At 36.6% G+C, this 67,431-nt stretch overlaps 1 protein-coding gene across 1 annotated transcript; it reads right to left on the minus strand.

Annotated features, from left to right (window-relative positions):
- Positions 1-29,123: 29,123 nt before the first annotated feature.
- On the minus strand, positions 29,124-60,718 carry LOC140229403 (mitochondrial import receptor subunit TOM70-like). The gene is made up of 11 exons (XM_072309656.1): positions 60,491-60,718; positions 58,080-58,253; positions 55,594-55,720; positions 55,118-55,227; positions 53,791-53,909; positions 52,141-52,348; positions 50,373-50,507; positions 45,929-46,153; positions 44,591-44,688; positions 43,191-43,313; positions 29,124-34,297 (listed from the first exon to the last, which is right to left on the minus strand). The coding sequence occupies exons 1-11, from the start codon at positions 60,716-60,718 to the stop codon at positions 34,135-34,137; spliced, it is 1,710 nt and encodes a 569-aa protein (XP_072165757.1). The 3' UTR covers positions 29,124-34,134.
- Positions 60,719-67,431: the final 6,713 nt, after the last annotated feature.

The following is a 67,431-nucleotide window of genomic DNA, read 5'->3' on the forward strand; positions in this document are numbered from 1 at the left end:
ATGCCAAGGCGAGGAGACAGAAATATACTACAGTCGAGTAGCGTTTTCTAATTTTAATTTCAGATTAACTTTTAAAAAATGCACATAGGGAATCGTTTACATTCCTTTTGCTGCCCGTCAATATGCAATGCACATAATTATGCCCTGACTGATCCGGGCTATTCGTGGTTTTTGTATGTAGCCTCGCTGGGCAGCAAATGAGTCGGGCCACCCTTGCATCTTTACCTGGTCTTTAAAAAGTTTGCCTTGAGTGAATCCCCGCTTTATATCAACACGCTTTTTATATTGACCAGGGAGGTGCTCCCTGTATTGACCCAGCCCATGTTTGAATATTATGCACCTGTCACTACATACCAATTTGTTCATTCAAAACGGAATCTGTTGAAATCTTATTTGCTTTGGGATACCTTTTTTTTGCGTATTTCATTCTATTTTCAATACGTTTAATTCAACTAACTGATATTATGATTACCTCTTACCGATTTGCTTTCTTCATTTATTCGTAATGTAGATATTGAAGTGTGTGCTCTGAGAGTTTCTCATTAGCAGTTTCCTTTTTTTTGTTGTTGTTGTTGTTGTTGATCTGTTCAATATGTATCGTATGTAATCAATGTATTATACTTACGGAATATAAACGAGTAATCCCATGTCATTTCATTTAATATACGGTGTGGTTATAAAGTGCAGTATAGATGACCGAGCTCAGAGCCAGCGGATGATTGGTGAATTGTGTTTTGAAGAGTCAATTACTGTACATGTACTCATAGCTCCCTCCATTTTCTTATCATTATGTTTCTTAGTAACTAAACTCATTTTCCTGAGCAAGGGCTTTTAAATACTCTGTCATTTGAAATCCAGACTATAACTTTTTTTAAGGACTTGCAATTGCCAACAAGTTAGCAAGAGTTATCATATCGATAATAATTTGCACAATAGTTTCAGGAAATATCGAAAGTATCAATTAACTTGCATGAATTCTAAATAAAGTCAATACTTGCATTGTGTTTATTTCTCGTTCTACCTAACCCTAATTATGTCATAATAACATGGGGAAAATAAAATTCAATGAAAAAAAACATCTTTGTTACAGAATAGAACAATGAGACAGATACGCAGTGCCTCTTACAGATCACAATCTGTATTGAATAGTGTTTTTTTTAAGATTACAAATTTATGTCGTTTTCAGGTCGGTTGTATTTCTTTTAATATCAAATCCTAACCGACTGTAATTGAAAGAATGTTCGAACTGAAGAATGATAGACGTGATTCAATGTGACGGAATCCATTTCTAACTTCCTAAGAATATAAGAGAACCAACTTTGGCTACAAGAAATAAAATCTTTCCCCTTGACATTTGGAATAGGACGTACCTTTGATAATTCAGTAAACTGAGCACAAAATTCCAGCTGTCGTAGATATAAACTTAAACAAAATGATATATGTATGGAAAGGTAAGTAAATAACTGGTTTAATGATCGTAAAATGTCTGTGTATTATATTAAATGTTTTATGACAGTATAACCATTTTTCCCCCCCAAAAAAAAAAAAAACAACGACAACACACTGATAAAACAACACCTAATTTTATGAGTGTACACTTTGTAATCCCCTTTATCATTCATCAAAACGAGCAAAAAATTCCACTGCCATAGACATAACCCTTACACAACCTCTGGTTTCTCGAAAGGTATTAATGACTGGTGAAATGTGGTGTGCATCATATAACCAAAGCTTTCTATTCGTATTTTTCTGAAAACTTATACTAGGAAAATACACGTTTCTATCGCTGATTGTTAATAGTATCCAATGGAGTTCTCTATACTTTACTATGTAGCATTGTACTCGTATACATGACATGACATAGTCTTTATGTAACACGTACCACATTTAGGCTTAACCGCAAAAATACCCGCGACTACATATTCCGGCTATGATGTACACTTACTTATAGGTGTTTGTCTAGAATTGTGTGCAGAATATAGAGTATTGAGTAATATGAATCGTGCACACCACAAATCAAGGTCGATTCTAGCATTATGTGGTCCAAAGAATATAGATGAACCACTGTAGATATAAGTCTATGTCTAGCAGAGTAAAGTGTAAGTAATGTCTTGAATAGTGCACGCGACAAGTCAATTCAGAATCTCATGTTATGTTGTCCAACGATACAGATGAATCGACAGGCGATATTTTTTTCTCTCTCTCTCTTCCAGTCGGAGTTCATGTAGGGCCCGTCATACTTCTCTTTGTACAACCTCATTTCGACTTCGACCACTTATCCTTACAATTGTTGTATCATTATGTAGTATTAACACATATAATTATATGACCGTGCATCACAAAACAAACACAAAGTCGCATCCCTTCAATTTTACGTGAGGACTCAATAAAGGTGAAATGGGTCAACCGAGTCAATCTTGATTTTTTCATATTTTCTGAAAGAGTTATCCTTCTTCTACATTATGCTTTAATTTGTGATGATAACATAAATGGAAAAGTGTGTTTTCAGCAGTTTTTCTACAACCCTTTTTGGGGGAGAGCAGAATGATCAGGTATGTTTTAGTGGCCCCTTTTTATTTCTTGAAATCCCTAGCACACTCTTAAATTCCAAGTCTAATAACTTTTGAAAGGATAACGCTATTGCTTTGAAAGTTGGCATTAATAATGGACAGAATGTAATAATAAATTATGCTTAATTTCAGCTTAATCTGATAATCCCTTCATTGATGTTGCTCCGGTAATTTACATGCTGTTATAGTCATAAATGAAAAGTATGAAAATAAATGAATTGAAATTGAATTGAAAATGAAATTGATTAGGGAGGTAACCCTGGTTTGTGAGTACTAACGTTCGACTTGACGTAGAAGACGGTATTTAGCAAAGGTGACACAGGAAACTTTGCGCATCTCCTTTGAATGTACTCAACATTTTCTGAGTACTTTATGGCCCGAATTCACGAAGGTGGTACAAAATTAATGAAACCATGGTTTAAACCATGGACAAAAACCATGGAGCGCAAAGTGTGGCACGGAATATTTCGTTACGAAATTGGTCATTTCGTCGACAAAATGACCTTTTCGTAAATTAAATTTGTTTGTTAATAATGTTTATTTGGCTATAAAATGTTGTCATTTCAGTACAAAATAATAATTTCATCGACGAAATGACTGATATTGCAATGAAATATTCCATGCGACACTTGGCGCTCCATGGTCTCTGTCCATGGTTTAAACCATGGTTTCATTTGTACCCCTTCGTGATTTCTTGACACGGGAGGTTAACAGCATTAGTTAACGCATTGGTTATATCATTTTTCTTCGTCTTCCGACGTCTGTTAAAGAGTAGGGAGAATTGAAAATAGACTTAAATAGACGAAATGCAACTAACGATAACATGTTCGCGACAGGACTGGCTCTACCCAACGACAGCGACTGGACAAGAACAATGAAATTTTCTTTTCTAGATCATGTAAGCTGATACCCGTGGTGAAGTTAAAGTTGTCTTTTTCTTTGTATTCTGAAGATATTTGACATTTTGTTTACAGTGTATAATCGATTTGTCAATTTTTTGAATTTGATATTAATTATTTGAAATATATTCACTTGAATAGTATATAGTTTTGCATTATTGGTTATTTATTTTGTTGGGTATTTCTTTTTGTTTTGGTTTGCAGTGTGATTTGTCAAAACTGAGTTACAGTTTCCTGAATAAAGTAGATTTTTGGTGTGTATGCGATGGTGTACCTGTGTAATGTTATTGTTCTAATTAATTCTAACTTCCCTCCTCTCTCCATCTCTCTCTCTCTCTCTCTCTCTCTGCCGAACTGAATAAACGTTTCTGAAGTATAATGTAACAACACATATGCTCCAACCATAGTCATTTAGAAAAGAATCTACATGCATACATTCAACCCCCCTCCCCCTCCCCCCAAAAAAGCAGAGAACTCTCAAATAATACACGATTAACAGTTAAACGAAAGTGTCTTTTGAAAAAAAGGACTCCAAGTTTGTTTGTTTTTTTATTGTTCCATATTCCACATTTCAAGAAATACATAAAACATAAACATCACAATACAAAAGCCTGGATGAATTGTCAAGTACAGCTTATAAGACAATAAAACATGTGAAATATGAGGAATCTACATAGAAGCATTGCTTGTAGGGTGTAGATTCCCAGATGCGGATGTGAGATTATTTCTTACTTGCTATATGTAATTAAAGGAATGACAATTTGTGAATTGGAGTAATATAATCGCCAAAAAGTAAAAAGAAAAAGAAAAAAGCAAAGAAAACAATGTCCGCGGCACAAGACTTCTTGAGAGTTGCGTGATCACCCGAGCGAGGTACAAGTCAGATGCAGTGTACAATAGCAGAGATACCAAATGTGTACAAAGGAAGTTCAGGAGATAATACAGAAATCACGAGCGAGGCACATGTTACATAATCGATAATGTCAGTAATGTGAAGCATGATCAGAGAATGTCGAGGAGGATTGAAGAATAGCTATAGATATGAATTCAGAAAAACTAGTTTAAGTTTATGCTTAAATGAATAGAGAGACCGGGATTGGATTATTTCTCTATCCAACTCATTCCAAAATTTAGGTCCTGTAGTGGTTATTGTTTTTAAAGCAGATACGGTCCGTACAGGAGAAAGATGAAAAGAATCTTTTTGTCTAGAAGGGTAAGAATGAACTTCAGTATTTTTGACGAACATCGAAGAAAACACATGAGGGAGACCACCTGAGTTTAACTGATACATAAATGACCCGATATTGAAATGATATAAATCCTGGATTTTAAGTGGTGTTCTACTGGAAAAGAATAAGACATTAGTGTGTTCCAAAAATGTGGCGAAGTTAATTATCCGTATAGCTCTTTTCTGTATCAGTAATAAAGAATTGAGTCTAGTTGTACAGCAGTTTCCCCATGCCAGGATTCCATAACCTATATAAGGCAAAAATAGAGTAGAATACAATGAATGGAGAACATGTTTAGGAAAATACTGTTTTAACTTATACATAACACCTACATTTTTGGATAGTAATTTACGCAATGAATCATCATGAACTTTCCATGTCAACTTACAATCAATATAAAGACCAAGGAATTTTATATATTCCACCTGGTTCAATTCCACGTCGTTAACAACCAACTTACCCGGTAAAATATTGATTATATTGCTAAAAACCATAAATTTTGTCTTGGTCAAATTCAATGAATGTTGAATGTTGAATGTTGAATGTTGAATGTTGAATGTTGAATGTTGAATGAAAGTTGAATGTCAACAACTACTTAATTATTCTTTTTATTCAATATAGGTGATTTTTTAAAACCATTTCTTCACCTTTTTTCTTCTCTGTTTTAGAAACCCAAATCAGCGTCGATGTACATCATAATCAAATGTAAAATGTAAAGCTTGTTGATGTTTAATTGATATAACATTTGCAATAATTCATAAATAAACAAAAATATTGATAAGGAAGAAAAGTACTTTTATGAGTCGTGTTATCTTATGAAAGTGAAGAAGAAGAGAAAGGGAATATTAATTATTATCATGTCATTTTCAGTAAATCGTCTTCCCCGGACTCGGATCCTTTAGTTAAAGCGTTTCACATTTCCTTCTTAAACACATATTTGTGACTTGTAACCACGACGATGGGGTAATATCTCATGAAAGGCAAGGTACAAGTATCGTGGATGGGAACTGATTTCAGAGCACCATTCTCGATATATGGTGCTCTGAAATCAGTTTCCATCCACGAGCAGTATTTTATGAAAACCACCTTGCCTTTCATGAGATATTGCCCCAGTTAATAACAAGGGAGTTAGAGAGTTAAAGAGGGAAGGAATGCATACACAAATTAAACAATATAGGTTTAAGAAGGAAATGTGAAACGCTTTAACTAAAGGATCCGAAAGTCCGGGGAAGACGATTTTCTGAAAATGACATGATAATAATTAATATTCCCTTTCTCCTTCCAACGCTATCATGATCAAGGGGAGGCAAGACAGTTTTCACCTCTTGACAATAGCAACCTCCGCAATGTTCATTTAAGCTTAGCGACAGCGGTCTCCGCACGACCAATCAGTTACCAGGATGCCACGCACTAACTAATAAGATCAAGTGCCTGACCGCCGAGATTCTGGTGCTGGCCGGAAATGCTGCACGCGATAACAAGAACACAAGCGATCGGATCGGAACGCTCGCAGCTGGCCGCTTTCGCGCGCTGCGAGCGGTGATCTCTATGTGCGTGAGCTCAAATAACTATTATAGCGAGCTGCCTTTGCAAAAGGCTACCCACATGCGGACTAAGTTCCCATTTGTGAGGAATCTAGGAAAGCAGTTTCGCTTTTTGTGGACGGAGCCACTACTGACAAGATCGCTGATTAGCTGAATGCTCAATCGTGGCCAACATCGGGACCGGTTGTATTTTGGCTGAGAACCGTTCTCGCTTCCCCAGGGCAGGATTTTTTTTTTTCGGATTTGAGCATGCGCAGAAACAAATTTTGCACAAGGCACACTCAACCAGCGGCTGCGTAGTGCTCCCGAAAGTTCTCTAATACAATACTGTGTTGTGGGGAGGAAGTAAAGGGGATGGCTATCGGATGAAAAAATGATAGAGAGAATACAATAACAATTTGCCCTCCATTAAATCTACTACAGAACGACTTTTCGGGGCTACATGTTAGGGTACCTACGTACAGGCTGAGCTTTCCCACGCGGTGAACGAGCTCCGTATACAAAATGAGTTTTCCAGCGCTAAATCTTAGTGACCTGCGAACAGCATATCAAGCATTCCCACGCTACATGCAACGCGACCTACTTGAGGGCGCCCAAACAAAACATTTCATATTCAGCGGCATATTTCAAATTTCCAGAACAATATATGAAGAGTTTGTTTGCAAAAACCGATAAGTCCATTTTTGAAGATTTTGAAGTACGGTCTCTGTCATAAAGTACAAAATAATACCTTTTAAATGATATATTGGTCACTACATATAAAGGTACATTTCTGAAGTTATGATCAAAAGAAGCAAAATATTTCTTATTATTCTCTTTATTTTTTTTGACCTTTAATCGCAAATATCTCCATTTGGCAAATATGGACTTATCGGTTTTTGCGAACAAACTCTCCATATTATATAATGGTGGATCTGCACTCATGAACCACCACAGTGTACAGTCCAAGGGTCACGTTTTGGGCAGGCGGACTACCGCCCAAATGTCACGCGTAACCGGAGTCGGCGCGTGGCGAAGACGGAATCTAGGTTGACCAGTGCGCGACTGTAAACCCCCTTTAACGACTATTCGCCGTTAAAGGAGATATATATGTACATATCATTACGCGTATATGTATATGAAATAAATATAAACATAAGATATATATATATATATATATGTATAACACAATAAATAATATATAAATATGGGGGCGTATATGTGTGTGTGTGTGTGTGTGTGTGTGTGTGTGTGTGTGTGTATATGTTATTTGAACTTGGCTTTAGTGAAAATAATTATCATTTAGTGAAAGTGAAAGTGGAGTGAAGATTTTCATTCTTCCTTTTTTTTAGAGAGTAAATAAGGGTGAAAGGCTAAAACTCCTTATAATATCCATACCTCGGGAAACGCGTATATTGATAGACACGTAGGCCTCCATGGTCCTACAATATATCACTCCCATTATATTATGTCGCATAAACTTTCATCAAGGCAAATGTAGCGTTTCATAAGTAAACATCTTATAGACTCCTTTACAAGCAAAGCAATATGGGTCAAAAGTACAAATTCATATTCTATGGTATTCTATGTGCTGCATTTCATACTGCGCTCATAATTTGCACTTATGTAAATAGTGTCAAATTAATCATTTTATAAAATAAACCCTGATTGATATGAAACAACTTTGCACATGGGGTAAAACTATTCTTCTTTTTATTTGATTTCATTTCAGCATTCCTTTTTTATAGAACAATATAATGTGTTCGAAACTTTTTCAGTAATATTTGAACAGTGACTTGCATAGAAACAGGTTAATGGATGACACAAATGAACAACACCGTTTTTCATAATACAAGTAACAGGCCTACAAAATAATCAGGAAAATTTCCCTTTTGGGTACATAAATAAAAAGAAAATGACATACCTGTCATTCAAAAGACAAATTTGATACATCTATGTGTAATAAAAAATGCGGGAGATCGTTGTTATTATTAGCAAAAAAAAAAGCACACATGAATTGGGTGATGACCTTACATTTCCATAATTTATTATGATTATTATTTATTATTTCATTTCATTTTATTCATTTTATTTCACCACGGATAAAAAGCCCAATCAGCAATTATGCTGTTTTTTCAATGGGGCCTTGAATCAGTGTACAAAAATCATATTAACATGATAAGAAATGATTTAAGTAAAAACAAACAAAAACATCGACATTTGTTACACTGCATCCACAAAAGTAAGGTTTAACATGATGATTTTCATAACACAAATCTACGCAATAATCACAGAATGAACATAGATATAACAAAGATATCACCGTCCCACCCTAATCAAAGTTAATCCAGTCACCACTCATCGAGCAGATTCCGACTGTGGAAACACGAGTGTGGAATGGTGCAGGATGGAAAACCCACAGGTGCAAAATTGTAGTGAGTTTGTGTAGATAGCAAAGTGTTGCGGGCGTATCTGTGTGTGTGTGTGTGTGTGTGTGTGTGTGTGTTTGTGGGTACTTGTATATATATATATGTGTGTGTGACTCTGCACCTCAAAACAAACAAAAAGTCGCCAGATATGAATTTTTAGTTAAGACCATATTCTGAAAGAGCAGACTTTAAGCTTTAAAATGATGTATAACTCAAATCAAATGGACTCTCCTAACCTATCTAAATATTGGAAAGAAAGCACAAACTCAGGAAAAGTGTGAACTGAGAAAAGAGGCTCTGAAGTACAGTGTCTATCCAAGCGTTTAATCGTGCTGGCTGTGCAATGATTGGGACAAAAAACAAGAAGTAAACCACCAGAGTAACAACAATGAAGGGATTATCAGATTAAACTGACATTTAGCATGCCTCATAAACACATTCTGTCCATAATCAATGCCAACTTTCAACGCAGTAGCACTATCCTTTCAAAAGTTATTAGAGTTGAAAGTGAAGAGTGTGGACAAGGTTTTTCAGAAATGAAAAAGGGATTCTAAAGACACACCTAATCACACTATTCTACCAAAAATGTTCGAGTTAAACTGCTAAAAAGCACACTTTCCTGCCAGTTTTATGATACCAAATCTTAGCATAATGTAAAAGATGACCCGTTCTTTCAGAAAATATGAAAAAGTCAAGTTCGGCTAGATTGACCCATTTCACTTATTTTCAGTCCTCACGCAAAATCAGTGTGTGCGACTTTATGTTCGTTTTGAGGTGCACGGTCACATATACATACATACATATGCAATAATAATAATAGTAATGATAATAAAATTATGTATAATTTTATTTTCATTATTATTATACATTATATAAGACAGTATAATTGGTATTCCACGGGAGACGTAGCGTCTTCTTCCTATTTCCTTTATTCTGTGTTCGAGCTTTCGGCCGTTATATATACAGTATATATGAAGAGTTTGTTCGCAAAAACCGATAAGTCCATTTTTGAAGATTTTGAAGTACGGTCTCTGTCATGAAGTACAAAAGAACACCTTTTAAATGATATATCGGTCACTACATATAAAGGTATATTTTTGAAGTTATGGTCAAAAGAAGCATTTTTTTTTATTATTCTCTCTATTTTTCTTGACCTTAAATCGCAAATATCTCCATTTGGCAAATATGGATTTATCGGTTTTTGCAAACAAACTCTTCATATATATATATATATATATATATATATATATATATATATATATATATATATAGTATATGTACGAATAGAATGTAATTTTAATTACCGTCTGTTCGATATGGAAGCTGGATTATGAATAATCATTGCCATGCATAATACTCGAGCAGGACTCGAACCTGCGACCTCCTGATCACGGGAGAGGCGTCTTCTCGACTGGACCACCATTCATTAAATTATTTTATCAATTTATATACACAAGCAGAACCTGCTGCGTGCTATGATCAGGAGGTCGCAGGTTCGAATCCTGCTTGAGTATGTATGACTATTTGTAATCATGGCTACTGTACTTTACATTGATTGATTCACTGCTTATCATCTACCTAAATGTAAGGCAATTTGTCAATCCGTTGCAAAATTCATGTACTTTAGATTGTCCATGCACTTTTGCTGTAGGCTATTCTTAAGAAAGGTTCCGAAGTAAGACTTGTTTTTCGCTTATTTTCTTTATTTTTTTCTCATTTACATTGTTTCTGCAAAGATTTTGCTGCTGGTCCGATACATACAAGAGACATGGAAATTAAACCGTTCGTTTATCTTCTTTCCGGTTTGATTGCTTTTCCAACCAACAAGGTCCGAAAGCAAATGCTATACTCCTCGCAATAACTAATCTTTGAAGTAACGAATCTTCGGAACCACGAACCTTCTGGAAAACGAACTGTAACCAATTGGTTTATTATCTGATGGCGTCCTGACGGGGTTCCTGGACGCGATAGGTGGTACTTTTTTTTTTTTAAAGCGCGAAAAAGTACGTGGTCAGCATATCCAGTATATTATGAGACTAACACACAAACAACATACTTGGGTAACCCAGATACATGAGCTAAGCCACACCTCAATATATACGAAATCAAAGCACAGCTCTCGACCAATAAGATCGCCTAAGTTTTTCTCACCCTCTTCGTAATACATTTTGTTTTGCGTAAAATATTGTGTGAGAAAAAAAAATACCTTGCGCCTGCTAATTATAATGCCTAAAATTTTGGCACGATCTGTTGATATGCCGTAAGATGGATAAAAACAAAACATAGGTCATAAGCGAGCACAACGCCTTGGCACCTCAAGAGGACTGACGTGCATTGTAGTGCTGGAGAATTTCGTGCAAACGCAGAGTGAAAAACATTTAACTGGAAAGTTGCTCATCTGTGCAACAATCGGGTGCTGTTCGTTATTCCGAAGGTTCGCTATTCCGAAGGTTCGTTATTCCGAAGGGTCGTTAATCCGAAACACGCAAATTCCCTATACCTAGAGGTTCGTTAATCCGAAAATGAAAAAGGGTTCGTTAATCCGAAAATTTGTGGCGTTCTTCCGAAGGTTCGTTACTCCGAAGATTGGTTAATCCGAAAATGAAATTCGGAACAATGAACCTTCGGAATAACGAATCTTAGGAATAAAGAGCCTTCGGAATAAGGAACCTTCGGAATAACGACCTGTAACCCAACAATCAATGGCAAACCAAGGTAACTTGTAAAAACAGAGGACACACTTTCTTCAAGTATCTGCATAGTTCTACGCACCTGATTTCTAGTATTACAGAATTGCTCTCCTTCCTCCCGAACAGAATTTCTTCCCAAGTACATTTTTTTAAAGCAACTTCTCTACCATGCTCTCACATAATTCCCAGATTAATTTCACATGCTCACAAGTGTAAAATAAATGTTTGTATATTTCTTCTTCTTTTTCACAAAAAGAGCATTAGTTACTTGCAACAAAACCGAAACGGAAAAGATGATGGTTTGTATAAACAATACCATGCACCAGTTTGAATTGAAACTCTCGTAATCGGCTATTTAATGTACATTGTCTTGGCCTTAAAAATATATTTTCTATCTCCTTGACAGAAAACCCATAATTTCGTTTAATTCTATCAAAAATCGGTACTGCGCTTTCTTTTTCCTTAAGAAATTGCAAATACATTTGTTTTGATCTTAAACTGCTAATATCAATTATTTTCCCTCCTATAATAAAATCAGTTTCCAAAATATCTTTTTCTTTTTCTCTCGTATTTCTCCTCCAAACCAACAAACCACCGGTATATTTTCATGAATACATCTTAAGAAAATATATATTTTACCCCTAAGGCCAAATCTCTAAAATATCTATCACGTTTCAATTCACCGATATTTCCTAATATATGTTTTAATCTATAAACTCCCTTTTTATGCATATTTTCATCATAATACAATTTCTATTTAATCGTATACATTTAAATATCATAACATTACCAATATACAAACTATTACTTACATTACTTCTTATTTTTCTCGTATTCACCCAACTTCTAATAAATCCCTATAAAATTGTGGGGCTTACACTTTCAGCAACACTAGTAAATAATCACACAAAAATATAAATTCTCCGTCTATGTCTCTCGTAACAAAATTAAAATATTGCTTCCATTTCATATTTTCATCTTTATTAAAAAGTTTCTTAACCCACATAACTCGCTATGATTTAACTAAATCAACAAGATCCGTCATTTTTAACTCGCCTTGCTTTTAATGTAGAAACATTATATTTTTTTTTCCAATTTTATATCTTTTTCCTTCCCATATAAAATCAAAAACTAGTTTATCTAATGAATCCAAAACCCATCTGGGGACTGGAGTGAGAGAAGCTCGATATATACGTTTTGAATGAATATGTACTTTAAGTAATTGAATCTTTCCCATTAAAGTTAAATCTCTTTGCTTCCAGAAATTTAAAAGAGATTTTATTTTACTCAAAATTTCTTTGTAATTCATATTTTCCTTCGTTCCCTCATCTAAAGAAAAGAAAACCCAAAGTATTTTCACAAAATCAACTGTTTCTCCAAAATTGATATCCAATCGCAAATGCTGATTTAATCCCAATCGTAATACTTTGGTCTTATCCATGTTTACCTTTAATCCCGATTTTTTTTTCAAACTCTTCAAACAACACCTTTAACCTACAAATTGATTTGCCATTACGTATAAAAATAGTCATATCATCTGCATATTAAACTAATTTAATTTCCTCATCTCCAGAATTTATTCCTTCTGCAAAATTATCTATTCGTAATCTATGTGCCATTATTTAGATCCATATATAAAATGAATAAATAAGGAGACAGCGGATCACCCTGTCGAACACCTCTCTCCACTTGAAAGTAACCGGTAGAAACCCCCACATTCAAGACACAACTCAAAGCATTTGTATACAAAACTTTTACCCACTTTTGAAATGACGGGCCAAATCCAAAATAAAGCAAATCCTTTTGAAGAAAATGATAGGAAATAGAATCAAAAGCCTTTTCAAAATCTATAGCCAATAAACACCCTGGTAAATCATAATAAGATGTGTGAAATATCCGATATCATCTATAATTCGAATAGCTTCCCCAATATTTCTTCCCTCAGTATAAACTACTTGATCTCCCAAGATAACTTCATTCAAAACTTCCTTTATCCGTTTAGATAAAATCTTTGTTAAAATCTTATAATCTACATTAAGAAGAGATATCGGTCTATAATTCTTCAATAAAAAAGGATCTTTCCCATCCTTAGCAATTAACTTAATTACTGCTTGCTTCTGTGAAGATGACATTTCCCCTAATTTGTATGCCTCATTTAAAGCTTCTCTTACTACTCCTCCAATCTCCGGCCATCGATATAAATTATATCAAAATACTATATATCGATGGTTTAATCGCGACAATTTTGGGTCTTAGACGCAAGACCCTCAGTAGGCCGGTTCAGTGTTCCTCAATATGATTTTCCTCTGTTTGACATCCTTCTGTCCATTATTTTGCTTCCATCCCCAGCGGAGCTCTATAGTGACTGACTTCCTGTCACATTAGCGAACTTTCAGATCTGCGACGCGAACACCAGTGATGACGCTATTAGGCTAAAATGGCGTTCTGCACATGCGCGGGGCAGCTGTTTCAATTCTTCAACCAAGGTTACGTTGTCTAAGCGTTTTACGCGTCGCAACTCTAGTGTTGTTAGTATCTCCCCGTCGCACAGTGACGGCACCAGTCCTGCTTACTGGATCCCCCAACCCCTCGAATTTTCACAACAATAATGTTTACCGTTGCTCTATTTTACAGCCTTCCACAAAAAGAACTTAGTAAACTGCAACGTCGTCAGATTATTGTGCCGCTAGATTACTTACTTTCACGAAGAAAACTACGCATACTACCCCAATACTTCGGTCCCTACACTGGCTCCCTGTAGATAAATATATTAACTTCAGGATTCTTCTTCTTGTCCACTACTTGTCTTCTACTTTGCACAAATTTGTCCTGTCTACTTTCAAAACACCCTCCATCTTCACCAACCACCACGAAATCTCCGTTTATCGAACTCGCAAAAATTACAGGTACCTCGAATCAAGCATAGTATTGGTGGGATCGTGCTTTTTCATACATGGGCCCAAAAGTTTAGAATAGCCTGCCAAAATCTCTTCGACAAGCATCTTCTATTGATGCGTTTAAAAAGAACGTCAAGACCTATACCTACCCAATTTAAATTGACAGCTATTTACCTGTATGAAGGCTATACGTATTGTTTGTTTGTTTATTCTTATATCTTGTGTGATACTCTGTTGTAACGTGATTCTGTACTCTGTTCTACAGCGCCATAAGTATCTTTTTAGGTAGAATAAGCGCTTTATAAGAGTCTCTCTATTATTATTATTATTATTATTATTATTATTATCTTCATCATTACTCTGTAGACACAAGAGATCATTGGTTTGGTTGGTTCAATTGGTGAGATAAATGTCAATATTCCTAGCTCCTTTCACCGCTTTAAGGAAAAAAAAAGTGGATCGGCGAAATGCAACCGACAATAAAAAAGTCCCAGACCCTACAGATTTCAAAGAATTATTCTTCGCTATCGCGATCTATAGATAGCACAGTATTTCGATATAGTTAGTAGAATTGTTCTCGCTTCAATCTTTTCTCATTTGAGTTTAACAACTTTCATCTTTTTTTTTTTGCTGCGATTTATCAGCTTGTTTTTATTTAATCCGCATGTGTAACAACATTATTTTCTTTAGAATAGTATTATTTGGTTGTTTCACTTTTTTTCTTTACTTGACCATATGAAGTACAGTGTTTACCCAATGCAAAGTGGAGCGGTTAAAAAAAAAAATCCACCTACTGACCCGTTTGTCATAATATGGCCCGTTACGCCTATACTTTCTTTCTTGTCTAAGGCTGGAACCTGACATTGCAGTCTCTCTTCTCTAATATTGTTTCGGCAAGCCGTCTGCAATGACTGTCCCTATTACATTTAAGTTTCTGAGCATGCCAATGTTTCAGCGGTTACAAACTAAACCCAAACCTCTATCACCCTTACGGAACCCTGTACACTCGAGTCCTTGGAGAAATTAAGACCGGAGCAATTGGCTCAGGAGCAAATTATACTGTCTTGTTAACGTTTCGGCACATTATCAGCTAATGTCACATGTGTGGCATTTATTTTGCAAAGTCCTTTTTTTCTTAAAAGTGATTGTACTAAACACAAAAACTCCCTATCTGTCGTGTATAATTTATAAAGCGTTTGATAAACCTAACGATGTTGATGTGGTGGGCGACGATTTGCGCTTGGTTTCCAACGTCCTTTCTTAACAGGATTGAACTCGTATCTCCTGGATTATAGAAACACATTTCTACCGTGAATACAAATGATGTTATCACTCCACCAAAATTTGCCAAAATTTGCCATTTTTGGTAAAATTATGTATCATGAAATACACAAAAGGTAGAGAGCTTATGGCGCAGTCAGAGATCTAATGTACGCGTTACTTGCGAAGCTTGGTATTCTATGTCCAGAGATATTACTGCATGGTGTTTGTTTAGTCCATCTAATACCGTATGATGTTGGGCAAGTATGGTTTGAACGATGTATGCACAACGTGTGCGCTTATGGTTTATGGTTTGGGCTCCAGTAATCTGTCTAACGTTCGTAATACGAGAAAAGTCCTGGGCAGGTAGACTTTTCTCCTTCAAAATTAAAGTACGTTATTTCTCATCGCATCTTAGTTAGCACCTATATTTTAATACAGTGTTTACCTAATTTATTCTGTGGTTACTAACTGTCATTTCTTCTTCCTTGTAAGTAATACTTGTATAATATGTCTTACAAATATCATCATATCACTAATCCATGTACGTACGTATAATTATCTATGTCTTTTTTTTTTTTTTTTTTTTTTTGCTTGACCGATTTGATTCCCTCGTAATATTATGTTACAAAAATAGCCAAGGCCGGAGTTGTAGTTGAATCGATACTACTTGATTTAACCCGAAGATGGAAATATACGAATCGATTGTTAAATAGGCGCTTTTCACACACACACACACATACACACACTTATATAATTACGGTTTTCCTAGATGTTTATCGATTACATTCAAATTATTCATGAATTACAGTGTCCCATTCTGGTTATAAGATGAACAAAAGCAATACCAAGATAATTAAAATAAAAACACAAACAAACACTTTTTTTTTCTATATATACTGTAAACTGGCAATTTCTGACTTAAAGAATATATCCAGATACTATAAGAAATTTCACCTTAAATTGAAGAAATAATTAAAGAATTATAACGAAATCTAATAGGTACATGCCGTATGATTTATCGTAGCTTACCCGCTTGCACAATTGAAGAGTACCTAATATGCACTGTGTATTACCTTTATGTCGTGTCATTATACTCATACATTCTGCTAACCTTGTCGTGAATGTAAGCTGTTATGCTTTAAATATTCAGTTTCTTTCATCTCTCAAGGAGAGAGGAATATTTGTCGTCGAATAGGTTGTGATTTTTTTCCTTTCGAACATCCACTAGGTATTTGCTATACTTGTTATCTTTGTCATATTATTTTTGCTTCTTAAGCTCTGCAATTCCTTCTACTGTATACACAATTTTTCGCGGTGCATCAAGTTTCGTCCATTTCGTGCTACCTTTGCCTAGCCCGAATTCTTAAACCCACGAAAATATCTGCTTCACGATTATTTTCTTGGCAAATTTTGAATGAGGCGACAATCGTGCACCGCGAATTGGAGAACCCGCGTATAATTATTGTTTTCTGTTTCAGCAAGAGAGATTGATCCTGTGAGAGAATGGACACTTGGGATGCGGAATCACATTATCAAGAGATTTTCCCTGAATATAATCACTTTCATATTCGTGACCAATATGTAATATTGTAATATTTGATTTATATTTATATTCTCACTATTATAAAATTGAAAATTTTTTCGCTGAACATTCCTCGCTCTGAGTTATCTTCTTGCAATTTGATGTGCATTTTCGCCATCTGGAGCCACATAGGATTTCAAAGCCAGGCTTCTTACTCGCAAGTATATCACTAATACATACTTTTATATGACAATTTAAAAATGCTTTTTTTTTTTTTTGCGTGACTAATTTGTCAGATTGAGCCACAAAGAAAACCTAGATCTTATACTAGTACCCTTAATTATTAATCACTAAACCCCCAAGTCCTCAGCTTTGATGGATTTCAGGACTAAAAGTCATAGCTGTTTTGGGGTGTCAGCTATTTACTTGCAGTGAATTTCAGTTTCCAGTGCTTATCGTTACATTTTGTTTGGGGGAAGGGTTGTGATATGCCATCCCACACTGTGCCAAAGTTGTGTGCAATCAAGTTTGATATAAAAGGTTGCTTCTTGAAGCGTCTTATCATCACCATGATGTAACTCAAGAAATCCCGAGCCTGTGAATTGACGTGAATTGAGAGGGAGACTGTCAGTCCATACTTCAACCAGACAGTGCCAATCTTCTTGATGTGCATTTTGCTCATCAGTAACAAGAAAAACAAGGAGCTAAGTGGTGAGTGTTTCATTGACTACATTAACTGTTATAATGCATTAAACCATTTATGATAGAATTGCGCAGCAGTAGTAAACCATGGATTCACATTAGGTTCAGGGGTTCTCGTATGTCCTACATGTCACATGGGAGGACATGATTCTGTTTAGAGCAGCAGCTAAGTAACAATTTGGCATGTGAGATGACTTTTTTTGTCAACCAGCTTTTGGTGTCTTTTGCCAAAGAAATAAGTCAAAGGCCAAGCGCGGCCTGCATTTTTAAGTGTACATAGGTTGTGGGATATCGCAGCATGAAACTTGTCTTGTTTGGGAGAATTAGCCACGTCTTAGTAAATTTTGCTTCTTACTCATCTAAAAATTCAGCAAGAGCATAATGTTCAATCATTGCTGAATCATTGTGCAGTGATTAGTATGTCACACAATTGAACAGAAACATATTCAGTGTACAATTACAAAAGTGCATTCTTGCTTACGCTGAGATTATAATCTATTTCCAGTACTGGTAGGTATTATCAGAATGGCCATGAATTCAGAAAAATAATGTTTACTTAATCTTGTGACAGAAATGAACACATGCTTTCAATTTGATGTCTGCAGTTTGTGGGATTAAGGCATATTTGCTGTACATGAGAATGCCAAATATGGCATACTGTTGAATAAAGCAAACTTTATGGTAGTGCATATGCATAAATCATACAATGCAATTTTGATAGAACATGAATTTACCTCATCAAAGAATATTTTTGGAAATAATGACTCATACAGCGTGAATAATGGAGAGACATACCACATGTTCAGGCTCCTTTTCACGTTCCTTTATTTATTTAATTCCGAATTTGGGGAAAAATTGCATGGTCAGCATATCAAGTATATGAGACTAACAAACAAACAAAATACTTGGCTAACCCAGATACTATGAGCTAAGCCACACCTCAATACGAAATCAACGCACAGCTCTCCACCAATGAGATCGCATATTTTTTCTCAACCCCTTCCATAGCATTTTGTTTGGGCGAAATATTGTGTGAAAAAAAATAAAATAAAATTAGTGCTTGCGCCTACGAATGCCTAAAATTTGGCACGCTCTGTTGATATGGCATCTGTAAGATGGATAAAAACACAAAAATAGGTCATAAGCGAGCATAACGTCTTGGAACCTTACAGAGGACTGACGTGCGTTGTCGTGCTGGAGAATTTTGTGCATCAAACGCAGAGTGCAAAACTTTTAACTGGAAAGCTGCTCATCTGTGGAACAACCAATGGCCAACCAAGGTAAGTTGTACAAGCACGGAACACACTTTCGTTAGGTATCTGGATAATTCTACACACCTGATTTCTAGCAATTATTACAGATGACGTGGTTTTATTTATTTATTTTTCATTTATTTATTTATTTATCTATTTACTTATCTATCTATCTATTTTTATTTATTTGTTTGTTTGTTTGTTATTGTTGTTGTTGTTTGTTTGTTTGTTTGTTTGTTTGTTTTTTGTTAGGCATTGACAATCATGCCACTATCCGGCGCTCTAATGTCTGTGGTTGTAAGTAGGCTTCGTTGCACTCCAATTCAACTATATATTATAAACACAAGTACATCAACTACTTCACACATGTACTGATCTCAGAAATTATGTGCATATTATGGTAAATTGTATTTATTTTTGGTACAAAAAAAAAGACGAATCGGATTTGTTATTAGCGTCATTGTTTTTATCAATTGTAATCAAGTATGTGGTTATCAGATCCTTCTAGCAACATACGGCATACAGTCACTCTCGTGAGACCACTATGGGATCGCCAGTGCATTTGGTGATACGTTACAGCTTGGCGTCTTTGACGCAGCAGTGCGATCGTATACCTGAAAGAGAGAAGCGATTTCATGATAAATAAGTATAAAATTCAATATTTTATCTCAATTAAATTTTACTTGTGTGTATTTTATATTTGGCATTTCGTTGTATATTTTTTTTTTCAAATCGTACAAACCTCGGATATTTTGTTCATTTCGATAGAATTTGCTTTGAGCACTGCTCTTCGTTGTATAGGCCTATACTACTTGAGGAGTTTGCTGTTGATGGGAGTTAATTTGGGGAAAAAATCTGAGGGCATAAAAGACTAAGATGGAATCAAAAAAAAATAAGTAAATTTGTGAAGATTTAGGCGTAGGTTCTATAGGATAATAATGCCTAACATTCCACTGACTTTTAATGTCCATCAACAATGCTCCAGGCCGCTCTTCCATTGACTACAGAAGAAGAGGCACCTTATTCTAACAAATTCAAGAACATATTTTGCTTTGTTGTTTTTTTGTCAGAGAAAATGCTGAAATCTGCATTAAGTTTTTTTTTTTTTTTTTTTTTGGGGGGGGGGGGAATATGATACATAACACATTATCTAGTCATGTTTCTTCGAAATCATATCTTGCTGGAATTACCCCACGATTGACATTAGAAGGATACTTATGGCATGAACAGACAAAATTAAGTACATCAGTGCAATAATTTGTTTGCCAGGTTTAACTGGGGAATGTAAAATCTTTGGGATTCAACAAAATGTTTATTGCCAGTTCTTGCGAGTTGCGGAAGGGAAGGGTCACTAGTACACTTGAATGACAATACAAAACAAAATGCGTCATGCTTGACAAAATGTATCGATATATACCTCAATCATCACGTATGTTTCCTAAAGAATATCTCAATATATATAATTATTATCCATACAGAGGATTTTTAGAGCCCAAATACAAGTGTCATTTTGTCAACGCACCTCATTACCTCCAACCCACTTAGAAAGTTTGTTGAACTCGACCAATATTTTTTGCCGAGGCGACCAATATTTAAAATATTGGATGGCAAGAGGGGGATTCCCCAAAGTTTTTATAAACTACTCCGTGATTGGTTGAGATATACGAAATGACCTGAAATATGACGTAAAAACGTCTGTGATTGGTCAATCACAAATTTACTAAAATATCGTTTTTTTTTCTAAAATTCTGTGTTTATATCAACAAATTTCATATATAAATTAGTTGAAATTGTATATCAAAATGCATAGATCACTGTTTTATCTGGGAATGAAGTGGATTAACTTGCAATGAAGAGTGTACCATACCCCATGTCAGGATCAAGTACCGTAGGAGACCTGATTGTACAGCACTCAGAGACAGAAAGGTAGCATAAGTGATATTCTTAAATACTAAAATCATCTGTAGGATAATAATGATAATATTGGATGTCCTATTTTCGGTTAATACAAGGAAATATTGGACTTGCTCAGCAAAATATTGGACTCGTCTTCGACTCTTCCAATATTTGTGCATAGCTCGTCCAATATTTCCTTGTATTAACCTCAAGGCCATCCAATATTATAGGAAGAGAATATTGATGCCCATGAGAGTGATGTACGAAGCTGGTGTGATTTGTCAGCCTCTGCACGGGTGTTCTACAATATTATCAGACATGTCGGGAGCGAGCCAAGCGTGATTAGAACATGTGATCTACTGTTTACGGGTGTATCACCCTTGAAATTAATAACAATGCTAAACGATATATCAATCCTAAATGAAATTGAAATATTACAGCGGCAATGTTTGGAAGAAGAAACAAATATATTGATTTTTTTTTTTTTTTTTTTTTTTTTTTTATGCGGGCCCTTGCATGAATGATGAGTAATTACTGACTGCAAGTCAACATGAACATGGGAAATCAAATTCTGATAAGATTGTATCAGAATTATTATGGAAAGAGTATGAACAGGTACTAAATATGATTAACAATTTGAAAACAATCTTGGAGAAAAAATATCTTAAATGATACCTAAAAATACGGAAATAGGTATTTTAAAGGGAAATGTAAGAAGGTACGTAAAATAGAAAGTAATATACTGAATTAGATATTGATTGTATAATAACAGAAGATAAATGTAAGTACGTTGAATATTTCAACTGCACTTGTGAAGAAATACAGGGAAAGGTAAGGTTATAATATTCTATGGCAAATCATAGTTCCGCCGGAAGTAATGAAACTTGTGTTTTAAGTTGAAGAAATTTCTGAATTTTTTTTTTGAGTGAACTTGAATCATTTGATCAAAATCTTAAGAATACGGTATTGATGAAATGCACCCAAGATTGCTTAAAGCAGCCCGCTAAATCGATTATAAAACTTTTAATTTGTATTTATTTCAACTGCTCTATACAAGCTGGAAAGTCACCAGCTGATTCTAAAATAGCAAAAATATTCCCTTTCATAAAAACAGTACAAAAACAGATCCTGCTAACTATCAAACTATTTCTGTTTTGTCTACTGTGAGATAAAGATTTCTCTTGAAAACAGTTGAGAAACTGAGGGAACTGTATTTAAGTATGGTAGAATGAATAGATGTACAGATAAATAGATAATAGGAAACATTCGTCATTACACCAGACTATCATTATTTTACAGACGACATGCAATTGCAAGTGTATTTTATTATCTAAACCAAATGGTTGATACTAACACCCTAAACGACTTTAACTGTGTTGATAAGATCTATGATTCTGAAGTTTGCATAATATGCATAATATAGAATCTTCTCCTCTTCATTTTGCATTATCATGGAATATAAGTACACATGTATACTTGATTTAATTGGCAACCTGTTTCAGCTGTTAGATTCAAATAATACTGCACTGAGTTAGTTTGTTCAATTAAAGTTGTATTACATTTATTTCTGAAAGAGAAATCTAGAAATAAAATCAATTAATCAACAAGAGAGGCAATGGCGGGCATTTTGGATGTCCCAATTGTACAGATGGCTCGATAAGATATTGTAATCTTTGAAGTTGCAAGGTCGATCACTAAGTTCAAGTCAACGGGTATATTCAGTGTCGAAGTGTTATATAGTGAAACACATGGATTTCAAGAGAATTATTACGGTACAAGATTAATGACGCGATTATACGTAAAAGTGTTTTCAGTTCAAGATTTATTCCCCTATAACTCTAACATGACCAAAAACATACTCCTACATTTGAATTACAAGGAAAGACATGTAAACATAAGAAAAGTTTGTTCGCAAAAACCGATAAGTCCATATTTGCCAAGTGGAGATATTTGCGATTAAAGGTCAAGAAAAAATAAAGAGAATAATAAGAAAATATTAGCTTCTTTTGACCATAACTTCAAAAACTGTACCTTTATATGTAGTGACCAATATATCATTGAAAAGGTATTAGTTTGTATTTTATGACAGAGACCGACTTCAAAATCTTCAAAAATGGACTTATCTGTTTTTGCGAACAAACTCTTCAATTAAGTTAATACAAAGCCGGATAGTGTTGCACTTTGGTCGGGAATGCAAGGATTGAACATTGATATTCGAGTTTGGATGATAATGGTGATAATGATAAATAGTAAAAAAGAAATAATGAAAGGAATCATGAATAAAGAGGTAAAAACAAAAACAGTCGATAAGCTCCATGATGAAAAGAAAATAAGAGACTAAAATTAATGGGGCGATGGTAGCAAGTAGGCCTATTACGAAAATGTCAGGCAATTTGGGAATAATCTACGAGTCGGATACAAGCGTATTGAGTCATAGTACACCTGCATGCGCTCGTATTTCTGAGTATAGAATATTTCCAATCTCTGAACTGATTTTATTTCTGTGAACAGCAAAGACCGTATGGATTGTCGGGGACTCGACTGTGGTCCAGGCAAAGAAACGAGCGGAGACCAATCTTGGCCTGAGCGACGCTACCGTTTATTGGGAGGAGAAGGGCATCGGCGAGATAAGTCGGTGGCTAAAAGATATAAACGATAAGCCCACGCATGTGGTGATACACGTAAACCAACTTGAACCTACAACGGGAGCCTTTGTCAAAATATTAGAGGACCTCATCAGTGATCACCCAAATATCAAATTCTTGTGGTCCGACATACTGGACCAAGATGACATAGATTTGAGTCGACGAAACGCACTTAATAAAAATGCGGAGAAAGTGGCCAAGGAAAGCGACGGCAAGGCTATCGGTCACCCTGACATCACTCCGAATAATCCAAGCTTGTACACCGAAGGCGGACGGGGTCTGAGCGATGCTGGTTTGGATATGTTCATCAGCGACCTGACAAAGGGCCTTGCTGACCTGTGAGCAGATGACATCGACTGAAGGTCAACAGAATTATTAACATCCCGGTTACAACGAAGTAAAAAAAACGTTATCCAAGCTTTTTTGTTTTTGTTTATTTCTTCGGTAATAGCGAAATTTCGATGAAACGAAAGAAAATTGCCGGTCCAGAAGACTTCGTTATAACTCGCGTCCACTGTATCTAAACTAGCACTAATCGTATAATTATGATATTTTATGCATTACTCTACAATTATTCGAAGGGAAAGATTTGGGGCATGGGGTTAAATGAAAATTCTCAAATTCTCGAATATCTGCTCTCTGAAGCAATTTAGTCATGCAAATGAATTCTGGTTCATGAAATGTTCAAACACTCAACACATTTTGGGTCGTGCCATTAAAGATCCAATTATGTCAATTCAATATTTTACAACTCATACGAGACTGTGATGGTTGTCCCCTTGATATGTTGAAACTTCCAATTACCTACTGTATTGGCACCTTGATACTAACTTTCACAAAATAGGGCCTAACGTTTCCCGGAAGGTATATAATATATCTGGTATCGTGGTTGCAAAATAATTGTGTATGTTATAGCCTATATATACTTGCCGAAGTCCTTTTTTCTGAAACTTATATTAATTTGATTTTAGTCATTTATGTTATTATCTTTAATAGTGTATGGCAAAGTACGCCGTTAAGAATACATAAAATTACGATTCTGTACATATTAATGTAGATTTTCATTGCTAGCACCTGGCTTTTTCTTTCGAAGTGGTATAACTATCTTACATTTGTCTTTACTCCGTATAGGAGTCTACATTTTTAATACGAGCGTTGCTTCTTTAGTAGTCCCCTCCAAACTATATGTAAGAATGTAATGTATAATTCGTTTATAAATTCAATTTCATTCAGTGATCCAATTGATCTTCACGCAGTAGTCGGCAACACAGAAATTTCCATGAGTGGCCCGATGTTCAAATGACGTCATCAAACCGTGTCTCAAGTACTGAGGGGCAAAGACTGCTTACTTAGTATGCGGGGCAAGCGCGTATTAAAAGCGTTTAGCTTCCCACGTCTCAAGCAGGCGAGTATGTATATTACGAGGTACAAATACCACTAGCTCGTATATGAAATTGCAGATCGCTAACACTAGATCTTGCAAGAAGTCTGGAAACAACAAAGCAGTTGTGCTAGATGTTGACTTGTTATACATATCATTTAAAAGTTTTAAGTATAATCAGGGTACAGAGTTGTGTTGCTCATGGCTGCACAATAGACGGGGAGTCTGCGGTGACTGCAAGAAAATCAAATTTTATTAAGAAAAAAAACCCAAAAACGTATCGAATTGCAATAATCAAGTCTCAGAAAAGCGAGCAGCGGCTTTAATGTATTTTTGTATCCATGAAGAGATCTCGAATTCCACAACACCAACACTATTCAAACTACTCACATAAATTTGTACCAAATCTTTTTTTTTTTTTTTTTTTTTTTTTTTTTTTTTTTTTTTTTTTTACGAAGAGTTCCGTGTTCATATCGACGTCAACTACATTTCTTTTCGCGAGCGATCGCCGCTTAAGCTGCATGCACTGGACAGTCTTAATCTGAGTTTGCTGATGATACACGACGTACCTTTCAAATAGTACCTAGGGATAGAGCCAGGAATAGATGTACAAAAGATTGTGGCAAGTTGGACAATGTTGGATGAAATCTTCTGAGAAATGGACACCCTAGAGTTCGTAGAGGGTATCTAGAGTGCACACGAGCACACACAGAATACAGACAGACGAAGTCCAACACAAACAAACATGCACACACACACACATTTCCAACATGTTTTTAACATACTTCTTTTGATTTGACTGAATCATTATTTTGACATGTACCGCCTACATTGATTTTGACCCTTTTATTTCAAAGATATACATCGCACAATATATATATTTTTTTTTAATGTACTAAGTGTTTGTCTAGAAGTCGTTTGCACACATGACGACTTTTTTGTTTGTTTGTTTGTTTCAGTATAACATTAATTGCACGCGACAATGCAATGTGAATTCTAACGTTTCGTGGTCCAACCAGAAACAGCCAGGCGACATTTAGTTTTGTTTTCCAGTCTGCATTCTTATCAAGGAGGTATATCCCTCTCTGTTCTGCTAGTATACATTCGACTTTATAGAAGATTTTATTGGGCAAGGCAAATGCGTCCCGGTTTGCGCCAGGGGTAATTCTCACAACACCACGACCGGGCGAAAACGATCTTAATGTCTCGTGTAAATCATGTAAGATGTTTCTTGCGGTAAAGATAAAGTTAGTCTATATCTCGTACTGTCGTATTCTGACGTGAATGTAGATTGACTAAATGGCTGTTCAGTTTTGTGAATTTGTTATTCGTCGTGTTAATTTTCACTTGAATTGTAATCATGATATAGGGCCTATGTATTTATCGGCCTGTAGGTATTTTTTTCGCAGTGTGTCTGTCAAAACAAGCTAGGTTGCAATTAATTGAATAAAATAAACTGCACATGATGTATTTCACCCTTTCTGATCTTTTCATTTTTTTCTCTCTTGTTCATCAAGTATTGCTACCACGCAGAAGTATTCAATATTTGTGCAGCGTCGAAATGGTATACAATGCCAAATACGAACAATCTAATTCAACTGAGAAGAATATACTGATTAAAAAGAAAACCTGCAACTATCGAGCAATATCTCATCAGAGCATGGAGACTCGTGGTCGTAACATGCAACCACTGCGAACGTTACTCGAAGCGCAAGATGTCAGAGGAGATAGGGAAAAGGGTTTGGCGAACATAATGACTCCCCGATTTAAAATAGCAGTTTTATGAAGGGGAAATGAATTGATTTCAAACAAAAGGTTATGTGCTTGGAAAGGAGGGATAGATGCAGACAGAATGATGTAGTTCTTGTTTGGAAAAATAGTTCCTGGAGTCACGTAATCTTCAACGTGTCAAGCAGAAGATCTGATGATTGCGCAAACACGCAGACACAAACATAAAAAGAACACGATATATATTTACATAAACATGATTCTATATGACTGCATGCATATATACACTCTACACACACACACACACACACTCACAAAAAGAAAAATACTTTTCATTAATACTTTTCGGATTTGTCCATTATATCAGACAAAAATAACAAAATAAAGCGAATCCCCAACTCTTTGAGCATGCTTATTGCCCAACTCAATCCACAAAATATGAACGAGTTCAACGTCAACGTTCAAAAGCAAAAAATAATGATAATAAAAAAAATAAAATGGCAATCTGTCATTGCTGCAGTATTTAATGCCCTTTGATTTCACACTGTAAAAACAAGTAATATTAATCACACAAAGATTCTATCTTTGCATGAGAGAGTCGATTATATACTATTTGACTGAGCTTTCTCTCTCTCTCTCTCTCTCTTTCATGATGTATTTATGTATCTACAATGTATTTCCTTTTCAGGTTACAAAATGGCCTTATTTGTCTATTTCATTTCATTTATCAAGTTTCACCAAATATTACAAAATAAATAAATATATATATATATACATATATATATATATATATATATATATATATATATATATATATAATATATTTAATATTTCATAGTTTTCATAGGATCTGATTAGGCTTCATTATAATTGAGGTCCACTCTAGATAATAACACTATACATCAATCTCTGATGCCAGAATGGCTCCCGTTACAAAGAAAAAAAAAAATGAACAGAATCTCTAATTTTGTGAAATCATTTTGAATGTCCAAATAACATTGTTACTCTGACATCATAACCATGGATTGTTCTAGAGTTTCCGCGGCGACAAATTAAACACTTTGTGAGTGATATGAGACACATCGGAGGAGCCCGGCGCCTTTGAAAGTTTCTACAATGGCGCTATATAAATGTTGTGTCATCATCAACAACTAAACAATGTGATACAGTGTACTTTCCTGATAAAGAACAGGGTTATGACGAAACTCCGGTAACAACGAAATAAAAATTCAGTCAGTAACATTACTTATTTTTTATTTGTTTGGTTATAACGAAATTTCAATGTAACGAAGGAATACTGCCGGTCCGGAGGAATTTGTAAGAATGGGGGTCCACTGTGTGTTGAACCTTTAAATCTGTTTTACCCTTGGAGGGGTTGTACTTACACCTCAAATTCCCTGAAACACCTGCGAAGAAACACACATACCCCTAACACACACACATACACACAACAGAGATATATGATACACTCTACATCACTCATCAATCAGTGTCTGTTTGCCGGACAGTTTTGTTTGGTTTGTTACGATTTGATCAGCCCCTTTAAAGACAAAGCAAAATCATTTAAGTTACCACGGTGACAAAAGTTTGTCCTTTTCTTCAATAGATTGTAAAATATTCAATAGGAATCTTGATTGCTCAAAACACCAGATGTAATTTCGAGCTTGTAAGGTAAACCGACTTTTTATTCATACACGTGTTCAGGCTTAAACGTCCTGTTTACCTTTGAGAGCAGTGTTTTAAAAAATGTTCCAAGATATCACTTTCGATGCATGTTATGTGTAGGTCAGATCTATTACAAAACATCCCATCATATAACGTTTTTGCAATAAGCCTAAACTATGAGGAGATATCACTATTTTTCTCATTAAAGGCATAATTTACCATTTGCAGATGAAACAAAAACCAAGCATTAGTGCTTTAAAATATGAGTTTGGGAGAGAAACAACCACTGTAAAAAAAAAAAAAATGAATCAGTGAAATTAATGTTAAGTATTGTTAAATATACAAAATGTGAACAATAGTTATAATAAAAATGTTTCCAGACTAAACCGTATACAGTTACGGTTTATTGAGAAAAATACTGATATCTCCTTATATTTTAGGCTTTATTGCGAAAATTTTATATGGTAGGATGTTTTGTAGTACAACAAACCTGCGCATATGCATCAAATGTGATATCTTGAACATTTTTAAAATCACTGCTCCCAAAGGTAAACTGTTCCTTTAAGCCATGACTGTAGACATTTTAGTCCGGAAACATTTTTATTACAACTATTGTTCACATTTTGTATATTGAGCAATACCCAACATCGATTATACTGGTTCAAATTTTTACATTGGTTGTTTCTATCACTAACTCACATTTTAGACCTGCATTGTATTTTAAAGTACTAATAGTGAGTTTTTGTTTCATCTGCAAATGGTAAATTATGCCTTTAATGGCTAGTTACACTTTGAGACGAAATTGAACGAGTCGGACAAAATATCACACAGTTCATTTAGAAAAAAACAACAATTTATTCCATTTATGGAGTGGAGCTCATGACATCCACTACTGTTGATGTAACCACATTCAAAACGCATTGTATGATCCCGCATATACCAACTCTCACAATAATAATAATTGTCATCGGATCTACCTCTGGTATACATCGATATATCATTATGTTCATATGCGTTACAAGTCACTCTCTTCCATCTCTTGATATCAAAGCTAATCTGCAATTATGAATCCAATTGAAATAGAAGTAAATTTGAAATATCTCAACCTGCAAAAAGTCTTTTCAGTTGCGGATGGTTTGAATAGGAGAAAGAAAATTACGATACAGCTTCTATGGTGATAGATGGGGCGTGCACACGAATAAAGACCAACCTTCACAAAAGATAGTAGAAGAGCTGACGTGAGTCATAAATTATGATGAACATTAACATAAGACAAAATCGAACGATGAGTACTGCCCAGTAGAGTTTTGATATCACTAGCTCTCAACTTGCAAAAAAAAAAAGAACAAAAAAAAAATGTTTTGGTTTTGGTTTTTGTAAGAGGGGGGCACTGATGGGGTACAAACAGGAAACGTATGGGAGTTGGAAGTGGGATTATGCATAAGGTGTGGTGAGCTTAAGACAATCATATAAAGCCAGTTCGGAGTTAGCTCATGGGCACATTGGTCCGAATGACCTTTCCTTTTTCTCAGTCGGTTAGGGGCACTTCAATCGTTTTAGAGCGACATAATGCATAAGCTTTACATAACAATTTATGGAATTCATTGATCCTGTTCAAACAAAGAATGAACTTGCATCGACCAGATGACCAGAATGATCCATGAATTAACACTTGGGAAAGCATCCATGTCGTTATTTTGCATTGAATGTATTGACGATCTCTTTCTATTGATATTGCCAAATACCACTTTTGCTGCCAGGTGGATGTGCTGGCAAGCAGCATTTATAAGTATTTCATAAATAATCATTACATTACAGATGCTTATCCCAGTGAAATTAAAAACCAACATGCCTGTTGGTCCGAATGACCTTGTTTCTGCTCATGCGCAAAGTGGAACTCCGACCTGGCTTATTGTATCATTCATTGCATCTCACACCATCTACAGAAGCATAAATCCCATTGTATTCCACCACTGGCTCCCGAGCCATGTTAGTTTGAAAGTGAAAGCATATTTTTCTCAGAACATACAGGAGCTCGCCATGAGCATCAAATCAAAATAAGAGAACACTACATGTACAGGATCTTTTCTCTGCTAAAAAGTCCTAAGGGAAGGTCAGCAGTAAACTCTGACATAGGATGACAGCTGCAAGGTGGTTGGAAAGGTTTTATATCACATCAAAACTATGTCTGATTCAGAAGGAATGCTACTGTGTAGATACTCTGCACAAGGAGTATTGATACACGTCTTTGAGGATTTGTACTTTCTGTTATGAAATATATCGAAGAAAACGATTCATACACCTCTTGCACCGCACAACCCCCTGCGGATCCTCATAAAAGTGCTACAAGTCAAAGTTCCTCTCACTATTTTCAATGGTTCATCTTTATTGCATTTACATGGAGGAATATCATCCTGCCTCAACACAGAGTGATAATCTGAATCCTGGTTTAATGTAGGGGAACCTCGTTATAACGAAGACCTAAAAACCATAATGATTACCTCATAGTGTCTGGTTTATCACTACATCAGGGCACTATTTGAGACGAAGAAATATACAGAGTTTGGACACGCAAAATCACCTCGTTATATGAAGGTTTGAGGTGGTTTTTTTTTTTTTTTTTTTTTTTTTTTTTTAATCGGCCCTCTTCAGGGATGTTGCACTGCATACCTTTACCCACTGCCAATGTTAATATACTTCATTCCGTAAGAAATGTTTAAACATGGGACACACTCATGACCCACTAGGATAAATGATAAATTTAACCTGCATTTCATGCAGAACAGTAGCTAACAAAAGTCATTTACCATCTTTTTATTATACCATACATCAATAAATGTTTCATCTATCCTTCAATTCAGCGGGATTAGTACCTTAGGAATGTTTAACATTATTATTCACATACATAAATCATAACTCCACTTCAGTAACTTTGTTTTATTTTGGTTTGAATAATATTCTTTATGGGGATGGGGCAGGACACAATGTATGCAGAACTCATAAAAATGTAACTTTTCTCCTCAATGATTATATCAAAATAGAGGGCATAGATTTACTATAACTGCATGTGTGAACTACACGTCAGTACACACACACACACACAGTATTCCATCAAAATGATCTCATGCATGTTTCTAATATCATTCACTGGTCAAAACTTGGGAAATTCTGCATTCAAATTGGAGGGCAAAGTAAGATATTATGCCACAAGCTGGTTTAACAGGGAAACAATTTGAAGTTTTGGCCATGAGTGAGAAAAAGAAATACAATAAAAGGAGAGAGATGCTTACATAATCCAGTTTCAATCCCTTAATGGTGCTAAAACAATGACACATAACATAGCAGCACTGGGTATGAAATAAGAAAAATTCCATTAATCCTTTGAGGATGGTTTGATTTTGCTACAACACACATTTCCCACAGACACCTGCCCGAGTATACTCGGGACTCGTCCTCAATGGGTTAAGAAAATCTCAGGTTCTACAAGAGGAAGGTGACACGTATGTGTACACTACACTCATACACACAAACATAGAGAATCCTTTGAGTATCACAGCTCAATAACCGTCACTTACATATCCAGTGCACTCCCAATATAATGAACCCGGATATAACGAAATCGTGGTTTCAATGAAGTAAAAATTCAAGCCGAAACATTATCCACTCTATGTGTTTTTATTGTTAATTTGTTGGGGTTATAACAAAATTTTGATATAACGAAAGAAAACTGCCGGTCCCGAGAAGTTCGTTATAACGGGAGTACACTGTCCCCGACTCACTTGACAGTTAACATTAATTTGTATTAAAACAGATGGTAGAACACCATCCCAAATCGGGAGACTACAGGAGACTGTGATGGGAGCAGACATTATACCAACCTTGCTGCAATGCAATGCAGTCACTCATGGCAACCACAAAATCCTATTTTCAGCAAAAGAACAAATAAACAATACAGACACAAGTACTCAGAGAGGCACATGATTCATCCAGTGTCAAACACTTGACTCTGACAGTTGAGGTAAAAACAAACAAAAACAAACAAAACAAAACAAAACAAAACAAAACAAACAAAACCAAAAACAAAACTGCTGTATCACTTGTTTAACTTGGCTCACAAGCCTTGCTATGTCCATACCAGATTCCCTAATTTCATCTGCAAGAGACGCCCACTAATGTACAGCTGTAATTTCCTTTCTATTTCTTTGCTTGTTGTAAGTGTATGGCATGCTGACCTCGGTCTAAATCAAGCTCCCGACAACTTATGAGAAATGCAGAATTCCTTCGATGAAGCACTCACTGATCAAGATAATTTTCCCCCAGTTTGCTTCCATTACTCATTTTCTGACTGATTCATGTCATTTGTCTTTGATCAAAATGTGACAAGCGACATCTTTCCAACAAGAACAAACAACGAGCAGCCATATTGCTCGAAGTACAATTCAGAAAGCCAAACGTTTGTAGAGTGAACCACAACCTTGCTAGCGGTCTTGAACAGCTCAAGCCTGAAATGAAGACTAGCATGCTTTTCATGACGCTCACTGTATATAAAACCAAAATATACACATAGTTACTTTGTCCAATGAAGACGAAGAGATGACGTAATAATTTGGATATGAGAACATATAAACATAGAGCAATAAAGTCTGTCTTAGATATTGGATTTGGACTCTATTCTTGGTGTCAAATACATCTCTTGGGTATGCATTAATAGTGAAACCTTTCTATTTCTAATGGGTGAGGAGTTTAACTGTTAATTGCCGATAGAAAAAAATACAAAAGACAATAAATTACATCAAAACAACACTTCTGGTTGATTTGTGCACAATCCCAAAGTTCAGGTTAAATTGTATGTATGTGCTATCAGCTTGTGTGCTGAATAGTGTGGGCAATATCTTGATCAAAGCAGTATCCATGCAATTACAAGGTGAATATTATTTTGTATTACTTTGGATGCACATGTGACTCAGTCAGCGCCTCGTCAACTTTTACTTGTTTTGCTCAAATGCTAAACCTTACACAAACCAATCAATTGATAAACTGCAATATGCCACAGTACATAGAAAGCGTCGTGCACGATTCCATTCCTCACACATAGTAACGTCACCTCTCACCCGTGAAGTTTCATGGGTTACATACATACTGATTTGGGAATACAACAAGGAACAAAAATCATTTTGATAGCAAGTGGTTAGGAATCTCCAACAAAAGACAGACACTAAGTGTTACAGGGCTAGCGATTATTGAAGAACATGCGCTCCTTGTCGGAGGAATTGATGGTAACAAAAATCACACAGCACAATTGGGTTTTCAGTGTTTGTTAGACATTTTACCTTCTTTTATTATAATTTCATATACTCTCTCATGTTCACAGACTTAGACTAACACTGGGGGTAGTTAGAAAGTGATGTAGGATTATGAAAAACATTTTCAACTCACATCATTGCTGTCTTATTTCTCATTCTCCACAACAAGTAAGCTATAAAAAGGGAGGGGGTATCGACTTTGGGCCCTTTTACCACTCAAGAAAACATACCATGACTTTCAGCTGCCATGGCCGTTATACAGTTGGTGTGGCGGGAAGCTAAGACAACAGTGTCATCAATGTCCAAATTCTGTATAACCTGAAGAACAGACTCGTACTTTTCCCCCCTCCAAGGCAAACATATGAACAATGAGGAGAGGCCATTAACAAACGCAATTTGGTATCACAGATCTCCTCCTTCTGATAACAAATGCAGGAATTCGATACAGGAGAACTTCTTATCATTATAATTCTCTTTTGAAGAGCTGCTTATTGTTGTTGGAGACGGGCGTTCCCTCTCGCTGCGCAGTGCCAGCCATCTCACGAGCCCAGCGCTGAGGGCGGGGTGATGCCGTATTTCTTGGTCACGTTGCTCTGGGCCTGGGCCGCTACGCTCAGGGAGTAGAGATGCGCCATCTCCATCTCCGTGCGGGCCAGCTCGATGGCCTTGTTGAAGTACTCCTGAGCCGACGTCATCTGTCCCCTGCAGAGTTGCAGAGGGGAAGAAGGGGGTGTGGGGTAGGGTTGAAAGAACACAAAGAAGCATGAGACATTTGCTAAACCCTGTCTTATCTCGAAGAAGTGTCAAATTGAATCCCCCCTTGACATTTCGTGTGATGATTCCGCAACGAGCACAGATTTTGCCGCTCCATTTCATGACTTTTTTTCTTTGAAGTCTCCTGAATACTATGAGACCAAATTTGCGACGTCCAGTAACACCATTCTGAAGTTACGTAATGTTTTACATATGGGCATTTCCACGGTAACTCACGTTACATTTTGAACTCAAAATTAGGTCGTTGAGATCAATATCCTTAAAACCTAATTAGTGATATGAGTTACTATATGTGAATGAGTATCATGCACCTCCATCCTACCTCACAGCAACATTACATCCACAGACTCTTATGAGAACTATGAGAAAAAACACTACAAATGTTGGTAACTCACGTTACATAATTTAGACATGCAAAAATTTGGCATGTCTTATATTCAAAAGTTTCCTCAAACAAGAAACAGAGAGACTTTAAAGTCTATTGTGTCGAAGTCATGGACTAACAACATACATCACCGAGTATGGTAAAAATTCAAATTGTCTTACATTCTCCAGGTATCGTCATGTGAAGCGGTAACTCACGTTACGATAACTCACGTTACAGTTTGTCCACATGATCACAAGACGATTTTTTGTCTTAATAATCCAAAGAAAACTTACCAAGACAACTTTTTTTCACAAACAAACTCCATGAATAAAGAATCTAAATTGATTTGAACATTGATCTGACAGTAATTAATCCCATTTTATCCATGAGATTACCAAAAGGCAGGAAACTTTACATTTAGAATACCAACTTGAAGATAAATTTCATTTTTAATTGAGTCGTGTTCCAAGCTTTCATTTGTACTGAGACAAAAATTGTATTCAACAAAATGATATGAAACAGAGTCTATTTCATTAAATTACACTCTTTTCCAGTTAACAAATGCATCAGAAATTGAAGATCTGATTGAGAATTTCATTTGATTGTTGTTTTTTTTTATTTTACTAAATGGATTTTAGGCTATCTAGATAAAACAAGTCATCCATAAACTATTCCATTTAATACACTGAGTCACGAGACTAGAGACCTGTCCATGTAGTCTGTGGAGAGTTTAAAGGTTCAGAAATGAATATTTCAATAAATCTTTTAACTTTTAAACAATGCAATTTATATTCCAATTATTTGATAATTGTTTGAATTACTCAATAATCAATTGTTTGTATGTTTGATTTGTTTACAAATTCTTATACTAAACTGGTACAGAAATTAGTATTGAATTACAGAAACTGCAGATAAATTTTAGTTATCTGCTACCAGTATTGATCAGTTTAATAAAACATGTTCATAAATGTTTAAGCCTTAAAAAACAATGGTTTTGGTCTATGAAATGTCAAGTACCCATTATTTAAATTGTAGTATACATGTAAAAAGTATACCAGTATCTTCTAGAGTAATCAAGCAGACTGAAGCAGTAAATCCCAATGAAAAACATGAATCAATAGTAAATATTTTGTGATCAAGAGGCTAACTATTAATATCACAAAATGTTGATAGTTTGCTTTAAGGTACATTTTTGTACATGACTGTCCAGCTCTTAAAGAAAATGTCTGATAATGAGGTTCACATTCAACAGGTTTTTGGTAATAGATCAGCATGTACAGCAAAGTAAATTACAGAAAACATGGAAAAGTTTCATTGTAGGATTTTGCAACAATATAGCTAAAACCTCAGAGTAGAATAGTATAAAACACATTTAAAAGCGTGTCAAATTCACAATGTTCAGTTCTCGAAAATCTCAGAAAAAACAGCAGGAAGCGAGCTCCAATCTTAAAATTCTGTTCATACATGTAAATGTTTCAGCCTCATAAACAATGGCTTTGGTCTATATAGGTAGGTATAAACTATGAAATGTCAAATAGTAATCACTTGAATTACAAAAACTTTTCAAGAATAATCATGCAGTGATTATCCCAATCAGGAGGCTATTAATAGTTATCACAAAATTTTGATAATTTGCTGGAACAAGGTCCATGCAGCTTTAGAAGAATTGCAGGCTTTCAAGTGGCCCTACTTTTCCTACTTTTTCCTACTTTTTTACTGCTGTCCCTACTTTTCCTACTTTTTTGCTCAAAATCCTACTTTTTCCTACTTTTTTGGTGAAAAATCCTGCAAAAAAAAAAAAAAAAAAATGTGCAAGGCTACCCGGTACTTGAATAGTTTATATTCAGAAATGATGAGTAGACTCTAGTTGCAGATTCTTACTGGTGGGGAGAGCCTCTTCAGCATGAAAGAGGGATAACACAAACCAATCAACTACAAGACTGCTGCCAGCCTCAGTTTTTGCTCCTGTGCAGATGTGATTGATCCCACTTATATTGCAGCCTAGGACTTGGAGCAGCGCTCAACAAGCTCTCATCATCGCTCAAAATTACCAGGTAAGCTTGCCATATACTTAAAAGTAGAATTTGACATGTGACTTCCAAAGAATACAACTGAGGGAAAAATGCTGCCTACAGCCAGTTTTAATGGATGTAGAGTTCAAGCATATCATGTCTAATGCATGTGCTGGAATGCAAATCCTCAGAAACCAGAAATTTCCTTTGCTAAAATATGGTTCACTACGTAAATCGTAAAGGTCATGTCAAAACAAGAAATGACACCTTCAGATCCCCTTTGCCTGAAATCCTTCAATAATATATGTTTTGATAATAATTAACAGTGATTGCAATATGAAAAACTTAATATAAAAGTAAGTGTTTCACCACAGAAACTAGATCTGGTTGATGTGAGGATGAGTTATTCCCAAGAAAGCATGGATTGGTAGGGACCCATTTGTATGAAACTTGCATATTACTGAGGCTAAATCAAAAGCACTGCTCCCAAAGGTAAACTGGACCTTTAACATGAGACATATGACTTGTGATATCTATTTGAATCATGGGCAGATGGTAGATATGACTACTAAAAACCTTAATTCATCTGAAGGTAAACAGCTGAGGAAAGTTAGTTGCTGAAAAATCAGATGAACAAAAAAGAAATGTTTAATTAACAGATCCCACAAATTGTTAACAAGGAGTGAGAACAACAGTAATTACTTAGCCATCGTGAAAGATAAAGACTAATAGAGCAGAAACCTCTTTATGGACAATCTTAAAAGTTGATGGCATGTATACATCTTGCAAGTATTGTTTAAGAGGTTGAATTGCATCATAGGTAAGACATTCTACCTCGAAGAACTTAAAAGAAAGTAGGAAATGGAGGAACTTCACAGAAAACGAACACAAAAATAATAATTCAGTAACGTTTAAAGATTGATTGAAGTTTAAACCATGAGACTTTGAAGTTCACTTCCTGACGACACTTACAAACTATCAGGAATATGTAGAGAGAAAAACCATCTAGAGCATTTAGGAAAGATAATGAATGCATATTCCACAAATAAGAGCAAGTGTGTGGATGTTTTAAGTTGAACCGCCAAGAACAGTTTGTTAAGTTTGGAGGAAACAACTTGCAGAAAAAGTAGAAGCCATGATGTCTTTTTATTCCACAGATCTTGCAAATTTTAGTTAACGCTGAACATCTTTTTATTACCCAACTAGTTTAAACAAGATGTGAGAAAATGGTAGAACAGAAATCTCGTAATGAAAGTAGTCAAAGTGTGATGAGTCATTTGAAGTGACATATCCAAAATATTGAACCGTCTGAAAGAGTCTTGGTAAAATGTGAGACAGGGAAACTTTTTAAAGAAGAAAAAAGTGAATGGATGGATGTGTATGCCAATTGTGTCAACATACAAAACTGTAAGTTGAAGGTGAAAACCAACAGAACAGTGGAGAGTATCAAAATTGAAAGGGCACAAATACACTGTATTTAAGGGGGGGGGGGGGAATGGGAACTGCATGGTAAATTATATACAGATTTTCTAGAGTGTATTTGCTCTCAAACAACCAGAGAAATCAGAGAAGCTAGCAAGGACTAAAATGATAATGACAGTCACTGTTTATTTATTCTCCAGATCTTGCAAAGAGTAGTTTATAAGATTAACATGCTGAAATACTGAGCCAGCAAAATATCTGGAGAATGAAAAGCAGAATCTCAACCATGCAAAATTTCAAAGGCGGAAGGATGTAATATTCTCAAAATATATGAAGAAGTTTGATTTCAAGAATATTGAATGAACTTAAAAGTGCCTGGAATAATTGCAAAATGGAGAATCTTCTTGAAAAGGTCAAATAGCTGTATGTGTATTCAACAAAAAGGGTCATGATGAGCTGAAAAAACAGTTGAATGTAAAGAACTATTAACTACAAAGTATCTCCAGTAAATGTGGCAAATATTGCAAACAGTAGTAAGTCATTGGAAAGTACAGAATGATTATTTTCTACACCTCTTTCTAAATTAACAAATGTAAGTTGATTCAAGAATTGATGGAATCTAGCATCAACAGAACACCAAAGAAATGAAAACATATTTATTTGTTATCTACAGAAAATTATCAAAAAATAGTCATTTTTGCTCCCTATAAAGTCGGTAAGACTACAGATAGTGAGAAACAAAAAGCAGTATGTACATGTATGCTCCTCACATCTTGTAAAGTGGAGTCATTTGGTTATATTGCAGTGTTATGTTACTCTACATGCAAGAATACTACATTTCCCTGATGCTGAAATGTAAAGTATTTACTTTTTTTCTCTCTCTCTCTTTGGATATTTTGTGTTCTATTGGTTTGAGTGTTTTAAATTGAGCTTGCCTTGTGTTTCCATCTATATCATATGATTATGAAGATAATCTATATCACTTGAAATTCAGTTGTGGACACTGTGCCATAAACTCACAGTATCTGAGTGTGTAGATTTGAAGTGGGCCAGGATTTGCAAAATAAAGATGTCAATGCATTGGTAGATCTTTCACTTCGTAAGGCCTCACTGTCATGAGACAACCCATTCTTCATGCATGTCTTGCTAGAAATGTAATATGATAACACATGCTCTCAGAGACTAATACTGAGTGCTACATATAAACTTAGTTTAAATTATCCTGTTATTTTGAAATGTTTGAACACATGTTAAGTGCTTACATGTATTTGAAATTGAAAGTCTCTTGGAAAGATAATTTCACTTCATAAGGCCTCACTGTCATGAGACAACCCATTCTTCATGCATGTCTTGCTAGAAATGTAATATGATAACACATGCTCTCAGCATGGAGCTACTGTTAGTAGCTCCATGCTCTCAGAGACTAATACTGAGTGCTACATATAAGTAGTTTACATTATCCTGTTATTTTGAAATGTTTGAACACATGTTAAGTGCTTACATGTATTTGAAATTGAAAGTCTCTTGGAAAGTAAGTATATTTCTTATCTCATGGTCATTCAGCTGGAACTTGAAAGCATACTAAGTTGTTGTGAGCATCACTTAATAGCTTTGTCAAACATCCTTCTATCCTTATATCCATTATATCCACACTTTTAAAGGAAACATATCTCCACAACTTCAAATGAATGTAGATAAAAGTGTCATCTTTTTTAAAATTGCTTTTGTCAAATATCCTTATTTCCAATCTTTTTTACATTTTGGAATGAAACACATATCTTCACAACTTCAAAACATTCAAATGAATGTAGATAAAAGATGCCATCTTTTAATTATGGAAGTGCATAACATACCTTTGGCATAAATGTATAACTTACACATCATGGAATGTTTATGTCATATTTTGTGGGATGATATGTGACCGTCCATCACAAAACTAACAAAAAGTCGCATGCACTGATTTTGTATTAGGACTGAAAATAGATGATATGGGCCAATCCAGCCAGTCTTGAGTTTTTCATATTTTCTGAAAGGGCAAGTCTTCTTATATATTATAATGAAGTTTGGGATCATAAAATGAAAAGGAAATTGTGTTTTTTAGCAGTTTTTTTTTTTCTGGAACATGCACTTTTTGGTAGAATAATGTGATTAGGTGTTTCTCATAGTCATCTTTTCATTTCTTAAAAACCCTGTCCATACTTTTAACTTTCAACTCCAATAACTTTACAAAGGACGATGCTTCTGCTTTGAAAGTTGGCATTGATCACCTACAGAATGTGTTAATAAAGCATGCACAGCTTAATCTGATAATCTCTTCATTGTTGTAGCTCCAGTGGTTAACATTCTGTTATTTGTTCCATTCATTGCACAGCTAGCACGGCTTGATAAAGATTGAGCGCTTGAATAAATGCTATACTCCAGGAGCCCCTTTTCTCAGTTCACATTTTCCGGAGTGTGTGCTTTCATTCCAATATTAGGATCGGTTAGGAGAGTCCATTTGAATCGAGATATACATCATTTTCATCTTTAAGTTTGTTCTTTCAGAATCTGCTCTTAATTAAAAATCCATGTTTGGCAACTTTTTGTTGGTGTTGCGATGCAGGATCACATATATGGTAGGTGTTCATGTCAATCACAAAATTATGTCTTTTCTATGTAAGTATTGTAATAAGTGATCAAGATTCATACTGACTGTACGGTTGAACATGCATTTGTGCTTGTTACCTGACATTGTTCTAACGAACGTCTGCCTTTGTTGTATTTTTCAGGCTCTCCCAGGAGCAATAGTGAGGCTGAGGCAGCAGGGTTGTGAGTACAAATTAAGATTTCAATGTAACATCAAGAGTTCTGGTGAGTATTGACGAAAACTACTCCAAAAAGCCTGCACATGTCCTCATTTATTCCTACTTTTTTTCTTTAATGCCCTACTTTTTTCCTCTCATGTCCTACTTTTTCCTACTTTTTGAAAGATTTTGTTCCTACTTAATTCCTACTTTTTTACGTTATCCTGCTTGAAAGCCTGGAATTGTCTTTTAACAACTTTCGTAACAGATCAGTATACATGCACTGTAATATTAAATAGTAAATATGGAACAGTTTCTTTCGGAAGTTAACATTAACGATGAACAAGTGATGTGTAATTAATACATTGTACATGTAGACCAGTTGGTTTGGTGACAGAGAGAGAGACCAAGAGAATAACAATCTACTGGAAATAGACCACAAGAGTTCAGTAATCATGTACTCATTGGTTACTAGTTTACAATCACAACCTTCATATCATTTCTTGGTATTAAAGAAAAATCATGTCGGTAACTCACATTACATTGTGGTAACTCACGTTACATGGTAACTCACGTTACAATTTTAAGACCTCTGTTATGAGAATTTGAAGCAAAGACTATAAGTCCCATCATATTTCTTGGATGTGTGCTGCATAGTCATTTGATAATCCAAAATACCATGTCTCAGTTGGGCATAGTAAAATTGCTAGGTTAAAAAGTTCATGTTTCGGTAACTCACGTTACAGCAGCTTCTCGAGCTATGTAAGAGCACGCTGGTGTCCGAAGTAATATCTTATATCGAGGTCTCCACTTTATTTACTGCTAGATTAATATATTTTTGATTTGTAAAACCAAACAAAGTTTGATTTGAGCCTCAAATATAAAAAATAATTGCAAAGAGCAACAAAAATGCATTTTTAGGGATTTTTAGGTCAAAAAATGCTTTCTGGTTTCAAAAGGTATGAAAATGCACAAAAGAGAACTTTTCTTAAATGTAAAGTTGGTTTCACACACTTCAAACTATGGCTAACAAAGTAAGATCATCAGTTGTCCTGAAATATGTGGGTAAAATTTTGGTGGTCATGTCGCACAACTCACGGAAATGCCTATATGCATGTCAGCCCAAAAATAGCCCAAATTTGTGATATTGCCTGTGAAAGGGTGAAGGTGGGCCTAGTTTAGATACAGAGGAAAAAGTCTACATAAAGAGATCTGATTTACACGTGACAAAATACCGCATATAAAAACAAACTAATTTCTCCGGTCTCCATGAATTTGTTTTCTTTGATTCGTATTAAACTACAGACATAACAAAATATCTGATATAAAGAACAAATTGACTTGGTCCCACGGATCTTGACACTGAGTTTCCACTGTATTTGAGAATCCCCGTAATGAATGGTGTACAACTGATCTCTATGAACACATTGTGAGTACACATACAGCCGAATAATCCGGACTGCAGTCAATCATTACCAATGAGGGTCTGCTTCCTGAAATGTGGCTGATGGGTGCTAATTCACATTAATGCTATCCACACCAGAAGAGCAAAGAAATGGATGTAATTCCAAGCAGGTGTCAATGATGTCCCCTGACTCGCCCGACTACTACATTCTAGGGAATTTTGTTAAATGACACTAAACATGACAATACACCCGACACTACACATGATAATACACATGACACTACACATGATAATACACATGACACTACTCATGATAGTACACAAACTGCACTACGCAGGAAAAGTAAAGAAACAGTTTTGACTCAAGGGAAGTGTACACCGTGTACCCTGACTTACCGCAATACTACAATAAGCATAAATTTTGTTACTTTCATATCATGACGTGAACACGACAACATTTATCTGAACTACCAATCCTCAAGTCAGTAAAGAACTCGACAATAGCACTGGCTTGGTCAACCAGAGGCCTGTGGCTACTAAAAATTGGTGTCGGGTCACAAATCAGCATTTGTTTGTTTGTTTGTTCAATATCCATCTGAGAAGATAGTTGGATAGCCCATATTCAGCTACAATAGCTGGTCTTCAATGGGGTCCAGTTGGATGTGAGGCTATGTCCTATCCCAGGGACAGAGAGTTTTGCCTCTAACTAGAGGGGATGGTATGCTTACACCCAACATTTCTCAGTGAGACTCGGGTATTGAACCTGGGTTTTTGGGATGAAGGCAGACTCGCTACCAACCGGGCCAACTCTCCGCAACGTGTGTTCTCTTACCTCTGAACTTCAATGGTCCCCAGTGTCTCGTAGGCAAAGTCACATCTACTGTCAATCTCAAGAGCTTTCTGGATCATTCGTATGGCTTGGTCGGGGTCCTTCTTCCATGCTAGATACAGCAGCCTGGTGATAATAAAAATGAATAGATAATTCAACATGGAGAATATGGTACCAAAAACTAAATAAGAATCTTATGAAAATGTTTACTGACACATCTAACACATCTCATTCTCCATGCTAGAATTAGTATAAAAAACGTAGACACAAATAAAGAAGTAGGAATATAAAAGCCAACCACATCATTAAATCCTGTATATAGTAGATAAAGACTTAGATCAATCTTTGATCAGGAGTAGATGTTCACAGGTCTATATCTCTATCACACTTTTTAACAACGGCAACTGCAAACATACAATAGCAGGTTGCTGCTGTCTATTATAGGCTGAGGTCTATAATAGACAGGTGGCCGCTAAGACAGGTTTGACTAAATAATGATGAAAAAATAGCATTCTCCATTGACCGCAAACTTAACTCTTCATGTGCCACGTTAGCACGCCCGACTCAGTCGAAAGCGTGCCAACTTCGCATATTCTGCTCAAACGCAAAAACCCACCCAAACCGATCGACAAATCGCCAAATGCCACAGTATAATGAAAATGTTTCATGTGATTCCATTCCTGTCACATGTAGGTTGCATTTTATACTATGACTGACTATCAAGCGGCGTTCCCCATTGGATTTGCTAGTGCTTACTTCTATTTGTGTGCAAAAGTCATGCCTCTATAATAATGTATCTCCACTAGTCATTTAAAAGAAATGTCATCATGGATTTGTCATACAGTTTACATCAAATCAAAACTTGGCATTCTCTCTACAAGTTTGTATATTGCATGTCCAGGGTAACAAAAATATGTAAAGATTATAGAGATTTGAAAAACAGAATGTTTTACCCAAAGCATAAACACATTGCTGTCTCAGAATAATGTGGCACACATGGTTTACACAATGACACATAAAGAGTTAATAGTCCAAAAAAATTCACCAAATTGATGTGGAAGGATTCAAGTATACTGTACCTCTATTTTGACATCTTCTCTTCAGCATGCATAACCTACCTTTGATGTGACATATTTTGCAGTTTGAAAAAATAACACTTGGTACTCTGTGACAACAACGTGCAAACAAAATTGTGGAAATATTTTCTTTACCAGGCATCATGCCCATGTGATTTCATACCACACACAGTGATGCTTGTAACAATTTGCCAGCAGACAGAATATCTGCTTTCACTTCGGGTGATATACTTCTCAGTCATTACAAACCGATATATCACAGATGATCAATCATGTGATAATTTCCAATTTGACGGTAATCTTGTAATGGGAGAATAATGCACTCACCCGCGATGGACATACGCTGTAGGATTATCTGGCTCTAGTGCTATCGCTTTCAGGTAATTTTCATCGGCCTGCTGGAATTGTCCTTGATCATTCAGAGACTAACATGGACAAAACAAACACACATTTCACGTAAGATACAATGGAAATTGATTGTCATTATCACATCTTCGCCGTCATCATCACAATTGTATTTATCATGGCTCCAATCATCAAATCAAATCAAATCAAATCATCATCCTAATCTTCGTCACAACGATCATAGTCATCAGATTTAATATTTTTCACTGTATCATCACATCATCGTCTTCATCATTATCACCACCAACATCATTTTCATACTGTACAAGCTGTTATTTTCATGAGGGTTTAATTTTCGCGAATTTCGCAAATCTCAGTCGGCCCGCGAATTTAACAACCTGCGAAAATGTTACCATGCGCTTTTTAATTGATAGTAATGCGCTTATGTAAGCCTCTGTGTCATTTCCAAAAAACAACATCTCGCAAAAATGTCTCACCTCCTCATTCGCGAAAATATATGTATGCAAAAGTAACAGCGTATACAGTAATCATTATCAGCAACAAAATCCACATCTGCTTCATCATCATAATCACCACCACCAACACATCATCATCATCTTCATCTTAGTTAGTATCATCACTCTTCTTCATCATCATCATCATCATCATCATCATCATCATCATCATGTTTTTATTGCTCAAGGTACGTAATACTAATAGTCTTCATCTCAGTATTGATTCAGCAGCATTGAGCACATTCACATCTCCAAACTGTGTTAGCCTGGCTCACTTGAGCATATTCTTAATCATCATCAAAAATTTCCACTGTCCTCAGTTTCTACTACTGGAGGTAAAATTCTTCATTTCACTAAATTTGTCAGCACTGAGAACATTTGCATCTCCATAAAATGCATCAGCCTGGCTCATTTGAGCATAATCTTAATCTTCATCATCAATCTTTATCTGCATAAATTTTTACTACTCCAGGTAATATTCTCCATCTCACCAAGTCCTGCCACACTGAGAATATCATGCATCTTTGTCAATATAAACAATATTTGCATCTTCAAACTAAACCCGTTGATGACAGGCTGAGTATGCTACAACACGCATTTCCCATAGACACCTGCCTTAGTATACTCGGGACTCGTCTTCAACGGGTTCAAACTTAATATGATGGCTTATCTGAGCATAATCTTAACCATATCATTACTCTTTATCACCATCAGTTGCTAATACTTGAGGTAATATCCTTGTCCAACTGGACTCTGCAGAAGCGAGAAAATTTGAATCTCTACTCGCATCAGCCCGATGGCTCACCTGAGCGTAGAGGGCGAAGGCCTCGGCGCACTGGGCAAACTGTTTACAGCAATCCTCCAGCGACTTCACAGCTGCCTGCATCTGCATGGGGCTCTGTACGAGGACCGAGAGGCGGTACTTGGCGTAGCAGTGCTGGGCGTGGGCCAGGGCAAAGTCCGGGCTGAGCTGGCCGCACTTCTCAAAGTCCTCCACTGCCTTGTCCACCTTCTCTAGCAACAGCAGAAGCTGGAGTGCAGATTAAGAAAAGCGTAAGTCTAATAACTATACAAGCATACTTAAAAAATCCTCTGCTAAACTTAATCAGAATTTAAACAAATCAGGGGAAAAAAATAAGTGATCGATCTTGCACTTATCTACCATGCAAATTAACCCGTTAAGGACAGGCCGATTTTGACACGCATTTCCCATAGACACTTGCCCGAGGATACTTTGGACTCGTTTAACGGGTTAAGAAAACCTCTAATACAACAAGTAAAGTAAATACATACCTGTTATGACAAACATGTACCTGAGTGTAAACAATTAAGCTGTCACATAAATTTCGGAACAGAGTCAGTATGAAGAAAAAAGAAAATACGAAAGAAGACTAAGCTGAAAAAAAAAGCACTGCACGAACCAACAATCAGTCATCTACATAATATACACATTAACCTTATCAATACAAAGGAAATGTGTTTTGCAAAGAGGGTGCATCTGTAGGTACTAGGCTTTCTTTGTTTTACTCTTTTATTCTGTTTTAGTTTTGTTTTGTTTTTTGCTGTTACTGTCCACGAGTAAGATTGTGTGCCCGTTCTGTATTATAACACTGAGCAAAAAAAGACGCCAGGCTAGTTCTTCTTTTTCACTCAGTGTTAATAATACATGTTACATAGATTGAGCATGATCTTTCACACTATTTGATCAACAGCAAATAAATAAATAACGAAATAACTAAATAAATGAATGAATGAATGAATGAATGAATGAATGAATGGATGAATGAATGAATGAATGGATGAATGAATGAATGAATGAATGAATGAATGAATGGATGAATGAATGAATGAATGAATGGATGAATGGATGAATGAATGAATGAATGAATGAATGGATGAATGAATGAATGAATGAATGAATGAATGAATGAATGAATGAATGGATGAATGAATGAATGAATGAATGAATGAATGAATGTATGGATGAATGAATGAATGAATGGATGAATGAATGAATGAATGAATGAATGAATGGATGAATGAATGAATGAATGAATGGATGAATGGATGAATGAATGAATGAATGAATAGATGGATGAATGAATGAATGAATGAATGGATGAATGAATGAATGAATGAATGAATGGATGAATGAATGAATGAATGAATGAATGGATGAATGAATGAATGAATGGATGAATGGATGAATGAATGAATGAATGAATGAATGGACGAATGAATGAATGAATGGATGAATGAATGAATGAATGAATGGACGAATGAACGAATGAATGGATGAATGAATGAATGAATGTATGGATGAATGAATGAATGAATGAATGAAGGAATGTATGAATGAATGAAGGAATGTATGGATGAATGAATGAATGAATGAAGGAATGTATGGATGAATGAATGAATGAATGAAGGAATGTATGGATGAATGAATGAATGAATGAATGGATGAATGAATGAATGAATGAATGGATGAATGAATGAATGAATGAATGGATGAATGAATGAATGAATGAATGGATGAATGAATGAATGAATGGATGAATGGATGAATGAATGAATGAATGGATGAATGAATGAATGAATGGATGAATGAATGAATGAATGTATGGATGAATGAATGAATGAATGAATGAAGGAATGTATGAATGAATGAAGGAATGTATGAATGAATGAATGAATGAATGAATGAAGGAATGTATGGATGAATGAATGAATGAATGAAGGAATGTATGGATGAATGAATGAATGAATGAATGGATGAATGAATGAATGAATGAATAAATGAATGAATGAAGGAATGTATGGATGAATGAATGAATGAATGAATGAATGAAGGAATGTATGGATGAAGGAATGTATGGATGAATGTATGGATGAATGAATGAATGAATGAAGGAATGTATGGATGAATGAATGAATGAATGAAGGAATGTATGGATGAATGAATATATGAATGAAAGAATGTATGGATGAATGGATGGATGGATGGATGAATGGATGAATGGAGGATGAACGAATGGATGGATGAATGAATGAATGAATGAATGAACAAGCAAATAAATAAAACTAGAAAAGTCGCTACAGCGACTGGTTATACCCCCGCCAAACAACATTTCATAAGCTTTGGTCAAAAAACTGAGGAAGTAGTTAAATCCGCAAGATCTTTCCTTGATCTTCTGCCATTAATATGCCGTTACCATGGCAATGTACTTTCGGGTACTGTCAAAAAATGCGTCTTGCACATCTACAACCAAAGGCACACATCTGTACCAAGTTTCATGGAAATTGGGCAAAAACTGAGGAAGTAGTTTGCAACACAAAATTTTCCATCATTTTGGCTCATAATATGTGAGCTGTTACCATGGCAACATACTTTTTGTCACTGTCAACAAATGTGTCATGCTGACCTATATCCTAAGACAAACATTCAATATGAATTCCATGAGAATTGGAAGAACACTGATGAAGCAGTTTTGCCATGAAGCATTTTGCCCTATATTTTACCAATAACATGCCGTTACCATGGCAACGCACTTTTTGCCATTGCGGAAATATGTGTCTTGCACATTAACATATTCAGATGAACATCTGTACCTAATTTCATAAAAATTGATCAAAAACTGTGGGAGGAGTTCGCGACACAAGATTTGTACCCATTTTTGCCCATAATATGCAGTTACCATGGCAACGTACTTTTGGGTACTGTCAAAAAATACGTCTTGCACATCTACAACCCAAGGCACACATCTGTGCCAAGTTTTATGGAAATCGGTTGAAAACTGAGGAAGTAGTTCGCGACGCAAGATTTGCAACGGACCGATCGCCCGACCGACCGCCCGCCCGCCCGACCGACCGTCCGCTGATTCCTATATGTGTATTTTTCCAATACTGCAGAGATTTAAGGTGATTAAGTTTGATTAGCCCTATTTCAAAAATTAAACATAATTAAGACTTAAAACTTTCAGGATATGTAGCCCACATATATGAGAGACAGTGGAGATAAAATCATATGAAACCTTACATTTTTCATGTATATTTTAAACAATATGCCTTAAAAATTGGCCATTTTTGGACACCAAATTTGTGACATGATTAGTACCCCTAAGATCAAATGCATCACACTCAACTAAATTATATATTTCTATAAGTGTTTTTGACTGATCTTATTCCAGAACATGCCTATTTGGAATGACATGTAAAGAAAATCCTGTTAATAAACCTTTTTCATTCCTAAAATGCCATTATAAACAGTGCGTAACGCGTGTTACGCTTGGTGTCCACGCGACAACCGTTACACAGAGATCCTAGAAAAGGTTGATCGGAATTCTGAAAATCAATGCATTTTTGCTGTTTTAATGAGCTCAATGGGGGATGAAAAATATGTGACTTTTGTTCCAAAATATTTACATCTTTATGTCAAAATTAACAATGGTAAATCAACAATTTTTTGGTGTCCAATGTAACCACCGTTACACATGAAGATTTGATCTTTTATTTTGTACATTTCCAATACTATTTACTGGCCTTTCTGATTTTTCTGAGTTCCTTTCCAGGATAGGTATCCAAAAGAAAAGAATATAAATTATATAAAATATTTGGGAAGAAACTATTTGCCTCTTTCTCTTTCGTGTCCAATCGCGACGCGCGTTGCGACACGCGTTATGCATATTTGGAAAATGCCTAAATAAGTACAAACAGTAAAATTCTGCACTGTTATCACAATACATTAGTTACATTATTAACAAATCAAGTTCATGAATATTTTGTGATCAACAATATGTGTTTAAAATTATTTTCAATATTCTATGTAACGGATGTTACATAGGACACCAAGCATTTTCAATGGATTTCCCTATAGGAATGTACACAAAATAACATTTTTCTGATTTAATTTTTTACAGAGCTTTTTTGTGCACTATCTCTCTGTACAACCCTGAATATCAAGAAGTCACTATTCATTAAAATGAAGCTTATTTTGAGGTCATTCTAGTGGAATTTAATTTGTAGTACAATGTCACACTTTTGGTTGCAGTATTGTAAAACTACACATATACCCCCTTCAAACTTCGTTTGGCGGGGGTATAAAAAAAAATAAAACCCTTGTCACTATCCTAATTGGTTTGCTCCAAGAGCAGGGCTTCTAGATGGATCCTTGTTGTATGTCATCTTATCTCACTTTTGGTTGGGGAAAGAAGAGGGGGGGGGGGGGGTCGCTCTCATATCTCACTCACCTGTCCTCTGTGGTGGTAGACATCGGCATTGTCGGGATCAATGATGACAGCTTGGCTAAAGTCCGTCATGGCCTCCAACTGGTTTCCTTCCTGCATGTGCATGCTGCCTCGCTTGATGAGTGCATTGGCCTTCAGCTGGGGATGGGGAAAAAGATAACAACACCCTAAACAATAAACAGAAAGCCCTCTGCAAAGTGTGCTGTTCATCCCGGGCTTTATAATACAAACTTGACCCACCCTCTCTGGCCTGCCCTTCAAAGTTAGCACACCAATAACTCTAGAACATTTTTTGTATGGTGCAGTCAATTGAGAACCGAAAGAACTCGACGCCTTTCACGTGACATACACGTAAATATCAACACACACATAAACATACAAACATAACAGCAGAAAAACAAAAATGATGGAATTTCAGTTACATTCATTCATGTTGCTTGTCGAGGTTTGCTGAGCAATGTTGTGTATAACATACTGTCCCCTGTAATATCAAAAAGGAAAAACACTCTGTTCCTCGGATAGGACATTAAATGCAGGACATGTATGATAGTTAACCACAACCTACAGACGTAAAAGATCTCACTTCACTTATTCATCACAAAGACCAGAGTGCTAACCCGCTGAAATGGTCCACTCCACCACATCCAAACCTGAAAACAGGCTAATGATGCAGACCCTCCTGGTGAACTAAAGGTGACTAGCAATAGTCAGCAAACTGTATCAACCAGGCACATTGCTCCATAAGGAGAAGAAAGTTTTTTCCATGAATGAATAATACTTGTAGCAACAACATTCATAATATCAGATTGTGGTGATGATGTCACAAAGACAATAATAATGGAAATGTACTCAGATGTATACAACTTAAAGGGATGGTATACTTTTTGTTGAGGCAAGGCTTCAGGTTTCCAACTTTTTCGATGATTTTTTTTTTTTTTTTTTTTTTTTTTATAGATAATTAGAAACCTCCTATGAAATATAAAATTGCATGAAATTCTGCATGTAATTCTAATTGCATGTAATTCCAATGTAATGAAATTGCATGTAATTCTAATTGCATGTAATTCTAAGAGGAATTCAAATTTCACTTGGTTCTGAAAATGACTGAGATATCCAAATTAAAGCAATCCTAATAAAAGGTGGGAGCCACTTACATTAGGATCACTTTGTTTTTGAATATCTCAACCATTTTAAAAGTGATTTCCATTAAATAAACTGAATTCTTCTCAGAACTGCATGCTCTTCAACATTTCATAGAGTAGTTTCTAATTATCTTGCAAAATGTTATAAGCTGAATTCTCACCTCAACAAATACTAAGTTAAACCATCCCTTCAAATGTGGAAATAAAAATTACAGTGTATCATCCTTCACAACACATTTTCCATTCCACTGAAATATGTAGCAATGATTTCTTCTTCTTCTTTTTTTTTTTTTTTTTTTTGGGGGGGGGAAGGGTTGTTCTTGCAAAATTAATGACTAAAATCAAATAAATGATATTCCTACAAATAAACCACAAAAAGCTACAAGTGACAGGCAATCACATATGAACTGATGCAGGTTCAATGACATTTGCTACTGCGACAATTGCTCCCACAAAATATCTGCACACTAAGCTAACACAAAGTTTCTTACTACAAACGTATTTTAAACTATCCCTAATCCTAATCCTTACATCAAACTAAACCAAAAACTCTATCACAACCCTAACCTTTAGTCCTCTGAGAAAATAAGACTGGAGCATTTGTTGCAGCTGAACTTCCCTACACTCACCTTTTTATCTGCCTCTGGCAGTCTGATGACTTGATCCAGGTCAGGCCTGGCTAGCAACCCTTGACCTTTGAGGAGGTAAAAGGTCGCCCTCATGAGCAGCGCCTCCGGTGCCTTTGACCCCCCGCTGTTGATCTCATCTGTGCAGGCGTCGATGATGGAATCAAAGTGGCCCACCTTGAAGCAGTATTTGGCTTTGGCGTATCCAGTACTGGTGATAAGAGTGTAATAAGCCAGTTCAGAGTTAAAGGGATCGTATAGTTTTGGTCGAGACCTAATGTCAGGTTTAATAGCATTTTCTGGTGAGATTAGGATTATCAGGATTACTAGGATCTATTTGTTTTTCCTTTTTTTTTTTTTAAAGATATCTCAGTCATTTTAAAACCGATTTTCATCAAATAAACTTTTGAGTCCCCTCAGAATGGTATGCTCTTTAACATTTCATAGAGTGGTTTCTAAATATCTCGCAAGACATTACAAGCTAAATCCTCACCTCAACCAGGACTGTAGAGTCCCTTTAAGCTTGCGCATGAGCGTAAAAAGGTCATTCCTACCGACAGACATGCTGGCTTCAAAATTCACTGTAGTAAGCATCTATGCCAGCATGATTATTCATGTTTTACATCCACATGAATATATACGGTACATGCCTGTACATCTGCCTTACAGCAAGCCTGGTATTTGGTAAATTTTGATACAACAATGTAAAAATTCAGGTCTCAAAATTACTGCATTATCTACACAAAATCTGACCGCAATTATCAGGCCCTCTCTTATCCACACACCTCTCTGTAGATTATCTAGACAGCTCCAAGCAGTGAAGACAAAAAAAAAAAAAAATGCAAACATAATAAAAAAATCCGCAAAGCACACACAATTCATTATTGACAGTCCCTGCAGAAACCAGAAACAGGTAATTTAACAGTAAAATATTTCAATTCTATGACTATGATTTTCAGTTGCTGGCATAAATTACACTACTGTTGCGGTGTACACTACCCACGTAGCTACCACTTGGTTGGCTGCCTACTTGTATTCAAACATTATTTCTCCCATATTCAGCCAAATCGCATATATCCAAACGGGCCCCAGTCCCCACATGGCCAGATAAAAGAGGTTGGACTGAATAAATTTACTTAATTACCTCCGCCAAGGGAGGAGGTAATATTTTCATTGGCATTGGGTTGTTTGTTCGTTGGTTTGTTTGTCTGTGTGCAAAATATTTCAAAAAGTTGTGAATGGATTTGGATGAATCATACGGGAAAGGTTGAGAATGACACAAGAAACAGATGACTAAATTTGGTAATGGATTTTCGATATTTTGGCAGGTAGGGTCAGTGAACATTTTTTGAGGTTTTCATACGTGTACTAAAGTGCTTGCTCTAGTTTCTGCTAGGGTGGCGAGGCGCCGCACAGGTGGAACTCGATGACGTAACAAAAGACATAGAGAAACCGGGCGATTTTTAGCATGCATATGTAAGGGTGGAAATCACTGATCTCTATGGAAAAACAAGATTAGTGGTGGAAATGAGCTGCTTTTGGCATTTTGGTTAATCAGGTAGAAATTTTCCAGAGAAATCTGATCTATTCTCATAGTTTCCTGCAGAAAGTCTTTGAAATGGCACGAGAGGACGGCGCTAAAACATCACTCACCTTGAAAAATCTTCGGAGGAGCAGTAGTCCTCGTCCGTGGTGTTTGAGATGCCATCGTTGGAGAAGGAGGAGAAATAAGACCGGATGAACTGTCCGGAAGGCAGACATGGAACCCTCTCCTACAAGATAGGCAGTAACAACCATGAAATTTGCATTTTAAGACTCTACCAAGCCAACACATGATGATCATAATGTATGTACCATCAAAAAAAAAAAAAAAAAGTTTTTACACAAAAGACAGTTCCTGGCCATAATTCTGCTTAGACAGTTCACTGAGGATATGTTATTTAATGTAATGTTGAAAAAAACAAATTGGGAAATATCTATTTTTTTCATGGGAGGAAGGCTAAAGGACAGTTTTGAGGGTCAGAAGTAAAAATTAATGATAGTCAGAGTAACATGTCATCAAGTGTTAACTTGCTAAACCATCCTTTGAACATTAAACTGCCAAATGTACTCCAGCTTTTAAACATTAAAAGTCCCTAAATATCACAGCTTTGTTTACAGAGTAATAGCAGACAATCCATTTGTCTTTCCTTTTAGATGACTGTCATGAACTGTGGTCTTCGCTTAATGGAAGAAATGAGTAAACATTTCCATGCTCATATTTCACATGTTCTCCCACATCCCCCTTACTTGGCCAGATATACTGACTTTTACAGCTGTAACAGGAAGTAAGACTACAATACTGAAAAATCTGTTATTTTATCCAAGGCTGTAATTTTTTTTTGAATTTTGCAAAACACTGTTGGGCATCCAATTTGGCCACACCCAATATTAGGGACTTTTCAATTGTGTGGATGTGGCCGCCTTTCTCATACAAGAGCAGTTCCAAGTTGCTGCAGCCCACTGGTCACGTCCGCGGTATTATCACCCATTTTGATTTTCAGTGCACGCCGTTCATACATGTACGACGTACTGCTATGACCTCATGGCCCCTTCCCCTCCAGCGGGCTGGCGACTGGCGCGCAGAGTGATGACGCCACTCACGTGCTGAATCAAGGTGGTCGTGTAATCCTTGGAAGACGTGTTTAATTCTGGCGCTGGACATGCTGGAGAACATGGAGCATGTGCAGTTCCTTATTAAATTTAATACTGCAACATCTATGTCCAGGAGATGAAATTGAAAAGTCCCTATATAGCCACCTGATCTTGATCACATAAAATTTATGGACAGGCATCAGCGCAATTATGATAGCCTCGCAGTAAAATCGTGGAAAACAACATCTCACAAAAATGTTTGTGACCGCTTCATTTGCAAAAGACCATTATTGTTCGCAAATATAACAGCTTTTACACTTGAGTCTAACCGTTGGAAGATACTAACCTGGTACTTCTCATGAGCTTTCTCCTTGCCTATCTCCTTCAGCATCTTGTCGGCTAGCATCATGCCCTGCTGGTGGGTGAACCCTTCTAGGAGGCACACCGCTGTGGCATCTACAGTTTGCAACAACGGGACAGTGACATGAAGAAATGATAACAGTCTCTCTGTATCCCTCCTTTTGTGCAATACATTCAAAAGATCTCACAAAAATTTACAAGTAGGAAGTCATGTTAGCATAACAGATGTTAATGGTTGGTACAACATGTATTACAAAATTGTAGTGTTGTTTCTTCAAATCAACAAATTCTTGTGTTGAGAAAGCAGACACTCACAAAGACTGAAAAAGCACCTCAAAAGGGTGCACATCACAAGTTTGAGTTCCACTTATCATACAGGCCAAGAGTCAATACAGCCCACTAGTCATATAGCATTTCAGAATTCAGTCTGGAACGGGTTAAAGTTTAGCCGTGTGAACTTACCTTCAAGACACTGTATCTTCTGGTTCATCATCTCGAATGCTTTGGCCCGTCTGAACAGGGCCTTGACGTATCTGTTGTTCAACTCTAAGGCTTGGTTGCAGTCATCCACCACCTGCGCATAATTTTTCTGCATGGGAGAAGAAAATTACAATAAATAAATGACTGGGTAAATATCTACTTTCTTAGCATTATTCTTACCCCTAGAAAACACAATAGCAAGCTACAGATCTGCAACACAAACACCAAAGACACTAATACACAAATACTGTAAAAGTGGATATTTTCGCGGGACTAGTTTTTCGCGCTCGGCCAGGCTAGAAGAGATTCGCGTGGTTTTAATTCCGTGGAATCAAGACATCAACTCCTGGAACAAATGGCAAGCAGAAATATTTGCGTGCTTTTATTTTCGCGCTAGTTTCTGTTTGCGCAAAATGTGCGAACATTTCAACACCGCAAAAATGTCCACTTTTACAATAGGCAAAAATGGTGTTCTGCACAGTTGTTTCCATAGTCTAACCCAGGAAGAGGCGTTGTCCTAGCGTTCACACCGCAGATCTAAAGCTCGCTGTTATCATCAGGATGAGGAGAAAAAAGACATTTGCTCTTAATGATCACTGTTGATGTTGTCAAATACCATACACTTATATGCTGTGTTTAACTTTGCCTAATATTTCTATGCCTTTTTCATTCTATTACCCTGTACACATGATGGGGAAAGGAAGACAATACAATGTAAGGGAAAGACATGATATTTTACAGCATTGCTCAAAACATATCCATACAGCCAGTAGGCATAACATTTGACACATGTTGACCTTCTTCTTTTTTGATGGGGGGGGGGGGTTCTTTTTTAATACAAAGGAAACTTACAAAAAGAATGTATGAATTTTCATCACCAATTTACTGCTACAACAAAGGCATGTTTACTTGGGAAATGAAGTCATTATCTTCAAGCTCCTAAGTCATGGAAGAGGAAGTAAGTAGCAAAAGGAGATCTCTCTAAAGATGGATAAATAAAATTGACAATAACATAGTACGCACTATTTGTATCAGGGTCATGTTGGGTTTTTCATCCATGAAATACCTTGAAGTTTAAACATCAAATGCACTTCTTTCTACCCAAGCTGAAAACTTTGGACAATTCTATGCAAAAATATGCAAGAAGAAATATCTGCACATAGTGTTTGCTACCATTTTGTACATTCTAAATAAGGAGCAGATTGACATTTGAAATTTGGAGGTCCTCGTAGTTTAAGCCTTTTTAATTTGCTAGAAATGTCATAACAAATGGGAAGATAAGAATTTAAGCATCCTATTCCTATTTCTAAAGTGTCTGTGCTATGAAAGATGACATCAGCGTCTCACTGGAAATCTTGATAATACCTGAAATTTGCGTCAAGATCTACATGTATCTGACTATTATGCCATGCTACAGTATGTGAGCACTGCAGTGTTCCACAAGGTGACATGACATTTGCTCCACTGACAATTGTTCCAATAGTATTTTCTCCCAGGACTTAGGGTCAGGGTTAGGGTTGTGATAGGGGCAATTCTGCAATGTAGGTGGACATGACATGGATTAAAGAAATGTGCCTCTTTATTTTACTCTTTAATTTAGGTATCAACTAATGCTATGGATGTTCACCAATCATTAAGGTCTTTCAAATTCAGTAGATTTTATTTTTCATATTTATTGGTTTTGCGAGATCTAAAACCATCATTTAAAATGTACATGTGGGACTGGGGATGCTGAAATTCACTTAAATGCAAGTTACAATGGGTTCCTTTAAAAAATTTTCCTCAAAGTTTTGCTTAAGAAGTCATGTGACATTTTGTCAATTACAAAAGGGTGAAATGAAGGTCTGCGGAATTACTCCGGACAAATGTAACGTTACTAACTGCAACGTAACTAACCATGCTTTTGGGGGTCTAGCGAATACATTATCGGTCGAACTGCTAAAAATATTTTCGAGAACATTTGTCATTATGCAATAATTGAAATTAATGCAACATTTTGTTTGAAGTACCTTTAATTTTTGTACACTTTTTGTTACAAGACATTGATTTTTTTTTTGTCATGTCCTTTTTTTCGTAACGTTACAAACCAGCCCTTTAAGTTGCTATAGCAATTCTAATATTCATTGGATTGTATTCATTCTTTTCTATATCATAAACCTGGGAAGGATGAACATGTTTTTATCACGATTTTGACTTGAAATGAATAAATGGTGATTCAGTAGTAAAAATAAATATCTAATTTTGTTTAAATGTAACGTTACTAACCGCAGAATTGCCCATAGGGTTTTATGTTTGGCTTGGTAAGGAGGACTAGGGGTACATGTACAGTGTAGGTTTATGTTCGTGGGTAGAATTTATGTTTTGCTTGGCTTTCACAAATTTCACAGGAGCAATTTGTTACCTCCTTTCCCTATCCCCCCCCCCCCCCCCCCCCCCACCATCCCGCACCATCCCCCCAATCATCTTACCATCTGTTCCTGGGCAGCCGCCTTGTTCTGGTAGAAGGTGGCAATCTCCTTGGTCTTGTCCTTGGGGCAGATATCGATGGCCTGGGTGTACAGCTTGATGGCCTGCTCATAGTGGCCGGCCTTGAAGAACTTGTTCCCTCGCAGCTTAGCAGACTGGGCTTGCTCCTCTGGGCTCTGCATGGGGGGAAACGTAATACATGTAAAATGTATTCACTCTTCACGTGCCATGGTGGAAACCCCCAAGTGTGCCACATTTAATTCTGACACTCTAACATAGTCATGCTTTGAGAAACCTTTATGTTTTTCAAATCTATGTAACTTTTATAGACTTCTGTTGTAAACACTAAACATGTAGAGACCAAAGCTGTGAAGAAAATGCAAAGCTTTGCTTTGATGTAGTGTGTATGACAAATCTACAATGTATGATTGTTTTTCTTTCAGATGACCAGTAGCTATAGATTACTGTAGAGGAATGGATTTTGTACACAAAACAGTGACAGAAACTTAGAATTTACTCCCAAATCAGGTAAGGAAAACCGCTCGATAATCTGTCACCATATAAAAGGCAAGCTACATGTACTTGTACATGTGGCAGAATAAATCATGAGAAATGCTTTCATTGTACTGTGTAGTTTTACAACTGATCGATTGGTTTGGCGGGTTTGTGCATTTGATGACATAAATGGTATCCCGGGGTACCAAATAAAAATTGGCCATTTTGTTGAATTATTTATTTTTTTTTACAAAGGGTGTACCCTGGGTGCCAAAAAGAGGAAATTATTTTGGTGCTGGAGCTAGCGCGTGCTATCCGCTGCACTGCACTGCACTGAAGCATACGCTAGTGGTAGCACAGCGTGCCATGCATGCATAGTATAACATGCAGTGGCATATCACATGGGAATGACTAAAGTATGTGTACACGCACACACAGTGCATGCATTTTTCTCTGGCTGTCCTCGAGTGGACGTGAGGTGGCGCTACACAACGCAGTACCCCGGAGTACTACGGTACCCCGGGGTAACGTGTGATGCATCATTTGAGCAGAACTGTATATGGGAACTTGGCACACCGTTGACTGAGTAAGGCATGTGAATGTGGCACATACAATGTAAAGGCCCGAATTCACGAAGGTGGTACAAATGAAACCATGGTCTAAACCATGGACAAAAACCATGGAGCGCCAAGTGTCAAACGGAATATTTCGTTACGAAATTGGTCATTTCGTCGACAAAATGACTGTTTCGTTAACGAAATTATCATTTCGTGGACGAAATGTTCATTTAGTTACAACATGTTGTCATTTCTTTACAAAATAATCATTTCATCGACGAAATGACGGATTTCGTAGCGAAATATCCCATGCGACACTTGGCATTCCATGGTTTTTGTCCATGGTTTAAACCATGGTATCATTTGTACCACCTTCGTGAATTCGGGCCAAAGATTTAAACAAAGGAAAACAGAAATGAAAAGAGTATCATACAGGATCCTCACAGGAAATGGTCTCATCTGATGTAAAATACCTGTACCACTGGGTATTGGGAACAGAAAGTATTCACTTGCTGTCGAATTTATTGAAAAGACAGGCTGTGAGTGAATCAACTCTTTCATGCAAATAATGAAAATAAACATGGCAGACATTCAGATATTTACAGAGTTCTGTATATAACGTTTATCCAACATTGTTACTTTTTTTCTTGTTACCCCCCCCCCACAAAAAAAAATAATAATAATAAAAGCAAAGAAACACTCTTAAATCATTGAAAATGTCAATCAGAGATCTTGATCATTTGACAATAAACTGGTGAAGTCGAGCAGCCACTAAAGCGGAAGGCCTATTTAAACGAGAACTGTCTGTAACGGTTAAAACCAGAAATTGTTTATGAACCTTTCACAAATTTAACAAGGATCAGAAGGATCCAAAAAGATTCTGCATATGGTATAGTAATAACAAATGCAGTCTTGTCACTGACTTTGTCTAACACGTTAGGCCTTCTCAGCGCCTAGATCTTTTGGCTTTCTAACGTTAGACCCTAGCCTGACCAGACGCCAACACTTGTTGTGTACAGCGACTGGGCTGTGTACCATGCATGTTGTAATCCTTGTATGTTGCTGTTATGAATGCCACCGCACTGCACTGGCAACTTGCGAAAGTGGTGAACATGGTGAAAAATGCAGTCTGGCAAAACAGCGTAAAGTCAGCCTTGCTTCATAGATTAGAACTAGGGCCTAACGTTAGATCTAGTGAAGCTCGGAACTGGTAGTGTTGTGTCAGGCATGGGTCATCATGACCAGCATTTATGTTATGATCATGATGATACTAGCCCAGTTGGGCCAGGTCGATACACCGGCCATACCCATGCCCATGATGCCACTCTGTACGTCTCTGGCCTGCCGACGGGGTTTCGTACCTGTTCCACGCTGTTCTGTCCCGCATCTCCCTCGCCGCCACTAGCAACTTTTCCATCGGCTTTCTTCCCTTCATTCTCCTTGGAATCATCTGAGCTTTTCGGCTTTCCCTTGCTGAGATAGTAGGCTCCGTAAGCCAAGCCAGCAACAGCTATCGGGGCTCCAACAGCCAGGCATATCTGCCATTTCGACCAGCCCACATCGCTGCTGGGTTTACTGCTCGCTGCCATCTTGGAAAGATGATGGGCCACAAGTGGTTTACTACTCACTAGATGCACGCCTTGTGTGTCTCCTCGTCATACGTATTGGAGGGGGAGCTACTCTAAACGCACAATCCTACGTAAGCTAAATCGACTCATGGCGTAATAGTGCACGTACAACACGGTGGTGCCCAACGTGTGTCGCGCAAGCGGCGTGCAAAAATCCGCGAATCGACCTGACTGGACCCCACGCATACAGCTCTGCCGAAGGTCAAAATCATCTTGATTAGGCGGGGCGAGGTCTCAGAGCAGAGCACCATATTACACACTCCAAGCGCGATCATTCAAATCAAAATTACGTCGAATTCTCTTTTTCATACACTCACCATAATGACATTTAACACCGTTTTCTTCACATGGGATTCCTAAAGAATCTTAAACGGTATATAGAATTAAATAAAATCATTTTTTTTTTTTTTTTTTTTTTTTTTTTAATAATGTGCCTGCCTGCATGTTGCAGCTTTGGTTGAGATTGGGCTTGTTTTCAACATTTTTCTTGTTTGCGAAATGTAACCTCTTATGAAGTATGCAGAAAGACCATAGGTATACCATTTTAATTGGAATTCAAAGTTCGATTTTTTTTCTTCTATAATGGCTAGGGTAGATCTACCCAAAACCAATTGGTCCTAATAAAAGGTGGGACTCATCTTTATAGGGCCACTTTGTCTTGCTTCGAAAATATTTCAGCCATCTCAAAGACAAGGATTTTCGTCAAATAAACTTATTTCACAGGACCGGCGCAGCCGTGGGGGCTGTGGGGGCTCGGGCCCCCACACATTTTGTGCACCATACAAAGGAATACATAAGGTGTCATCACTTTGTTTGCTCATGAAACCCGGAAGTGGGCCCCCACACTTTTGAAAACACTACGCCGTTCCTGTTTCAACCACTTCTCTTAAAATGTTGGTTTATATGTTTCATGGTCTAATTATTTCACAAAAGATAACATAATCTGAACGCCCATCTCACTGACAAAATTATATTTCTTTAGATTATTATCATGCATTGGCGGATCCAGATCGAGGGGAGGGGGGTGCAGCGGGGGCGCGCCCCGATTTATTATTTTTTTTTTAAACAAAAGAAGTAAAAAAAAGGGGGGCGTGCGCCCCTTTAATTTTGTAAAGGCGCTTCCCCGTATTCCTAGATCCATCCCTGTTATGGACCCTTATACACACACAAAATTATAGGCCTTTTACTACATATCTTTATGATAGAATATGAACATTGTCCTCAATTTCTATGGAAGCAACCAAAAAAGGAGAAATAAAAGGGGGAAGGGAGAAAACCAGGCTAATCGATCAAATGCCAAAACAAAAATATTTTCTTACGTGCCAGCTAGAAATCAGATATTGATAAATAAATGACAGGATCTGACTTATTAATCACTTAATATAGGCCTATTATGCCCCACTTAGTCATCACTCGTGTACATAATTTGCAATAGATCTGTTATTATACCTGCAATTTTGTCTATACACCTACCGTAAAGATAATAATTTCAATACAATAGGGTCCATAGTACTCATCTATAGTTCTTAAAGGGATCATAGCTTTGGTTGAGACTTAACTTCAGGTTTTTATCATATTTTGGTGAGATAGTGAGAAACCTCTTATGAAATAAGAAAGAGCACGTAATTCCAAGAGGGATTTAATGTTTATTTGATGAAAATTGGTTCTGAAATGACCAAGGCTGCGTTTATCATCTTTCCCCTGTTTGAAACGGCTTTCAAAAGCCATAAAGCCCTTTAGAAACGGCTTTCGAAAATAGTTGAGTTTATCAACTCATCGCGAACACAAAAACTGCAATGGCCTTGTCACTGCGCAGCTGCATTGCGCATTTTGGTTCAATCTTAACGGCAGTACGAAGCCGTTTCAAAACAGTTTTGCGTTTAAATCTCGCTTCAAATGGCTTCTAGAAACAGGTTTCTGGAAACCTATTTTGGAAACCTGTTTCGGAAAGCACAAATTTGCGGTTTTCAAAAAGGCTTTCCGAAACCCGTAATCAAAACAGCTTGCGTTTATCATCTCGTAAAAATTCCCTGAAAGCCCGTTTGGAAAACCTGTTTGTGCCGAGAAAAAGAGTTGATAAACGCACCCCTAGATATCCAAAACGAAGCGATCCTGATAAAGTGTGGGACCCACCTTTACGATCGTTTTCTTTTACTTTGTTTTTGGATGTTTCAGCTATTCCAAACCCGATTTTTATCAAATAAACTTTGAATTCCTGTTAAACTGGTATGCTCTGTACTATTTCACAAGTGTTTTCTTGGTATCTCGCAAAAAAAGTTAGAGCCGAATTTTCATCTCCACCAATACTGCACCATCCCTTTGAAGGTACACTATTGCATACAATTCGTGAGGAAGATAAACTTTTCCTGATCTAGTAGGCATACCATGTTAACATTGTTGTTGAAAAAGAAATAATAGTGTGGGCATTATTTACGAACACACACGCGTGTGTATAGGCCTGCATCAGTGCAAGTATAGAATTACTAAGATGATTATCTATAACTATACCTGTCTATTTCCATTCGCATACGGATAGGTCTAGTTAACCATGTCGTGGCAATGTTGATAAACGGCATAACATAAGTGTTGTCATTATGCTGCCATCATTATTTTTTATGACGTAATTAATAGGAATTCTCTTCCTACCATGTTGACTTACGGGCAGAATGCACTGGCCTTTACAGTATGAGGTGCGGGTTGTGTGCTATAGCGTACTGTGAAATAGGAGAGTATAGGCCTATTATGGCCAAGACACTGTTAATATAAGCCTACAGATTATGCTTCATCCATTTTATTTATCTCTCCCATATTAATATCTCTTTTTTTTTTTTACTATCTACGTACAGGCCCACAGAGTTTCACAGGAGGCCTATAATATCCGTCCTTTTTTTTCTGAAACTCCTTGTGTACAAGTCTTTCGACTGCGAGACATGATATACACAGAGTTATGACTATTTGGAAGCACGTCACGAGACTGAGGGCCACGAGACATACATCTCACGAGTCAGAGCTATCTCACGAATCATAGAGCTCACGAGTCATAGAGCTCACGAGTCATAACAGCCCATGAGTTATACCTCACAGCCCATGAGTTCGACACTATAAGCTATTACAAGCCCCACCAGACTGACATAAGCCCCGTGTTGTATCTGTCGTACTCGTGAGCTGTTTTTACCTAGCTATATATACTTGTCATTTAAGCTCATGGCCTTTTTTGCCTAGCGTCGAACTCATGAGTTGTATGACTCGTGAGCTGTACATGACTCATGGACCTATTTTCAATGTCGAAATCGTGGGCTGTAAGATCGTGGGTGTCAGTCTGGTGCGTGACCCCGACTGTTCAAGCCGACCGGGCTGTTCCAATGCCTGGTGTTACAAAAAATAATATTTTCTCGCCTTTGCAGTGCATGTTGATCCTCTGCTAAGGGTTACAGCTTTAACCATCCAATTATCCCTCTGTAAATTATTCCAATCATTAACTTTCCACTTTACGTCTCCATTGAAAGATCTTTCCGAATCATCTTCAAGTTTCCGTTGAATCCGTGAAGGTCATAATTATACAACAGATGTTTGATTATTTAGGCAAAACCCAAATGAAAAAGAACAAGACACTTCTCTTATTGCATTCAGCAGTTTGACCATTGATCCTGATAAAGATAGCACTATAGCAGATGATGTACGCATACTCGTATCTCAGTAAAAGCACACGCAGAACTAGCCAATATCAGCAAACCATGATGTACAAGAAAAATGGAGGACATTCCTGCCTTTGTTCTCGTTATTATAATAGCTTTATTTTCATCAAAACGACATAACAATATGAAGCAATAATAAGCGATATAACAATATGAGCGATATAACAATATAATAAGCGATATAACAATATGAAGCAATATAGTAAAACACACCAACGATGTGTTTGAGAATATTCAGACAATTCGTTCAAAAGTTATGGATTTTTATTCAGTCCCGTCATCGCTGGATGAGAAAGTGCAACTGCAGAACAACGATATCTCAATGATACACAAAAAGAATTCTAAAAAAAACCCCAACATTTTATACCATCATGCAATATTAAAATAGGGCCTACGAATTCCCTCTTCATACGCACACATGCACACACACGCACACACACACACATACACAAACACATACTAAAAGAAAAAGTTCCGCGGTTCCTGTATGATATTATATTTTTGTATTTATTATGATAACCATGCAATCAGGACCAATTATCATTCGTGTTCTTATGTTTTGCTATATCTCCCAATAAAAACTCACATACTTAAACAAAAATATAAACAAACACCCCCCCCCCCTCCCTTATTACGCATGCTATTAATTCTTATCAGGCACAGTGTCGGTTGAGATGGGGGATTCAGCTTTAAAACTTATATTTTGAGGACCTTTTGTCTAGATTATAATGAGAAACCTCTTATGAAATACATTGAAATATGAAAGAGCAATACTGGTTGTGAAATTGCTTAGATATCCAAAGCAAAGCATTCCCGATAAGATTGTGGGGCCCATTTTTGTTATATGAGGACCCAATATTAAGCTCGGCTTACTGGGGATCCTCATGTATGTACTTTGATTTTTTTTTCTTTTATTATATCTCTGTTCTCGGCCACTGTGATTTGCTTATACCTTTAAAGTGCAAAATAGCCATGAATACTGATGAACCATGAGTGTATATTTCCGGAAGTGATCATAGTTGATACATGCAGAAACAATGAAATGAAATGAAAATGAAAATAAATGATTGCTTTGTCTTGCTTGCTTTTTGGATTCCTGCTAATATTTCATAAATTGGTTTAGATAAGTAATATCTCGCAAAAAAGAAGAAGTTAAAAGCTGAATCCTCACCTAAACCATTGCTAAAATCAGCCCTTTAAACATGTACAGATCTTTCCGCACCTGTTGGGAGCGTTACTCCTCTCGTGTAGTATTACGTTCACACAGCCTTATGCTGCTCATAACTCACGGCTCGTGGACAGTTGCCCTGGTATATGAAAACTCATTGTAGCCATAAGTCTTGAGTTAAATCATTATCACTGCTGCTGAATCAAAGCGACCGGCTTCATCAATCAAGTCAACGCCTAAAAAATAATTACCAATTGCTCTAACTATCATTATCATGATATTAAAGATCCACGAGAGTCTACCCTTTTTTTTTTCTTTCTTTTTTTTTTTGTAGACCCCCAACCCCCCCCCCCCCCCCCACCTTTTCGGTAATGGACGTATGGTGTTCCTGCGCCTCTTCTTTACCACTGGTTATTATGGATTGTTTTATCATGTTGAAATACTCTGCCGACCGTCTTGCACTGTTGATACTCAACTCTGGAGTCAAGCGTTTGCTGGGCAAACATGGCTTGGAAAATGTGGATTATCTTCATTTTCGCTCCTTATTGGATCTTCTTGGCTCCAAATGTACACGTAGGTAAGACTGAATTTCTCTTTTTTGTCAGTTTCCTGTTTATGCCATTCACGGCACAACAAAAATAGAATACTTTCATGTAGGAAAACATGCAGAGAAATTAACGACAGTAATCAGAACGATACAAAATGGTCGTATAGTGATCCTTCTATGATGATAGGGTGTTTGTTTGTTTGATTGCTTTTGTTTCGTGTTTTTTTATCTTTGTTTATGATCCTTCGTCCACATAGCAGGCGTCGGACTCGTAACGATATGTTCTACCTTTGAAGCGGACGAACTCCTGGGCCCTTGCCTCAACGAGATGGAAGCTGCAGCAGACATAGCTGGTAACCATGGTAACACTTCGAGTATCTGCGCCTTCGAGGCATCACTGCGGGCGTGTATGGCAAAAGGCTCCTCACATGGGAAGAGAGGTGGGTGTGTATGGGGAAACACTGAACATCATATGCAAGAATAGATGAGCTTGGCAATTTTCCGTCGTCATAATGGCGCAGTGAACGAGACCTGGCACGCTTTCAGTCCTGAGAGACAGTTCAATTTCGTCATTTGGTTTATAGCAGTGGTATTTTCCCCATTTCAGTTCTTTCGTCCTTCTCAGGGGACATGATATACAGCCGCCGGTCTGTTGTTGTTTTCCCCCCTTCTATATTGCTACCTTAAATGCCAAACGAACATGCAGATCACTGTAAAGAGCGAAAAAATTATAATGTTCTAAACCAACCAATTAACTACCAAAGCAACGAACACAACAATCAGCCAAATTTGCTAATTGTTTCGGTATCAAGTCAGTGAAGCAAATACTACCACAACCATGACAACCATTTCCATTATCAGAATTACGTGTGGAATTGAATAAGTTATAGAGCCGAACAACAAAATTGTATGTTGTATTTGCCTGTATGGGTTTTTTTTCTTCTTCTTTGAACTTGGAAAGTCAACTTGCGGAAAGTCAGGACACTTAAAAGGGGATGGCTAGTAACTGATCAGTGGGAATCAGTGGAAATGCTGGGGATGATTGTTCCAATTCTTGTGGGATTCATTTTGAAAAATAATTATTTGCTTCAGAACGGTCTCATATTCAAGTAATGTGCAGTTTAATGCCCCGTCACTGTACAGACATGCTAGCCTGGAGTAATTAAACTGCACATTACTTGAATATGAGACCATTCTGAAGCAATATTTTCACACAACAATAGATATACGTACTCCCACAAGGATTGGAACAATAATCCCCCAG

Source organism: Diadema setosum, chromosome 6, assembly GCF_964275005.1.
Source record: "Diadema setosum chromosome 6, eeDiaSeto1, whole genome shotgun sequence".
Classification (NCBI taxonomy): domain Eukaryota; kingdom Metazoa; phylum Echinodermata; class Echinoidea; order Diadematoida; family Diadematidae; genus Diadema; species Diadema setosum.

Coding starts and splice junctions, on each gene's coding strand:
- LOC140229403 (XM_072309656.1), bottom strand. CDS start 60,718: ATGGCAGCGAGCAGTAAACCCAGCAGCGATGTGGGCTGGTCGAAATGG. Junction 55,721..58,079: donor CGGCTGCCCAGGAACAGATG/GTAAGATGATTG, acceptor TCTCCCATGCAG/AAAAATTATGCGCAGGTGGT. Junction 34,298..43,190: donor GGGACCATTGAAGTTCAGAG/GTAAGAGAACAC, acceptor GCAACTCTGCAG/GGGACAGATGACGTCGGCTC.